The 72,089-nt window shown below is 43.6% G+C and overlaps 3 protein-coding genes across 5 annotated transcripts; 2 read left to right on the top strand and 1 right to left on the bottom strand.

Annotated features, from left to right (window-relative positions):
- The first annotated feature begins 33,750 nt into the window (after nucleotides 1-33,750).
- LOC106607392 (estradiol 17-beta-dehydrogenase 1) lies at nucleotides 33,751-35,898 on the top strand. Its single transcript, XM_014204314.3, has 6 exons — nucleotides 33,751-33,974; nucleotides 34,350-34,511; nucleotides 34,717-34,896; nucleotides 35,043-35,136; nucleotides 35,243-35,426; nucleotides 35,606-35,898. The coding sequence occupies exons 1-6, from the start codon at nucleotides 33,878-33,880 to the stop codon at nucleotides 35,771-35,773; spliced, it is 885 nt and encodes a 294-aa protein (XP_014059789.1). The 5' UTR covers nucleotides 33,751-33,877; the 3' UTR covers nucleotides 35,774-35,898.
- An 8,572-nt stretch (nucleotides 35,899-44,470) lies between these two features.
- LOC106607393 (coenzyme Q-binding protein COQ10 homolog, mitochondrial-like) lies at nucleotides 44,471-50,785 on the top strand. The gene is made up of 5 exons (XM_014204315.3): nucleotides 44,471-44,529; nucleotides 47,612-47,764; nucleotides 48,031-48,223; nucleotides 49,953-50,054; nucleotides 50,545-50,785. The coding sequence occupies exons 1-5, from the start codon at nucleotides 44,471-44,473 to the stop codon at nucleotides 50,707-50,709; spliced, it is 672 nt and encodes a 223-aa protein (XP_014059790.3). The 3' UTR covers nucleotides 50,710-50,785.
- A 4,258-nt stretch (nucleotides 50,786-55,043) lies between these two features.
- LOC106607302 (myosin light chain kinase, smooth muscle) lies at nucleotides 55,044-71,717 on the bottom strand. 3 transcript variants are annotated; one of them, XM_045720578.2, is made up of 17 exons: nucleotides 71,374-71,717; nucleotides 67,240-67,395; nucleotides 66,575-66,823; nucleotides 66,135-66,314; nucleotides 65,016-65,060; nucleotides 63,633-63,757; nucleotides 63,355-63,508; nucleotides 62,949-63,266; nucleotides 62,440-62,539; nucleotides 58,416-58,619; nucleotides 58,017-58,234; nucleotides 57,555-57,678; nucleotides 56,964-57,116; nucleotides 56,648-56,777; nucleotides 56,435-56,522; nucleotides 55,963-56,103; nucleotides 55,044-55,656 (listed from the first exon to the last, which is right to left on the bottom strand). In XM_045720578.2, the coding sequence occupies exons 1-17, from the start codon at nucleotides 71,531-71,533 to the stop codon at nucleotides 55,451-55,453; spliced, it is 2,751 nt and encodes a 916-aa protein (XP_045576534.1). In that variant the 5' UTR covers nucleotides 71,534-71,717; the 3' UTR covers nucleotides 55,044-55,450. The 3 variants fall into 3 exon arrangements, with proteins under 3 accessions (XP_045576534.1, XP_014059609.1, XP_014059610.1); XM_014204134.3 differs by having other exon boundaries at nucleotides 66,575-66,727; nucleotides 71,374-71,713; XM_014204135.3 differs by having other exon boundaries at nucleotides 66,575-66,815; nucleotides 71,374-71,708.
- Between the last annotated feature and the right edge of the window lie 372 nt (nucleotides 71,718-72,089).

The following is a 72,089-nucleotide window of genomic DNA, read 5'->3' as shown; positions in this document are numbered from 1 at the left end:
AATACTTTTTTCCCTCACTGTATGAGTTATAGCACATGTCAGCAGCCAGTTATTCATGTGTCCCTCATGACCCCAGTGATAAAACGACCTACCATACAACTCCCCATTCCCCCTCCGCTTTTCAACACATCACTCCCTTAATAACTGGACCATCAACACACAGCACCAATTCCCTCACACACTGCCTTCTAAGTTTCAGATGACCAGATTTTCCACCAGAAACATTTACAAAGCCAGCCTTTAACAGAAGTTCACATTTTACAGTACTTCAGAGGATTAGATACAAATGTACACATATGGATGTGTAAGATGATGAAAGGTGAAAGTTTGGTGAAATAGGGTCTCTCTGCCAAATATACTATAAGGAACTCAGAGGGTGTCAGATTTTTACTGGTCTGGTGTGTTGCCCCTTGCTCAGGCCTCTCTGTGTTGTAAATGTGGCCATACAACACACTGGCTGTGATTCAGCCACCCTGTCCCCTGTTCTGTCTACTGACATCCAGAAAGTGGCCTGTCTAGAATGGATGTCCCACCACTGTTGCACCCTAGACGGAAACACCTCTGGTTGTGGGAGGGGGCCGGGGGGGACACTCCTCCTCCAAAAAGCCCATTGAGGGAGGGGTGAATGGGTGCAGCACACCATCTGTTAGCTTAAACAGCCTCTTCATAATCAATATCAGTGGTGTGTTACGATCTGAGATTACTACATGGTGTTGGTGGTGGAGCTTGTGGGTGGAGATTCTCCAGATGTTTTTTTCTTCTCCCATCCCGATTAGATCAAAGTCCTGCTGTTGTGTTTTTGAAGTCGGGTAACTTAGGCTGAGCACACTTCCTTTTCATACATAAAGCAGAATTGAGCATTTTGATGTTTCTTGTGTTGAGAGGTGTTGAATTGCACCATTGTCCCGTCTCCTCGCCTGAGGAGGGGCTGTTAGGGGGTTGAGGGGTGCTGATGAAGAGGGAGTGCTCTTCACTGTAGGCTGAGGTTATTTGGGTGTGGGCCACTTTTCGCCTCCCGGACCATAACTCTGACCTCAGTGTGCATGTTTCTCACACCCCTGCCTCTCCTCAGCTGCAGCACAGGCCCTGCTTGTGTCTCTGTGTGCAGCGGGGCCACTGTGCTGGCGCGTGAGTGTGGGGATGGCAACACGTGGGGACCGGGAGGAATGCAGCTCACAGACAAAGAGCCCAGAGGAATCCCCCTGCTGACGCAAGGCTGGGCCAACAAGGATCTGCTGCCACTCCAGTGTTAAACTCAGAGACAGGCCTGAGACTGTCTGTGGACCAACTCTGGGAGCAGATCAACACTGGGGCAGTCAGATAGCATTTCACACACATCACCAACCGAACTGTCACATGCCATGAATCACTCCCTCTACTCTCAATAGACAGTGACATGATCAAAATATTTCAACCACATGCCGTGAATGACATATTTTACGGCATCAATGTAATGTGTCTGAAAATCTTTCTCACGCTTCGCACATTATCAAAGTTCTAGTGAATAGACGTAATTCAAGCCAGATCTGGCTTATCTTGTCAGTTCAGTTTTTTCCCAGTTCCTTTGAAGCTGTCTCTTTCTTGTAGTCAGAGTGACCTTACTGACGACCACAATATCTGTCCACTGTGGTGTACGATACCAGGCACTGATCAAAGAGATAGACAACAGTCATGTGATCTCACTCAGTCAGGCATGAGAGCGGGACGGACGTGGGTTGGAAATATACAACCAACCGCTCAGCAGAGGACTCAGGTCATGACAAGTGTCCTCTATGATTACATGTTTAACACTACGTTCTAGGGAAGCCTTAGAATACTGGTCAGGGTGCTGTTCACAGTGGATGAGGAAAATCTGAGAGGGATGGGTGATGACACCTAGAAAGGAGCATAGGAAGTACCCTTCTGAATGACTGGAACTCATAAAGGAGATTTAACTTGAATTGGAAGCTCTGCTATGTCTTTAATCTGGGTGGAGTTGGCATTCCTCTCAAACGTCAATAGAATACTCTAATGGAAATAGTCCCAGAGCTAAACTTGAATTGCCACAGGACAGGTTTGACATGATTTTACAGCCCCATGACCAGGCTGCTTATGAACACTATTCAGACTGTTCTCATTCAGTCCTTCCATAATCAATGTTACTTACTGTCAAAACCAATACATCATGTTTATTAAAACACTTAACTATAGAATCACTGTAAGTATGACAGATTTCTGGCACACAGAGAACAGAACAAATCAGGGTCAAGTGTAGCTGAGGAATCAGTTGTTGGTGGAGAAATTTTAAGAGGATTCCGGGGAGACGTGCAAAACATCATGTTCCCGAGAGATGGTCATCGACCTTGGTCAAATCACCCCATATCCACTCCAGACAGTAAGTAGACCTGGTCAATGTACTGGGTCAGACAAAATAGCATAGACCCATTCATTTGTCGAGATAATGTCACTTAACAATGCTCTTACAATATCACTTAACATTGCAAGTTGCAATGTATCATTACTGCCAATGAATTGACAGATGCATAGAACAGGTCAAGTGAGGCCTGGGTCCTGGGACAAGGTAAACAAACAGGCAGTGGTGATGTCTGATAGGCACGTACAGCCTTTTAAAAACACTCACACAATTCAGAACTTGGCTCCATTTCTCCATGGTCTCCCTGGTTTTTATGAGAAGGAAGTGATGCTGTGAAACGATAAGAGACAGATGGGCCTGTGGAATGTTTCTGAGTACACTGAATGTGCATCCACAGCCTCCCAAACAGTAGGGGGGACTGGGGGGGCGGGGGTCTATATAGAACAAATAAATTCACGGGATTCATGGGATTTCTGGAAAACGGCCATGAAATAATGAATCATCCCAACTCGCTGCTATCCTTTCCTAATGTTGAGGGGGCCAACAATGTGTCTGGAGAATGAATTTGGGAGGTATATCATCCTCGTTTTGCCTTGTGATTGCTATTTAAGTTTTGATTTAAATGTGTTTTATTGGCCCTGGTTCATGAACTGAATCATGGGATTTTAGAGTTAAATGCCCTTAAAATACCAAACTCAGTCTGACCTGGATGTCTTTACCATTCTCTCACTCGTACTTCTATTTTCCCAAAATTTCCCAGGCTTGGGAGAGACTTAGGGGATCAGTGTCTTTCAATTAAGCTATTCCCCCATGTCAAAGTGAGGCACCAGAATAATATGCAGACTTGCAATGCCTCCTGTGTAGACAGGCTATCTGAGTTTGATGGTGACACATTATTCCCCTCAGTGGAAACAAAAACCCCAGAAGGCAAGCCCTGGTCTGGACACCAGTCAAAATGGGTGAGACTCCTGCTGGGCCTGTCTTTCAAATGAACCTAGCCAGATGATTTCACCCAGTGAGATTTCAGAGGGTTAGTTCAGCCATTAAACGGCCGTAGTGCCTCTCCATCGAAGACAGGCTCATCACCACTAGAAAAAATCACAAAGATCATTCTGAAGTCTATAAGAACAATCTGAAAGAACAGAACAGTGAGAAGGAAAGGAAAATAAACATCTATGTGTGGTGCTGATGCACACCTGTCTCTCCACTGGTGCCCATATATAGTCATCCAACCTAAAAAACTATCTGGTGTGATTCATGGTATGGCAGATCTAGGCCATACAAACATGGTTCTGGTAAACCGTCTCTCCACTGATGCCTATATATAGTCATCCAACGTAAAAAACTATCTGATGTGATTCACGATATGGCAGATCTAGGCCATACAAACATGGTTCTGGTAAACCACACCCATCCAGATACTACATGTCTAGAAACTGCTGAACAATGACGAAACAATCAATAAGAATCAACAAGGTCTCAGAACAATGACTCACTATGACAGGAATGCTCAAAATGAAGACCGGTGACATTTCTTTCTATTGAGGTCTAAGCCCTATTCAGGGAGGAGGAACAGTTGATAATTGTGAGAATAGTTTAACTGTGAAAACAAGGTAGCTAGGCTGGGCTACTGGGCAAGTACAGGGAGTAGGTAGCTAGCTAGGTGACAACACATTCTTAGCAGGAAATATAATCATCTAATAGCATAAATCAGAGCAGTGAAGAAAAACATTTCAGGTGATCTCCCTAGTGTTGTTTGCATACCTGGGTTGTGAAACTGCAATGACATTTAAACATTGTGTTCCCTGGACCTATGTTCCCTCAATTTTTGTTCCCTGGGCCCCATGTTCCCTCAGCCCTATGTCCCCTTAGCCCTAGGTTCCTTCAACCTATATTCCCGGGACCCAATGTTCCCTCAGCCCTATGTTCCCTTCAATATGTTCCCTTACACAGTGGTGTAAATAATTTAAAGTACTACTTAAACAGTTTTTTGGGGGGTATTACTATTTATATTTATGACAACTTTTACTTTTAATCTAATTCCCTCACGTATCAAGAGAACATCCCTGGTCAACCCTTCACTGCCTCTGATCTGGTAGACTCACTAAACACAAATGCTTCGTTTGTAAATTATATCTGAGTGTTGAACTGTGCCCTGGGCTTTCCGTAAGTAATTAAATAAACAAGAAAATCGTGTCGTCTGGTTTGCTTAATATAAGGAATTTTAAATGATTTATACTTTTACTTTTGATACTTAAGTACATTTAAAACCAAATACTTTTAGACTTTTACTCAAGTAGTATTTTACTAGGTGACTTTTACTTTTACTTGAGTCATTTTCTTTTAAGGTATCTTTACTTTTACTCAAGTATGAAAATGTGATACTTTTTCCACCACTGCCCTTACATAACGTGTTCATATGTGTGTTATTGTAGTTAGGTTTCTCAGGTAACAATATACTTATAGTGTGGCTGGCAGCCAATCAGTGCAAAGTTTCCCTTCAATAACAAGCTCTGGGTGGAGCACCCTCTCTAGAAAAATACCTGAAATGCCAGTTTTGGCAATGTCAGAGTCTGGACCATTAGGTCAGAGATGGTCATAATGTTAAATGTTGGAAATGTGCTTGCCTGGGCCATAAAGCAAAATACTGTACTGAAGAAGCTTCTTTCAATGTCCAGTGGCCTACGCGGGCATGGTAAGAACAGGTGCAGCCTCTAATCCCAGGCCTGACCAGGACGGAGAGAGAGAAAGTGAGCCCGCAGCATCTGACCCAGCACCCTCAATCAACCACCCCCAGCACCCCAGACAGTCAGTAAGACTAGTGTGTGCAGTCACAGCTGCTGGTCCAGGAGACAGAGCCCAGGAGAGAGCGAGCCAAGACAGCAGAAGAAGAAAGAAATGGAACCAGTAAAGTCCCTGTCCCTGTCCCTCTTCCCATACCTCCCTGTTTCCCTCCCCACTTCCCTTCCACCCCTACCTCCCAATGATGGCCCAACCACCAGCACTCCCATCATCACGGAAGGTCTGAAAAGACAGCGGGTCTCTCTGGAGGAGGGAAGAGAAAAGAAGGAAAAATAAGTAAGGTAAGCTAACTTGTTTACTACAAACTACGGACAATGTCCCTATTCAAAGACAAGAGATTTAAGATATCATTTAAATATCTCTATATAGGCCTATCTATTATTTTGTGGTTTATCTAAATATTGGCACTTGATTAAAAAAAATATATATATATATATATATTCTGGACTTCATAATTTCCCACAGGTCAGTTTTTGTTAATATTTCCAGTTCACATATTTTCTGTTTCAAATTTTTATTCATTTATCATATCTTTGTTTTCCAGACCCACTCTAATCATAGTTATTACTGACTTAACAAAAAGCATAACAAATGTATAGTCTCTCAGGGGTTAATCAGTTCCCTCCTGTACTCCCTGTCCACCTACGACTGCGCGGCCGACGACAATGAAACAGCCTCTAAGGAGGAGGTCAGAGACCTGGCAGTGAGGTGCCAGGACAACAACCTCTCCCTCAACATGTGCAAGACAAAGGCACTTATCGTGGACTACAGAAAACGGAGGGCCGAACATGCCCCCATTCACATCAACGGGTCTGTAGTGAGTGGGTCGAGAGCTTCAAGTTCCTCGATGTCCACATCACTAAGGACCTATCATGGTCCACTCACACCAACACAGTCGTGAAGAGGGCACGACAACACCTCTTCCCCCTCAGGAGGCTGAAAAGATTTGGCATGGACCCTCAGATCCTCAAAAATTTATACAGCTGCACCATTGAGAGCATCTTGACTGGCTGCATCACTTCTTGGTATGGCAACTGCTCGGCATCTAGCCACAAGGCGCTAGAGAGTAGCGCGTACAACCCAGTACATCACTGGGGCCGAACTGCCTGCCATCCAGGACCTCTATACCAGGCGGTGTCAGAGGAAGGCCCAAAAAATTGACAAAGATTCCAGCCACCCAAGTCATAGACTGTTCTTTCTGAGACCAAAAGGCTCCTGAACAACTTCTACCCCCGAGCCATAAGACTGCTGAACAACTTATCAAATGGCTACCCGGACTATTTGCATTGACCTCCTTTACAATTCATTCTTTATCGTAATTTCTTTGCGCTGACTCTCTTGCACTGGCTCTATGCACACTCACTTGACTCTACCCACACACTCACACAAACTACACTGACACTCCAACACACACACACACACACACACACACACACACACTGCAAAACACAATATGATATATTTTCAATTTAGTTGTTTTAACTACCAGTTAATCCAATAGCAAGCATTGCAAGATACAGTATGTTTTAAACTGCCCTTAGAAGTACTGCTGCTGAAAGTAACATGCTACAGTACCACAAATTACAGTAGATTACACCGTTTTCACATTAGGCAATACACTTACATTACCCAGAAAAAATGTACAGAAAATCTATAATTTCCATAATATCTATCCAATGTGTAATCAAAGGTGTGATCAATGAAGCCATCCTCAACAATCATTCCTGCCCCAATTTTTCTTTATATATAATTGCAACATAGTTGTACTGTCTGTAATAACATTTAAGAAATGTAATAAAACAAACGAAATGAATGAAAATAAAACATAATGTTTAGCACAAATTAATTTGCATCAAGCCTGTCTCATCTGTCTCAATCCAAGCTTGACGTTAGTCTGCATTGATGTTGTTGCATGCCTCATCCATGGCCAGAAGGACGGTGGCACGCTCATGGGGATGGCGATCGTACACCTTCCACTTCCATGCTGAAAAAAAGTCCTCAATAGGGTTGAGGAAAGGAGAGTATGGGGGCAGGTATAGGGTCAGGAACCTGGGATGGGCCCGAAACCATGCCTGTCTCACCTCTGCATGGTGGAACCTGACACTGTCCCACACAATGACATAGGTGACCCCTTCACCTTGACAAGCCTGCTCAATTTCACTGAGAAACACAATGAGGTGTGCAGCGTTGTTGGATCCAAGTAATGGGCAACTTTCTACCAGACCATTTTCAGAGACAGCTGCATACATGGAGATGTTTCCCCACGTTGTCCAGGTACTTGGACGATCGCCCGTTAGCCGATGAGGTTCCGCCATGGCGTGGAGTTTTGGCCAGGTCGAAGCACACTTCATCAACAAATAGTGTATATACTTGTGGTGGTTCACAGCAGCATCAAGCACCATCACCCTCTACAAATATATTTTGGTTAGTTATTTCTACAGTATAGTTCTAATAGAATGTTGTGAAGTAGCATGTGCGTCAAATAGTAACAGTAATACAGTATATAGTGCTGTACCTGAATACGGCCCGCAGTTGATTCACCCGGTCGTTGTTTCTCTCAAAAGGCACCAGGTAAATGTGTTTCATAGATACCTGGTTCCTCATCAAAAGGCGGGCGACTGTTAGTAGGCTGAAGGATGCTACATTGGCAAAGGTGTCATCGTTCTCCTCAATGTCCTGCTTTATTTTGGACAGCCGTATGTCAATCCTGGCCCTCACCATTTCCACCACTGTCCACTCCTTCTGGTCGGGCAGTACACGGCCACCACCATGGGGTCTTCTGTCAATTCTGAGGGTAATACAGAGTACACTGTCAATAGATCATACTATAAGAATACTGTAACATGTTTGGCATTACAATATGTAATTTACTGTAAATGTAATGGCAAAGAATAATGCATATCCTGAAGAGCTAGCCGGTTTTGTTGGCAAAATGTTCTCATGATCTAATTGACAGTTGATTTTTTCAGATTGGGGTAAACTAATCTGTCAGCCTCTTTCATGGTAAGGCCTCTGTTAACCCATTAAATCTATAGGTTTACCAAATGGTTAAGTGATTAACCCATTAAATCTATAGGTTTACCAAATGGTTAAGTGATTAACCCATTAAATCTATAGGTTTACCAAATGGTTAAGTGATTAACCCATTAAGCGCAGTTGGATTAAGTTATGGTCAAATGTATTTAAATGAGAAGAGCATCATATTAAAAGTATTGTGAGCATTGCATTGGGAAAGACAATGACTTTATATGAAAGGTATTTCTAGATGAAACACTGATTAGGTTTGGTGAAAAAGTTACTTTGTGATTTTGTGTGTTGTACTTAGTCAATTGAAAATGTGCTTAATGTTTTGGGAAAACTGGCTTTTTGATGATCTGTTTTGAGTTTTGAACTAAGGGTTGTGAAATTATACCACATACTTGTGAAAATACTGGGCCCAAAGTGATACAAAAAAATCTGTATTTAGGTCAACTTTTTAACTCTGCATCGTTGGGAACAGGCTCGTAAGTAAGCATTTCACTGTAAAGTCTACACCTGTTGTGTTCAGCGCATGTGACCAATAGAAAAATTGTATTTTGAAATGTGGAATACAGATAATATATACTTTTAACAAAAATAAAAAAAGAAGCAACAAAACAAGAGATGTTGCAAAAAAAACTCATGAACTCATCTCTGTAACTCATGAAAGACAAAGTAACAGAGAGATATGGTTTTGAAGCTGATCTTGTTTAAAAAAAGCAATGGCAAACCTGACAAAATGTTAGTATTGTAGTATTGTACAGAGCCAAACGCCTAATCACAAGCATATTTCATTGTAGAATGATGTGGTGTTTGTTTTCTGTTCTGTGACCTGTGTTAGAGTGGCTGAGGAAGTGGGTCTTTGCAACCAACACACAAAGTGTTGCATCTCACCGAGAGAGAACACAGGAAAGAGCCTCAGAGAAGAGAAGCCAGAGACACGTTTTGCCAAAACGTGCAAAAAATTATGTGTTTGTGTGTGTGTCAGGGCCCATGTTACCTTTATCTCTACAGGCACTCTGTTGTCCTTCAGACAGTCACAACTCACTTCTCTGTGCCCACACACTGAGTCAGCTGAAAACAGAGAGGGACGGAGGGTGGTGAGAGAGCACACCAATGCCCTCGGGTACACACAGCTCATCAGCTCTTTCTATAGATGAGAGAGCACAGAAAATCACGCCAGGCAGCAGGCAGCTATACTGAAACAATGAGGGGGCGGATCGAGAGACGGAGTGTGTCAGAGTTAGAGATGGAGAGATCGATAGTGAGTGTGTGGGAGCGAGAGAGGGAACGGAGGAAGGATCAAATACATTTCCAGAAGGACATATACAGTATTAGAGGAAGAGAAAGAAGAAAAATCCGATCCTCGTTTGCTAAGTCAAACGACACCGCTGGTCCTGCTCACACTGCCCTACCCTGTGCTTTGACCTCTTTCTCCCCTCTCTCCAGATGAAATCTCGCGTCTTGTGACGGCCGGCCGCCCAACAACCTGCCCACTTGACCCTATCCCCTCCTCTCTTCTCCAGACCATTTCCGGAGACCTTCTCCCCTTCCTCACCTCGCTCATCAACTCATCCTTGACAGCTGGCTACGTCCCTTCCGTCTTCAAGAGAGCGAGAGTTGCACCCCTTCTGAAAAAACCTACACTCGATCCCTCCGATGTCAACAACTACAGACCAGTATCCCTTCTTTCTTTTCTCTCCAAAACTCTTGAACGTGCCGTCCTTGGCCAGCTCTCCTGCTATCTCTCTCAGAATGACCTTCTTGATCCTAATCAGTCAGGTTTCAAGACTGGGCATTCAACTGAGACTGCTCTTCTCTGTGTCACGGAGGCTCTCCGCACTGCTAAAGCTAACTCTCTCTCCTCTGCTCTCATCCTTCTAGACCCATCTGCTGCCTTTGATACTGTGAACCATCAGATCCTCCTCTCCACCCTCTCTGAGTTGGGCATCTCCGGCGCGGCCCACGCTTGGATTGCGTCCTACCTGACAGGTCGCTCCTACCAGGTGGTGTGGCGAGAATCTGTCTCCGCACCATGCGCTCTCACCACTGGTGTCCCCCAGGGCTCTGTTCTAGGCCCTCTCCTATTCTCGCTATACACCAAGTCATTTGGCTCTGTCATATCCTCACATGGTCTCTCCTATCATTGCTATGCAGACAACACACAATTAATCTTCTCCTTTCCCCCTTCTGATAACCAGGCGCAGGTCCTAATCCAGGCACTTGTCATCTCCAGTCTGGATTACTGCAACTCGCTGTTGGCTGGGCTCCCTGCCTGTGCCATTAAACCCCTACAACTCATCCAGAACGCCGCAGCCCGTCTGGTGTTCAACCTTCCCAAGTTCTCTCACGTCACCCCGCTCCTCCGCTCTCTCCACTGGCTTCCAGTTGAAGCTCGCATCCGCTACAAGACCATGGTGATTGCCTACGGAGCTGTGAAGGGAACGGCACCTCCATACCTTCAGGCTCTGATCAGGCCCTACACCCAAACAAGGGCACTGCGTTCATCCACCTCTGGCCTGCTGGCCCCCCTACCTCTGAGGAAGCACAGTTCCCGCTCAGCCCAGTCAAAACTGTTCGCTGCTCTGGCACCCCAATGGTGGAACAAGCTCCCTCACGACGCCAGGACAGCGGAGTCAATCACCACCTTCCGGAGACACCTGAAACCCCACCTCTTTAAGGAATACCTAGGATAGGATAAAGTAATCCTTCTACCCCCCCCCCCCCCCCTTAAAAGATTTAAATGCACTATTGTAAAGTGGTTGTTCCACTGGATATCATAAGGTGAATGCACCAATTTGTAAGTCGCTCTGGATAAGAGCGTCTGCTAAATGACTTAAATGTAAATGTAAAAGAAAGAGAGAGAACGAGAATAGAGACAGGAAGAGGCTGTAGCAGGTTGAGAAAGCACTGGTTGAGGGAGTATATCGTGTGAACCTATCTGAGCACTGTGCAGTGGGGTGGAAATGTGTCTGGTTAAACTGCAGGGAACAATTAGGTGCATATATGTATGGTTGACTCACCTGCTGTGCCTGAATTCCCCCTGTCACTATAGCTTCCCAAATCATAGGTGAGCAGGCAGAGCGCTCCCTGGCAGTCTCACCCAGCAGCACCTGGGGCTAGGTACACTGTGCCAGAGAGGAAGAGATAAAGCTCTCTGGAATTTAGTTTACTGGCACACTAACTGGAATTTGTGATACTGTTCAACAAATGTTCCAATTAGCTTCTGAGTATGGAGCCAGGGTGCTCTTATTGCTCACTTGTTTTCACGGTTGACGTACATCTCATGCACTCACGCAACAATGGTTTGAATTATGTCATACTTGTAAACTTATGTTAAATGTATGGGGTTTACTTGATCTGACCTGTGATTTAATGATGTAGTGAGTCTATGCAGAAAGTAAAATGGCTTGCCGTTCCCATGAATGACATCCAGCATGACAGATCTCACTGTAATGAATGAACAGGGAAGATACGTTTCAGCCCTGTTCATTTTGACATTTATTTTTTATGCCTGTCAATCTGACAGACTCATTCATCAGAAAAGCCACCATGAGGCTTCAGCTGCATAGCCAGGTCATGTATCCCCACTAGCTCTGTCCTCCACTGACCCAGACCTTGACTTAATCAACAGCCAAGACCTCAGGGCTGAAAACAGGCTTGCCCTGGGCCTAGAGCAAACTCAAGAGCTGCCAGACTAAAAGAGAAACCGGGAACAGGATGTCCCCAACATAACTGAAGATAAAGAATGGCTGGCCGTCTATTCAAGTAGATGGGGGAAATTTCCCACGACACAATCCCCGGCATTTCCTGGAATGCTGGGACTAGAAACAGAAACTGGACTAGTGGAATGCCAAACTGCCGGGTGCTGTGGTGGCCCTGAGGGTTAAAAATGACGTACTGAGACTCAGGTCCCGTAAAGGACACTTCCATACCCACCATTGCCCCATACATCACTCTGCAGACCTGCACCAAGGCTCCCTGGGAAAATACACATTCGTAATATTTGACCCTCTGCTCCATGGCCGTGACAGGATCTGAGTGACCTTTAACTTTATCCTGTGGCATATGATTGGCCTGTGGCTTCCCTGGGGACTATTGCTGGAGCCATTGAATGTCAAACATGTTTTTCTTGGAAATGCAGTTGCAATGAGCTGTACAATTTATCATTCATCTGTCCAGTTCTCAGATTATTGATATTAGCGGTGCCACGGCACGGCTTCAAATACCAATAAGATTATCAATGTTCTGAAAACATATTTCATTACGAAGTATTTATTATCATGCGTTATCACTTCAGTATGGCATGCTCCCTCAACCATTTTTATTGTTTTGTCAAGTGAGTAATTTAGAAAATATGTGAACTTAACTAATTCCATTTCATCTCATGTGAAAAGTGCACAGTATAAAAGTGCTGATTGTGCTTCGAAGTGAGTCTGTCAGCTCAGAACGATCCATTCTTTCCACACTTCCTCTTGTGTTTGGGCCTTGATGACTTTACCAGAGAGGAGTGAAAGCTGCTCCCTCCGTGCCAGCTTGTGAAAAATGTGCTGTGCATTTCTCAGGCTCTCTCTTTTCTCTCTGCCTCTGTAAACCTGCCATCTACTCCATGGTAGCAAGAATGGAACTATTCCTACTCTCCACGTTTCCCATCTGTTTGTGGTTTAGAAGCCCTAAGCAGGCATATAAAGTTATAGCTCCTTGGTTTTTACCATTTTGGATGAAATTCTCTCAAAGGGGGGAATTCTTTAAATCTCCCACCACTGTCCCTGCAGACCTGATGAATTCGACAGATTGGAGAAATACCTTTCATTTTTACCATACATCCCACCAAAATCTACAATATGTAACCGACCTCCTCGATTCAGGCTTATGTAGCAAAATTTGAAATTGTGTTTTTTACATTGGATAAAAGTAGAGACTCAAGAGCTAGAAAATGGTAAATCATACACTGCAGTTGAGAAACAGTGGGAAAGTAATTCTGCTTTGAAAGTTAAACTTGTAACCCCACTTTTGAGAAAATGGCCCTTGAATGTTTTGGTACACCTACTGGAGAGCTCTTCACATTAGGCTATAACTAGCAATGCAAATGGGCTGCTGATTCGAATGATAGTACTACACAGATCATACATGTAACATTAGCTAGCGAGCCAGGAAGCTAACGTTTGCTAGCTAACTAAAAGTACGCTTTAACGTGCAATAAAAACAACTTTCTGACAAAATTTGAAACTTATATCTGAAAAGGTAGCTAGAATCTTATCCGTATACATGGATGAACGCTTCATGGAAGACTGGAACCATTGAACTCCGTTTTGTTTGTAGCTACATCTTGTTTGGCCAGTGTTGTGTCAAGTCACTCTGGTTCACACTGACCGTGGTGTGTGCAGAAAGTAACCCATCACTTTTTCCAACTGAACGGTCGATAGCGCCTGCTAAATTCAGGCCATCAATGGTGTTGAGAAAGTAGCAAAACTTTTGCAGTTTTCGATGGCTAACATTATATCTTTCAAAAACGGCGTGGTAGAAAGGCCTGTCAACACATGTTATAGACAAAAGCATGCTACATGGCAGACCAATCCAAACGTATCTCCCGGCATGTCCAGCCTATTCATTATCTCAGCCAACCATGGCTAGCGGGATGGCTCCTGGCTTTTTCCGTGGCATAACCGAGTAGGCTTGTAATTTAACAATTTTATTTGTATTTATGGATGGAATACAAGTTTGTTATTAAGGCACATGAAAGTTCACATGTTCCAAAAGGCATTTCTGCCAAAAAACGCATTTTGATGAAAAATTTATGTTTACGTTCAAATGCCGCTCCTGCGAAGAAGTGACGTGCAACATACGCCTAGTTTCCTGAAATGAGTCACATATCGTATCTCTCATCAGCTCTCTATCAACTCTCTATCAGTCACACGGCAAGGCCACTAGCCTCATTCACAAACTGTAAGGGAAACACCTACCAGGAATCATCATCATTGTCATCGGGGTTATCATTAATCTCTAATAATAAACACTTTTATTTCTATGATGTGTGTCATGACGTTGGCCTCTTTGAGTACAGGGAGGACAGTTGACCCCCTCCCCCTTGCACCATCCCCCAACCTACCTCCCCCCACCCAGGCCCTGTGTGAAAGGGTTGTAAAACTCTAAGAGGAGAATCTCTGGCCACATGGCCCATAGAGAGACACAGGAAATTCCTCCAACTCACAGAATTGGGGAGCCAAGCGACATTTGTGTTCTGGAGAAGGTATGGAAGACTGGTGAAGAATCCAGCTACGAACTGGTCCGCTTGGTACAATTTTGTGATACTCAGAAGAGACAATATAGCCATATTACCATAAAACTGTTTATATAATAGCCTCAGCGATGAGACTTGCATCCACATGGTTGTATAAAATGTATTAATAAGGATAAAGCTATTTGTAATACATTGAGATGCTATGTACTGATGTTAATGTGATAGAATTGTATTTCTGTACCAAGCTTAACTCAGTCATCGGCACGCCCCCAGGGACACAGACAGGACCAGGCGTCATGTGACAAGCCTGTTCTATGTTCACTATAAAACTATACCCTGATTTACTTTCTAACAGACCAGGCCTCCACTCCATTGCGAGTTGGCCAATAGGTTTGACCATCCAAGTACTCTACTGAAAGTGAACTATACCACGTGGTTAACTTTTAGACTATTGATACCGACAGAATAAGAACAAGTCTTTGATATTAATTAATAGTCTGCAGCTAGAAATTATATCATTGAACGCGAAGACCAACGAAACATCAATTCTATGACGACATTAATGAATGTCGCTTTGAAAGATCCATTCTAACCGAGAGAGAGAGAGAGAGAGAGAACGCGGACAAAACTCTCCAACAGAACGACGCTCCAACAAGGATCCCGACGACACACTGAGCGTAAATATATATTGATTGCAATTGTTCCCGAATGAGTGAGCATTCATGTGCAAAGGAATAGCATATCAATTGTTAATATTAATGAACTCTGTAGGGTCTTCTCAGCTGCCTTTTATGACCCATTGTCTACAAGACACCAGCCAGGCCTGTTTAGATCACTAGGGCACATTACTCTACCAATTCTTTGTGATGATAATTACTGTTTGTATACTTTCTGTGAATTACTTAGTTTAGTAAATAAATGATTTTAAAACCTCTATGGGCTAGGTGGGACGCTAGCGTGCCACCCGTGGTGCACTCCATCAACAGCAGGTGCATTTCAAGAGCGGCAAATTTGAATCCAAATAAATGTCAAAATTCAAATTTTTCAAACATACAACTATTTTACACCCTTTGAAAGATAAACATCTCCTTAATCTAACCACGTTTTACGATTTCAAAAAGGTTTTACGGCGAAAGCATAAATTTAGAGTATGTTAGGACAGTACATTTACAAGAGTTGTGTGTAATGTTTTGTCAATTCAAAGACAGGGTCACCAAAACCATAAAACCAGCTAAAATGATGCACTAACCTTTTACAATCTCCATCAGATGACACTCCTAGGACATTATGTTAGACAATGCATGCATTTTTAGTTCTATCAAGTTCATATTTATATCCAAAAACAGCGTTTTACTATGGCATTGATGTTGAGGAAATCGTTTCCCTCCAATAACCGGCAGTCAAGTCAGCGTCACAAATTAAATAATTAAAATTAGAAAACATTGGTAAAATATTATATTGTCATTTAAAGAATTATAGATTTACATCTCTTGAACGCAATCAACTTGCCAGATTTAAAAATAACCTTACGGGGAAATCACACTTTGCAATAATCTGAGCACTGCGCCCAGAAAAATACGCGTTGCGATACAGACTAGACGTCATGTTGGGGAGATCTAAAATCGAAAATACTATGTAAATAATCCATTACCTTTGATTCTCTTCATCAGATGTTACTTCCAGGTATCACAGGTCCATAACGAATGTAGTTTTGTTCAAAAAAGCTCATCATTTATGTCCAAAAATCTCCGTCTTGTTAGCACATGATCTAAGCCAGCCGGACTTCTCGTCATGAACGAGGGGAAAAAATATATTTACGTTCGTTCAAACATGTCAAACGTTGTATAGCATAAATCATTAGGGCCTTTTTTAACCAGAACATGAATAATATTCAAGGTGGACGAATGCATACTCTTTTATAACGTATTGGAACGAGGGTACCCAACATGAACTCGCGCGCCAGGTGTCTAATGGGCCATCATCGTTCCATGGCTCTTGTTCGGTCAGATCTGTCAGCAGCGCTGTAGTTACTAATACTAAACAACGGAACGATTAGACTAGTGCAGTGTTACCTAGCTAGCTACCTAGTTGTCTTTGTCATAACTTGATAATTGTTAATTGATAATTGTTAGCTAGCCAGCCATCGAGGTTAGCTAGCCAGCTATTTCCGTCCCCCGCGACGCCATTTTTCCTAACCTAGCCAACTATTACCGACGAGCAGCATTGTTGAAACTAAATACACTACAAGGAACGTCTTGATTAGTGTTATGTTAGCTAGCTAGCTACAAAGTTGCTTTGTATCATGACAAGGTGTAGTACTGAAACTACCGAGGTTACCTAGCCAGCTACACGTTCAAAGTCAACAACGCAGCCACTGCTAGCTAGCCTACTCCACCAGCCAGCAGTACTGTATCATCTTAGTCAATAACATTTTTGCAACGTAAGCTTAACTTCCTGAACATTCGAGACGTGTAGTCCACTTGTCACTCCAATCTCATTTGCATTAGCGTAGCCTCTTCTGTAGCTTGTCTACTATGTGTCTGCCTATCCCTGTTCTCTCTCCTCTGCACAGGCCATACAAACGCTCCACACCGCGTGGCCGCTGCCACTCTAACCTGGTGGTCCCAGCGCGCACGACCCACGTGGAGTTCCAGGTCTCCGGCAGCCTCTGGAACTGCCGGTCTGCGGCCAACAAGGCTGAGTTCATCTCAGCCTATGCTACCCTCCAGTCCCTAGACTTCCTGGCGCTGACGGAAACATGGATCACCACAGATAACACTGCTACTCCTACTGCTCTCTCCTCGTCTGACTACGTGTTCTCGCATACCCCTAGAGCATCGAGCCAGCGGGGTGGTGGCACTGGAATCCTCATCTCTCCCAAGTGGACATTCTCTCTTTCTCCCCTGACCCATCTGTCTATCTCCTCATTTGAATTCCATGCTGTCACAGTTACCAGCCCTTTCAAGCTTAACATCCTTATCATTTATCGCCCTCCAGGTTCCCTTGGAGAGTTCATCAATGAGCTTGACGCCTTGATAAGTTCCTTTCCTGAGGATGGCTCACCTCTCACAGTTCTGGGTGACTTTAACCTCCCCACGTCTACCTTCGACTCATTCCTCTCTGCCTCCTTCTTTCCACTCCTCTCCTCTTTCGACCTCACCCTCTCACCTTCCCCCCCTACTCACAAGGCAGGCAATACGCTTGACCTCATCTTTACTAGATGCTGTTCTTCCACTAATCTCATTGCAACTCCCCTCCAAGTCTCCGACCACTACCTTGTATCCTTTTCCCTCTCGCTCTCATCCAACACTTCTCACTCTCCCCCTACTCGGATGGTATTGCGCCGTCCCAACCTTCGCTCTCTCTCTCCCGCTACTCTCTCCTCTTCCATCCTATCATCTCTTCCCTCTGCTCAAACCTTCTCCAACCTATCTCCTGATTCTGCCTCCTCAACCCTCCTCTCCTCCCTCTCTGCATCCTTTGATCTCCTCTGTCCCCTATCCTCCAGGCCGGCTCGGTCCTCCCCTCCTGCTCCGTGGCTCGACGACTCACTGCGAGCTCACAGAACAGGGCTCCGGGCAGCCGAGCGGAAATGGAGGAAAACTCGCCTCCCTGCGGACCTGGCATCCTTTCACTCCCTCCTCTCTACATTTTCCTCTTCTGTCTCCGCTGCTAAAGCCACTTTCTACCACTCTAAACTCCAAGCATCTGCCTCTAACCCTAGGAAGCTCTTTGCTACCTTCTCCTCCCTCCTGAATCCTCCTCCCCCTCCCCCCCCCTCCTCCCTCTCTGCGGATGACTTCGTCAACCATTTTGAAAAGAAGGTTGACGACATCCGATCCTCGTTTGCTAAGTCAAACGACACTGCTGGTCCTGCTCACACTGCCCTACCCTGTGCTTTGACCTCTTTCTCCCCTCTCTCTCCAGATGAAATCTCGCGTCTTGTGACGGCCGGCCGCCCAACAACCTGCCCACTTGACCCTATCCCCTCCTCTCTTCTCCAGACCATTTCCGGAGACCTTCTCCCCTACCTCACCTCGCTCATCAACGCATCCTTGACCGCTGGCTACGTCCCTTCCGTCTTCAAGAGAGCGAGAGTTGCACCCCTTCTGAAAAAACCTACACTCGACCCCTCCGATGTCAACAACTACAGGCCAGTATCCCTTCTTTCCTTTCTCTCCAAAACTCTTGAACGCGCCGTGCTTGGCCAGCTCTCTTGCTATCTCTCTCAGAATGACCTTCTTGATCCTAATCAGTCAGGTTTCAAGACTGGGCATTCAACTGAGACTGCTCTTCTCTGTGTCACGGAGGCTCTCCGCACTGCTAAAGCTAACTCTCTCTCCTCTGCTCTCATCCTTCTAGACCTATCTGCTGCCTTTGATACCGTGAACCATCAGATCCTCCTCTCCACCCTCTCCGAGCTGGGCATCTCTGGCACCGCGCACGCTTGGATTGCGTCCTACCTGACAGGTCGCTCCTACCAGGTGGCGTGGCGAGAATCTGTCTCCGCACCACGTGCTCTCACCACTGGTGTCCCCCAGGGCTCTGTTCTTGGCCCACTCCTATTCTCGCTATACACCAAGTCACTTGGCTCTGTCATATCCTCACATGGTCTCTCATATCATTGCTATGCAGATGACACACAATTAATCTTCTCCTTTCCCCCTTCTGACAACCAGGTGGCGAATCGCATCTCTGCATGTCTGGCAGACATATCAGTGTGGATGACGGATCACCACCTCAAGCTGAACCTCGGCAAGACGGAGCTGCTCTTCCTCCCGGGGAAGGACTGCCCGTTCCATGATCTCGCCATCACGGTTGACAACTCCCTTGTGTCCTCCTCCCAGAGTGCTAAGAGCCTTGGCGTGACCCTGGACAACACCCTGTCGTTCTCCACCAACATCAAGGCGGTGACCCGATCCTGTAGGTTCATGCTCTACAACATTCGCAGAGTACGACCCTGCCTCACACAGGAAGCGGCGCAGGTCCTAATCCAGGCACTTGTCATCTCCCGTCTGGATTACTGCAACTCGCTGTTGGCTGGGCTCCCTGCCTGTGCCATTAAACCCCTACAACTCATCCAGAACGCCGCAGCCCGTCTGGTGTTCAACCTTCCCAAGTTCTCTCACGCCACCCCGCTCCTCCGCTCTCTCCACTGGCTTCCAGTCGAAGCTCGCATCCGCTACAAGACCATGGTGCTTGCCTACGGAGCTGTTAGGGGAACGGCACCTCCGTACCTTCAGGCTCTGATCAGGCCCTACACCCAAACAAGGGCACTCCGTTCATCCACCTCTGGCCTGCTCGCCTCCCTACCTCTGAGGAAGCACAGTTCCCGCTCAGCCCAGTCAAAACTGTTCGCTGCTCTGGCACCCCAATGGTGGAACAAGCTCCCTCACGACGCCAGGACAGCGGAGTCAATCACCACCTTCCGGAGACACCTGAAACCCCACCTCTTCAAGGAATACCTGGGTTAGGATAAGGTAATCCTTCTAACCCCCCCCCCTTAAAAGATTTAGATGCACTATTGTAAAGTGGTTGTTCCACTGGATATTATAGGTGAATGCACCAATTTGTAAGTCGCTCTGGATAAGAGCGTCTGCTAAATGGCTAAAATCTAAATCTAAAATCTAGATCTCCCTCCAGAAGACTCAAAACACTTTGTAAAGGCTGGTGACATCTAGTGGAAGCAATAGGAAGTGCCAAAATATTCCTCAGCCCCTGTGTTTTTCAATGGGATAGGTTTAAAGGTAATACAACACATCAGGTATCCACTTCCTGTCAGAAAATGTCTCAGGGTTTTGCCTGCCAAATGAGTTCTGATATACTCACAGACACCATTCAAACAGTTTTAGAAAATTTAGGGTGTTTTCTATCCATATGTAATAAGTATATGCATATTCTAGTTACTGGGTAGGAGTGGTAACCAGATTAAATCGGGTATGTTTTTTTATCCAGCCGTGTCAATACTGCCCCCTAGCCCTAACAGGTTTAAGACAATTGATGTATGGATGATTTTAGTAAAGACTGGGTTCGTGCAGATACAACAATTTACGACATTTGGAATGAGACTGGACGCGAGGTAAAATACACCATTTAAACCAGAAGATAATCGGCCTATACTATAATAGAATATAATATATAATGTTATAATATAGGAAAGTTATATTAGGAAAATTATAACTTTGTAATCTGAATATTTTCCTTGGTGCCCCGATCTCCTAGTTAATACAATTAAACGATGAATCAGTTTGATCGCGTGATAATAATTACAGGGAGTTAATTGATAAACATGTCTTCAGTTTAATGGTACCCCAAAGACACGACATGTGGTTACATTCCCTGTGTAAAAAAAACAGCATAGACCAGCATAGATTTCAAGCTGGTCAGTGCTGGTTGGATGCTGGTCAAGCTGGTCTGACCAGCATGGTCTAGCTGGTTCTGCTGACTGACCAGCATGGTTTAACTGGTTCTGCTGGCAGACCAGCATGGTCTAGCTGATCAAGTTGGTCTTACCAGCATGGTCTAGCTGGTTATCCTGGCAGACCAGCCTTAGTTGTTTTTCACTGGTGACCAGTATTCATTGTGTTTTCACTGGTGACCAGCCTTCATTGTGTTTTCACTGGTGATCAGTCTTCGTTGTGTTTTCACTGGTGATCAGCCTTCATTGTGTTTTCACTGGTGATCAGCCTTCTGTGTTTTCACTAGTGATCAGCCTTCGTTGTGTTTTCACTGGTGATCAGCCTTCATTGTGTTTTTCGCTTTGTGTTTTTCATTTTGGACACTGGTGACAAGCATAAGCTAAAGCAAAACCAGTATCAAATCACATTATGATGGCTTGCAAAGTGATGTTTAAAGCCTATTGGAATCCAGCCAGAGTGGATTCCCACAATCTGCAGTCAGAATGCCTGCCAGGGTTAAAATAAATTAAGATATGAGACTACTGTAGCTAAACCATCTAAACTGGAACTAGCGTTTCAGTAACGGGATTAGATTAGTTTAGGAAAATGTATATTATTTATCTTTGTGTAGCGTAAGATACATTAATTGATTAATACATCAATCAATGTAAATACAAAAACACAGACATTGAAAAAACATTTCTAAAAATCAAACTGCAATAGAGCATGCTGGGAAATATGCTCATGATGGGTGTGGTTTTGCAGACTAGCAAAATGTGGATTATTTGGGGTCAACGTCGTGGTTGCCAGCAATCTAATTTCCTGCTACACCACTGGATCTGTGGGTGTGATAAAATTGTTAAAAGATGAAAACCAATAGACATCCTGGGGGAACCATTTTGGGTGCCACGTAGAACCCTTTGATTTGTCTCTGTAGGTAGGGAAAGACTTTTGAGTTCCATTTAGAACCCTCTCATGAAGAACCCTCTGGTTCCAGGTAAAATGCATTACAAGTTCACCGTTATACTTATACGATACATCAGGTTTACTTATGACACACACTGTTAAAAATTACCTGTAATTTGACATTAAGTTACCGACTGGGTAGCAGTAAAAATACAGTATTTTTACAGTTGAATTAAGGTGTTATTGTTGTAAAATGACTTGTTGTTGTTTACCTTACAAGGGGGTAGTAGTACTGTTATGCACCAATGTACTGTTAGTTAATAATGTTAATGTCACGGCTGTCGTAAGGAGAAGCGGACCAAAGTGCAGCGTGTGTGTCGTTCCACATTTTATTAACACTGTGAAACTATGCAATACATAAACATGAACTAAAGAACAAAACAACAAACCGTGACGCAGGGGTGAAACATACACTACTCAAAAACAATCTCCCACAAACCCAGGTGGAAAAAAAACCTACGTAAGTATGATCTTCAATTAGAGACAACGAGGACCAGCTGCCTCTAATTGGAGATCATCCCAAACAAAACCCCAACATAGAAATACAAAACTAGAACCTGACAACATAGAAATAGAAAACATAGGGGAAAAAAACCTGTCACGCCCTGACCTACTCTACCATAGAAAATAACATCTTTCTATGGTCAGGACGTAACAGTTAACTTTGCAAGCTACCGGTAAACACTTTGTTCAGTTGGCTACACATAGTGGTAAGTAGACCTAATGTACTTTTTCCCCCAACCAATGTAGGCCTACCTAGCAAAGTTAGCTAACATCATCCCCTTTTCAACATTGTTTTAAGAGTGCTGACAGACATGATAGACTACATTGATTGATATACCACATCAAATTGGCTAACTAGCTAATATCAAATCACGTCAATATGCCTAGTTAACAAGTTAACTTTCAGGGGATAAATTAGATGGCTATATCAAAATATTGTTTGATTTGCTTGCCATCTATAGTGGTGATGACAGAAGTCTGACTGACAACTTTCTCAAGACTTGCTGATGTCAAGCTCTTTCCAAAAGCCTAATCTCTGTGGAAGCAAGCCAGTTAAATATAGCTAAATGACACATGTTGTTTGCTTAGCTAGCAACATGTCAAATGGATATGCTACCCTCACATATCTGAAATTACATGATCAATTGATGTTTACTGATCATGAAAAGCATGCAGTTATTTGCTTCATAACTCTGATAATAGAGCTAAATGTGGAATAATTGGAAATTTATAGTTCTGACTATGCTCTTCGAGAGATGATGATATTAAAACCAAATAGCGTTTATATAACAGTTATTTAACAATCCTTTGAAAACAGCACATATTGTCAATGGTTTTATTGGCGCTGGAGGTCTCCTTTCCCTCAGCAGCCAAATCGAACGCTCTGCACAACATTGTGCATATACAGTGTGTCCTTGTTTGAGCTCCTGTTTGACAGATTCGATTGGGTTTCTCAAGGGGAAGCTGCCCGATCTTTCCTCTACTTGTGTCCATTCAGATAGATTAAGCCTGATACAGAGGCTATTTCTTTTGGGCTGTATCCCGTGTATATTTGCTAAATCTACTTGTATATTTTTTATGATATGACACTTTCAACATTGGGTCATCAGTAAATAAATCTACAGACTGAGCACGTCAACCTTCCGTGCTCTCTGCTGATTTCATGCCCTTATGCCTGCTACAAGGTCACTCAATAAATAGACAAAGCTTTGTAGTCAAAGAAGTTGTTTGCATGTATCCATTTTTACTTTACTTGACTTGAGACTTGACTTGAAAAAACTTGACTCGACTTGCTCTTAGAATGCACGACTTGGACTTGGCTCGAGACTCGACCCATTCTACTTGGGAGTCGACTTGAGACTTGGACTTTGTGATTCGCAACTTGCTTGTGACTCAAATAATAGTGACTTGGTCCCACCTCTGCTAGTATGTTACCAGCAGTTAGTTGCCAGTGAGTTACTCTCAGTAACTGGCTATTAAGTTACTGTGAATTTTACAATAACTTACTGACAGCTGGTTGCCAGTTCAGTAATGCAAAATGTATAGCAACTTCCAGGCTACTGACTTCCATTAAGCTACTGTGAAATGCACAGTAACCACTTAACAGTGCAGCTCTTTAATGTCACATGATCTTACAACAATTACAGAACAGCCAGTGTCAATAAAAAAAAAATAAGGTGCTCAACCTTTGACAGCATAACCATCAACCACTTAAACTGGTACAACACTTCGACTGATGGTTGGCACAGATACAGATATATTAGACCATGCCCACAAATATGCTAATCAACCAACCCAGTACACTGGCCCCACCTACATTTCAAAGCACAGTGATGATTGTACCTTATATTCAAAATTTTGGGGAGAAAAATTGACCGTTATACTAGATTATCTGCACATGTACCATAAAAGGAACCGACCAGTATCATGTGAGTTCCTATGTGTACCTTTGAGGGTACTTTGTTTCCCTTTGACCTTTTTGTACCCCAGAGAACCACACTGTACCTTAGCCGTACCCTAATTTTGAGTGTGTGTGTTCTTGGTAATAAAAATGTACCTGGTGGCACTGCTGAAATATTAATGCACCATCCACTGAGACACAACATACACTGCTGCTAAAATTATTATTGATTAGATGTATTACTCCAGTACACTGCTGTCCATTGATTATTGATTGCCATTAGTATTCGTCTATTTATCCTGCTACTGGTCACTATTAATCCTGTTTACATGTATATATTACCATTAGTATATTATGATAAGTATTTGTATATTCCTGCTACCAGTCACTTTTCAGCCCTGTTTACATGTATATCCCACTACCAGTCACTTTTTATGTATAAACCCACCTCAACCACTCCAGTACCCCTGGACATGGAATAAGGTACTGGCAGTGACCTGTATATACTACCACTCCAGTACCCCTGGACATGGAATAAGGTACTGACCTGTATATACTACCACTCCAGTACCCCTGGACATGGAATAAGGTACTGGCAGTGACCTGTATATACTACCACTCCAGTACCCCTGGACATGGAATAAGGTACTGACCTGTATATACTACCACTCCAGTACCCCTGGAATGGAATAAGGTACTGGCAGTGACCTGTATATACTTGCATTCTTGTGTTTCTTTTTCACACCATAGTTCTTGTGTTTTTTATTTGTATTTTATTTTGTATTACATTTTCTATTATTATGTATACTATTATTATTATCACTGCATTGTTGGGAAAGTGCTCTCAAGGTAAGAGTTTCACAGTACTGTTTTTCAGCTGTATCCTATGCGGGTTGCGAATAAAGTTTCAAACTTGAAACTTCCACCCAAAAGCTTTCCGGTTAAAATCCCCAAAGCATTTATGCACATTTTACATCAAGTGTCCCCGAGCACTGCTTTACTTTTCACGTTGTTGTCAAATAATCAGATAATTTTTTACTTGAATCTGGGCAACTTTTAGTGAAGTGCAGAACTGTAATCATGCCATTAAATCTGTGTACAATCTCTGTCATGCCCACAGACCTGGTGGCATAGCAGGAAATTCAGGTCACTAGCAACCAACGGTTCTGAGTTCAAATCCCAAGAGATGTATAGTCTCAAGTAACCAGCAGCATACTATCCTTTTACAGCAATCACACCTTCATTCAGCTGTACCCTATCTGTAACTTGTTGTTTACCTTACTTTCACTGCAACCAGTAGCCTGTAGTGTACCGTTCAATTACAGGAACTTTTTAACAGTGTAGCATTTAATGCCATAAAAGGAAAACATGGTAGAGAGGGAAAGAACAGGATGGGTCTTCACAACCATCACGGCGGTAAAGAACCATGTTTATGTGTGTATGCTGGTCCAGCATGGTCAGATAACTTTATTTACGATACCAGAGACAAAAGGTAACCTGCATGCCCTCCTTTGTCTGTCAGTTTCAGTAAACATCGCTAGAGGATAACGTCTCAACCGGATGAGACAAATCTGAGGTCATTTTCTTATTACAAAAATTAGCAAGAGATAATGGAAAAGTCCAACCCCAAAACTATATTTTGGTATTTGTTTCATTAGTCCATTGTTGACATTGTCCCAGTGTGTTTTGCTTGTCAGCAATCAAGTTTTCAAGATATGTCATTTTCAAAATACAGAAATCATACCCATATGATGCAAAACGTAGCATCATATGATGCAAAATGCATCATACGGGATGAATTCTTAATTCTAAAATCTTCATATTGATATAGATTGTATATGTTTATCTAAACTCAAAAAGTAATGTCTGGACCTTGCATTCAATGTCTGTACTGTGCCATACCGTGCCTATTACCTTGTCATAATCAGAGGAAAATCAATGTCATATTTTTACAAATGTTTTAGAGATGGAATGACTAGCCTAGCAGTTAGAATGTTCGGCCAGTAACCGAAAGGTCGCTGGTTTTAATATTCAATGCAACAAGGTGAAAAATCTGTCGATGTACCCTTGAGTGAGGCACTTAACCCTCATTTTCTCCAGAGGTGCTGTACTACCATGGCTGACCCTGTAAAACAACACATTTCACTGCACCTATACAGTGCATGTTGCAATAAAACATATTTTTCATAAATTTTTTACTATCACACAGTTAGCTTCTGTTCAGTACCAAAAGAATTCAATACTGTTTTGATTGTTGTTGTTCTTGAATTTATGGTCAGTGGTGCCACCAGCATCTTCAATGTTTAGGAAAGAGATTTAGTTGTGGATATAATCACCCTATCACGTGATCACAGTGGAATCAAGCAGAGGCATTATCTCAAAGTGAAACCCTTACTAAACAAGCCCCTATCTCCTTCCTCTCACACTGCCCAGGTGACACAAAGCCACCTGCACGGCCCCTACCAGCCAATCCCAGACAAGATAAACAGCCACAATGTCACCCTCATCTGAGCTGAGAAATGAGGAACATGCTGTTGATGACAGCAGAGCAGGCTTTGGTTTTACGCATGTTAAGCAAGAGGGTTGGGCTGTTGGTAAAGTTAGCAGGGAAGATTGTATGTTATAAGAGTGTTATAAAAGTCGTATTGATATAACAGTGCAGGATGTAAAGCCTTATACTGTGAAGGTATATGGACCTTAAATATATAAAGGGTTAGGATGAGAGATGATGCAATGAGAATCGATATAGCGTGAGGACTTCCTCACATTTCGAATGAGTTGCCGTGCAAGAATGTTCAGTCTCACCTTAAGGAACCTCTCACTGTGAGAGTGCAGACGAGATTCAGACTCTCACTGCTATCTATAAAGGTATGGTAACGTGACATTTTAGTTCAACCTCAGTCACCACAACACGTCTGCACTTGTTTCACTTCTGCTCATCTTTCTCCCATGGGACATCCTATTGAGCATGTGCTGCTGTCATTAAATGTAGACTTTTCTCTTCAGTCTACGTATTCAATGCGTTTAGCTTCGTTTGATTAGCCAAACTCTCTGGGGCTTAGCCCATCTCCATACTGCTCATAGACCAATGACAGTGACTCTTTCCTCAGTGTGCCAGACAGACATTTATTGTTCATCTCCAAAACATCCTCCAAATTCACTCACATTTCTACTGAGAGAAACACCCATAAACAGAGCCTAACACATGGGGAAACTGTTCTGTCTCTAAGCAGCCCGGAAGTCCTGAAGGAGGTGTGTATTTTGTGGGTGTCTGGTTGTGGAGGTGGGCCGAGGAGGGGTATTTTCCAGACCTCCATACCCTCCTCCTACCTAATCACGCTGGACCCGCTGTGGCAGGGCAGGGGGAGAGGACACGTACAGAAGCACCAGGCTGAAGTAGCCTACAGTAGACCATGGACCACAGGACTTCCCCAAGCTGTCAGAATGGGGTTCTGACACAATGGTAGAACAGTTTGCAGCACACATCGCCCTGCTGACTGGCTTGGCTAGGACAGGCTAATTGGCCGAAAGTGTGTGAGAAAACACAGGCACCGCACCAGGGGATGTGATGAGGGTAGCAGATGAAGGTTTCCCACTGTTTCCCTCAGGGTCACAAAATCAGGACATAGTGTATGTAAAGAGATACTGTATTCACCAATGCTACTGTCAAATCACATGCACCCTAACATGTTCCACAGACAACATACTGTACACAGACAGTCAATGTAACTTCCCCTATGCCAGTAGCAAGACATTTGTATCCTTACAAGTTAAATCCCTATCACTTTTGGGTTGCTATGTACTCAATCACAATCAGGCCATTGAAATGTTGCATAAGGATGCAGCCAGGGACCATGGGCTGGTCAAGAGGAATTCAGCTCTCCGTAGAGAAAGAAAGAGAGGGCACAGCCTTGTAAAGGGAAAATAGGAAAATACCTAGTGGTGTATGTGGTCACTATCACCATATCCAAGCACATCTTTAATACATGAACTTTTAGGGAACCTCATAGGCCTAATGGTGCACCCCATTGCACAATACGAACACCATCATTTGATTCTGACTATATGGAAAACAAATCCTTACAAATGACACAGTGCAATCTAATCTTCAATCAGCCAGCCACAAACACGGATCATAATCATTAAAAAAAATGTAATTCTTGAAAATGGGACAACCAGGTAGGTATATCCAGTGAAGGAAAATGAATACTGTATTGGAAACTGAGGCTTTATCACCACCTAGTGAGTATTTATAAAGTCTATGGTAGGACACACAGACATAATACACACAGACAGAGACAGACAATTCTGAACATTGGGCAAACCTAGTCTCGGCTACCAGGCTTCTCTCATGAAGGTGAGGAGAAAGCCTGTGACAGTGGCGAGGGCAAATCACACTGTGTGTTTGCTCAGTAATTGGGACACAAATACCACTATGCAAGCACTCCATGAGAGGTCTTTCTAAACACACACTACACACATGACCTGATGCATCTATTAGGCCTACAAACCTTAGGACTCCCTCTACACCACAAAGTACGCACAGAACAGCATAGTAGCCTAATAATAGACCCTCTGTATCACTGGGGCCCTCTTGTTGCTGCCAGACAAACAGGGATGGGCAAAAATTACAAAATACCATAAAGTTCAATGTATCAAAATAAACTACAAAATACTTGTATTTTGAAATGTATTTAAAATACACATATTTTGTATTATAAAACACAGAAGTACATTTGCAAGTAGCCCGAACAGTAACACCATTCTCAGTAACGGTTCCTTGCTACGACGGTGATATGTGTTGTTTATCTACCTCAGGTGAATGCACTGTCTATAAGTCACTCTGGACACTGGGTATTATTATTGGCCTTGTTTCAGGGTCATGTCTAGATGGGATACAGTTTAACCTAATTCTCCTAACCTGCTGCGTAAATTCTCCTAAACTTGGTATGAAGTGAATGTTGACAAAAACTGTATCCCTTCTAGACAAAACCTTGTTTCAGGGCAGAGCTCATTAGAATAATACTCAGCATGCTTTGCAATTGTCCATTTTTACATACACATTTACATTTAGTTAATTTAGCAGACACTCTTATCAAACCATAGTGTCATCAAATCTCTGATACCAATGCAAGGTGAAAGGGGCCACAAAATGGTGAACCGCTATAAAAACAAATGGTAAAGAAAAGTATTTGGTATTTTGAAAATACAAATTACAGCTCTTGAAAATATCTTGTTACAAAATACATTGGAGTGTAGTTCAGCCCAGTGTAATACAAATGACAAAATACTCAGAAGTAATTGAAATACATATTTCAAATACATGCAACAGAAATACTACCCATCTCTGAGACATGGCCTGTACTGTACAAATTTCTGACAGACGGAGATTAATGCACTTGGCATGTAGATCCAATCAGCAAATATTCGCGATAAAAATGTATGCGTTTTAATCTACGGCCACTTGGGGCTTTAGGGAGGGCTGCTGACAGTGGTCGAGAATTTGTGATGGCCGTGGGGGGAAGAGATCTATCTCGGAGGAAATCAAGGGCTGTCTGGACAGACGCCTTCTTGGCAGATGAACAAACCCCATTTCTCTTTTACCCAGAAGAGTTGACTGGAGATGGCCATTGTGGATGAGGTCACCGTCACCACCATGCGAATATTTGCGTGATGGATTGAGCCCCTGGTTTATTTGCATTGAATAATAATGGTGCACTTATGTTAAATTATTACTGGGCCAGGCGCCACTGATCTGAATACCATATTTAATACTGACCTATATCACGTTTTCCCATGCGCTTCTGACTCCAAATGGAAATCTAGGACAAACTCAAATGTCAGGTGACCTGGCGCAGGCACATAGTAAATTAAAATAATAAGCCTACGATTATTGTGAATACTCAAAATGATTAATCAACTGCCCTAAAAAACGACTTCTCGCTTAGAAAACAGCCTATATGTGGCATTGATATGAGTCAGAAACATGTATTCTACTGTCAAAATTGACTACAATGTGTAAATAGGATCATAAAGTCAGTGTAGGATTATTTTATGATAAATATTTTCTAAGCCACTGTTGTTAGTTCTAGAATATGGTGAATCAGTTGTTTGGAATTGGAAGGATAGATTTTCTACCTGTCCCCTACTTTGTTATATTCTGATTAGTCAGATGTTTGTTACTTGTTGTAAAGAGAACAGGACATAGGGCAGTTCAGGCTGTAAGCAAGGTGCCAGGTTTCTGGTTCCGGAAGCACAGTTTTGACTGCTCCTACAGTCTTTTTTCGGCATTGCAGTTTAACTGACACCCGGCCCAGAAAGACAATTTCCATAGACGACACATAGAGAAGTTCCTAATAAGACACTTTAGTCATCACATTTGTGCACTAAACACCCACTGAATTATTTAAATTGTCACTGAAACAGATTTTTTTCATTACCCGCAGCCGAAGACATTAACATTTTACATTCATCCAATGTCTGCAATGTTTTTGGTTGACGTGATGACGTGGTCACTGCTAGTGCTGTTCCCTGTGCTTACTAAGTGCTAGTGCGCATGGGAAGTTGGACTATGTAAACCAGATGCAACCTGTATATAGACGGTCCGTGAATCGGCGTATGCGAATGTGAGTACTTTAAGTTGAAAACAACGGTCAGACATATTGGGATGCAGTCTCCAGTTCTTTATACCTCAGTGGCTGTAACAATGGTCAGTTGATGATTAAATCTACAAAAGAGTAATCAGTCTCCATCCTATTTGTATCCACATAGAGAGTCATCCATCCACCATTGAAAGAACCCTCAAACTACATCAGTCTTATCCAAAACTGAGTTGTGTGTCTTGTGTTCCTGACTGCTCACAATGTACATGAAGATTGGGTTTTTTCAAACCTACCCAGATGCCACAGCTGGCATCACATAAGTAATCATCAATTCGGAGTGCAACTGTATGCGATCCAATCGTAATGCCTGTGGTAATTTTGGGTTGACTTTGGATATCCCAATGGGGCTAGTTAGGGAACATCGGTAAATTACACAATGTACATGGGACAATATGTTAAAAAAATTCCAATAGCTCCAAATTTCAATGACTTAAAAATCTCAAACCAACTTTAAATTGTAGAAATTCATTTACAAATATTTAATGCATTTAATGAAAAGACTAAAAGGTGTGCAACATGAAAATATTGTCTCATTTACATTGTGTAATTTATTGACGGTCCCTAACAAGCCCTGGAGACAGGTTATCCAAAGGGAAACCAATATTGCCACAGGTCGCACACCAGCCAGCTGAAGCTAATTGGTGAAATAATTTGGCTAACTCTTCCCACCTGCGAACACACACAAGCAACACCCACATCAAACCACACCCCAAAACCAACTCAAGTTTGAATTCAGTCATGGCTGCTAGCAAGTCAGTTCTTATTTTACAATGACGGCCAACCCCGGCTAACCCCTCCCCTAACCCAGACGATGCTGGGCCAATTGTGCGCCGCCCTATGTGACTCCTGATCACGGCCAGTTGTGATACAGCCCAGGATCAAACCAGGGTCTGTAGTGATGCCTCTAGCACTGAGCTGCAGTGCCTTAGACCACTGCGCCACTCCGGAGCCATGCAGAAATTCTCCAATAAAAATAAACGTTCTGCCACACCATGTTATTATTTGGAAGCCTATTTGATTTGGAGTTCGGACATATAATGTTTCTATGTGAAAACTATTTCTAAGATGCATACTTAAACATTTTGCGAACTAACCCTAAACCCTTTTCCTGAACTTAACCTAATTCTCTTAACCTGCTGCATAAGTTCTCAGAAGTCAAATGTCAAGGTTTCAGCACTGGCCTCTGCTATCTATTCCAGCAAGATAATGCATAGGCCTATATATTAACATTTGTGCTATAACTTAGTTCCTCTGGCTAGAGGTCTGGACTTAAATGGCACAGTTCTTAGGATGGATTTGAAACAATGTTTCAGCCTACCCTACCATAGCACTAGACTGCAGCTTTCCAAAACAAAGAGCATCCACGTGACCTGTAACTATCCTACCAGGGGTTTACAGGCTTTACATTACTGTCTATGTAGTCATTTCAGCCAATGCATTTCTGGTAATTGTGGGTGTCAGTTGGCCAGTATAGCCAACGAGAGACTAATTATACTCCAAATGTCTCTATTCTTCCTTTTATCCAAGATCCTTTTGTGTTCTTCACTGGCTGTTCTCAACATTATTGTTTTAGGTGGAGTGTTAGTGGTCCACTGTGTATTCTAGGAGAATGTGTGGCCAGTGTGGGTTTGAGTGTGACCAGATACTGACCAGAGGGCCCACTGGCTAGTGCTCCTGTGCTGCACACATTGATAATGACAGTGCTTCCATCTCCTGGTTAAAGTAACTAACTGCTGTAGGGATCTTTATTGTTCCAGATAATTTTCCTCAGGTTTGGCAGGTTTTGTTTTCAAATGATGTGATAGTTTGGCTGACACTGAGGACAAAATAAAAGCTCCAATCTCTATCAGTGGGTCATATTTATTTGTTTGTTTGGATCCCCATTAGCTTTAGCAGAAACAGCAGCTACTCTTCCCGGGGTCCACAAAAAGACACAGAACATGACAAGCAACAAAACACTGATAGACTGCTGGACAAGGACATTCACACACATTTTAAATACAACTATATACACACACCATACAACAACAAAAAGAAAACAAACAATACAACTAAAAAGAATGTGTGTGTTTGTGTGTGAGTGCGTGTGTCTGTCCCCTCACAGTCCCTGCCGTTCCATGAGATGTTGTTTAATCCGTTTTTTTAAGGTCATTTTGTAGTTTGCTTGAGTAATTGGAGATGGAAGGGAGTTCCATGCGATCATGGTGCTGTATAATAATGTGCGTTGCCGTGAATTCATTTTGGACTTGGGGACTGTGAAGAGACCCCTGGTGTTATGTCTTGTGGGGTATGCATGGGTGTCTGAGCTGAACGTTATTTGATTATGCAGACAATCAGGAATTTTCATCACAGTAATATTTCTCATAAAAACTAGAAGAGAAGCAGTTAATCTCTCATCCACCCTCAACCAGGAAAGACTGGAATGCATGTTGTTTATGTTAGTTCTGTATGTGCAGTTCTGCTGTTCTGTTGGGAGCCAGCTGCAGCTTTACTAGGTCTTTCTTTGCTGCACTTGACCATATTACCGGACAGTAACAGACATAACCCTCCCCATCTTCACAACAACTTTGTCAGTACGACTTGATCATGATAAGTGACCATCCGGTGTTATACCTAGGAGTTTAGCTTCCTCAACTTGCTCAATGCTCCACAACTCCAGGTGAGGTTTAGGTCTTAGAGAATGTTTTGAACCAAATAGGGAGTGAAAGGGCTCGGGTCATGAGTTGATGGCCACAGACAGACCTCGTGGGAACACCTGGCCTAGCAAAACTTCCTCCTGGGCTGGGAAATGAGAGCATGTTTACATTCTAGGGACCTTGTTTACATTCTAGGGACCTTGTGATAGGGATGACAGTGAAGACATGACTTTGAGTATCAGCAAACAACACAAACTGGATCTCTTCCCATACCATCTCACTTCACACCCCTCATCAAGCCCTACTGAGCTGCTCCGTGTATCTCCTGGTCTCCTTCCCTCAGACCTCATCTCTCCGTTAGCTAGCAGACCCAGAGGACGTGTAGACCAGCAGGCCAATGGAGCAGACAGTGGTGCTGATCACAGGATGCTCCTCGGGGATAGGCCTCAGTCTGGCCGTCCGGCTGGCCTCGGATCCAGCGAAAATGTACAAAGGTAAGCAGTGACTGACTTGCAAGGACGTCACTGTACAGAAAGCGTTTATTTTATTCAGTGCCATAAGATCATGCAATAAACAGTATGGGTACAATACGTGACGTGTTGGTTGCATGAGGGCTTAGAAGCAGTAAGCTGTCTCTGGGTATTATACCTGTTTACTACATGGCACCTACATATTAGAAAACAGGTTTTGGTTGGTTTATCTGCATCACAATGTAACTACAGAAAATTCTAGTTTTGGAAACTATGGTGACAATATAATGTCAATGTCAAGCTCTGTATTTCATCCGTTTTGTTTCGTGCATGTTTAATGGTAAATCTCTGATGGGGAAATCTCTGATGTCCTTGACCACTGATATCAACTCTGTTTAGTCTATGCCACCATGAGGAATCTTGCCAAGAAGGAGCGTCTGCTGGACTGTGTGAAGGGCCTGCACAAGGACACCCTGGACATCCTCCAGATGGACATCACTGACCAGCGGTCCATTCTGGATGCCAGGGACAGGGTCAGAGAGAAGAGGGTGAACATTCTGGGTATGACCAGAGTCATGACTTACAGCAATAGTGTTATATCGTGTGTGTGTGTGTGTGTGTGTGTGTGTGTGTGGCTGTGTGTGTGAAACAGAAGAACAGATGTCCTTCATATTTTTACATCAACGACAATTTCTTTACATGTGTACAGCATACAGGATGTCATGTGCTCTGGCTTTCTGTTTGTCTGTGGTATTCATGCTGGCAGTATGTAATGCTGGTGTGGGGTTGATGGGGCCGCTGGAGGCCCAGTCCCTGGCCACCATGAGGCAGATCCTGGAGGTCAACCTCCTGGGCACCATCAGCACCATCCAGGCCTTCCTACCAGGGATGAAAGCCCAGGGCCATGGACGCATCCTGGTCACTGGCAGCATCGGTGGGCTACAGGGTGAGAGACAGAGAGCAGGGCTGGGGTGACAGGTGGAGGAATGGGATGAAATTACCTTTAGACACTGCTCTAAGGTCAGATTTGGGGGTTTGTTTAGTATTTATTGCCATGATAATCACATATCTCTGTGTGTTATTGTATTGTAGGACTCCCCTTTAATGAGGTGTACTGTGCCAGTAAGTTTGCAGTAGAGGGCGCCTGTGAGAGTCTGGCCATTCTCCTGCAGCACTTCAACATCTAGTGAGTCCAGACAGTCATCAGCTCATGTATCCCTTTGTCAGTGTTTCATTTTGGATGTGCACTGTATCTGTGTTGGTACTGATTGACTCCATCCACCATCGTGCAGTGTGAGTCTTATTGAGTGCGGCCCTGTCAACACGGATTTCTTGGACAATCTGCAGAGGGCAGAGCCAGGGGACTCTTCGCTGCAGCAGGTCGACGCCCACACACGCAGCCTCTATGACACGTACCTGCAACACTGTGGGATGGTGTTCCAGAACGCAGCTCAGGACACAGAGGATATTGTGAAGGTACGCTTACTTGACATCTATTAGTTATTTAGCTGATCTGATAAAGGTGCTCCTCCCTGTCTCCAGAGCATACTGCATGTACATACGTATGTATATGATACTAGATATTTCTAGATTTTCTATGGACGTGTAAGAAGTACTGATGAGTAGATTTAATTGCTGGACCCCTCTCGATACAGGTATTTCTGGATGCCATCCAGTCATCGAACCCTGCATTCAGATACTACACCAACAATGCCCTCATTCCACTCAGCAGCCCTAAGATCTCAGCACTGGACGGGTCCCAGTACATCAGAAATATGAGCAAGATCATCTTCTCAACCAATGGGAAAGGGGAACAAAAATAGCCATCAAACTATAGAATATAATAACCCTTTACTTTATACATACAGTACCAGTCAACATTTTTAGAACACCTACTCATTCCAGGGTTTTTCTTTATTTTGACTATTTTCTACATTGTATAATTATAGTGAAGACATCAAAACTATGAAATAACACATATGGAATCATGTAGTAACCAAAAAGGTCTTAAACAAATCAAAATATATTTTATATTTAAGATTCTTCAAAGTAGCCACCCTTTGCCTTGATGACAGCTTTGCACACTCTTGGCATTCTCTCAACCAGCTTCATGAGGAATGTTTTTCCAACAGTCTTGAAGGAGTTCCCACATATGCTGAGCACTTGTTGGCTGCTTTTCCTTCTCTCTGCAGTCCAACTCATCCCAAACCATCTCAATTGTGTTGAGATCGGGTGATTGTGGAGGCCAGGTCATTTGATGCAGCACTCCATCATTCAACTTGGTCAAATAGCCCTTACACAGCCTGGAGGTGTGTTTTGGGTCATAGTTCTGTTGAAAAATAAATGATAGTCCCACTAACCGCAAACCAGATGGGATAGCGTATCATTGCAGAATGCTGTGGTAGCCATGCTGGTTAAGTGTGCCTTGAATTCTAAATAAATCACAGACAGTGTCACCAGCAAAGCACCCCCACACCATCACACCTCCTCCTCCATGCTTCACGGTGGGAACCACACATGCAGAGATCATCCGTTCACCTACTCTGTGTCTCACAAAGACATGGAGGTTGGAACCAAAAATCGCAAATTTGGACTCATCAGACCAAAGGACAGATTTCCACCAGTCTAATGTCCATTGCTCGTGTTTCTTGGCCCAAGCAAGTCTCTTCTTATTATTGATGTCCTTTAGCAGTGGTTTCTTTGCAGGAATTCGACCACGGAGGCCTGATTCACGCAGTCTCCTCTGAACAGTTGATGTTGAGATGTGTCTGTTACTTGAACTCTGTGAAGCATTTATTTGGGCTGCAATTTTTGAGGCTGGTAACTCTAATGAACTTATCCTCTGCAGAAGAGGTAACTGGATCTTCCTTTCCTGTGGCGGTCCTCATGAGAGCCAGTTTCCTTATAGCGCTTGACAGTTTTTGCGATTGCACTTGAAGAAACGTTCAATGTTCTTGAAATTTTCCCCATTGACTGACATTCATATCTTAAAGTAATGATGAATTGTTTTCTCTTTGCTTATTTGAGCTGTTCTTGCCATAATATGGACTTGGTCTTTTACCAAATATGGCTATCTTCTGTATACCACCCCTACCTTGTCACAACACAACTGATTGGCTCAAACGCAATAAGAAGGAAAGAAATTCCACAAATGAACCTTTAACAAGGCACACCTGTTAATTGAAGTGCATTCCAGGTGACTACCCCATGAAGCTGGTTGAAAGAATGCCAAGAGCGTGCAAAGCTGTCATCAAGGCAAAGGGTGGCTACTTTGAAGAATCTCAAATATAAAATATATTTAGATTTGTTTAACACTTTTTTTGGATACTACATGATTCCATATGTGTTATTTCATAGTTTTGATGTCTTCACTATTATTCTACAATGTAGAAAATAGTAAAAATAAAGAAACCCTTGAATGAGTAGGTGTGTCCAAACTTTTGACTATTCATAGGCTGTATATAGGTTATACACATGATTTGCATTGGAGCCACACACAAGCACATCATTTCAGCAAACAACATAGTTGGCCAAAATCGTCTTCTTTACACACAATGTTCAACAACCAATTTCAAGTTGGAGGCTTTGCTATTATGTCACAAGTTTTTATACATTTGAAGAGTTTATGTCTAAAACTCTATATCCACCAATGTTTTTCATCAGAAATGATTGCTAATGGGTACCTTCATGTGTGTGTAAGATATTACTGTTTTTAGATTTTAGTGTATGTAAATGTGTTTTCTTTTCTTCAAACTTGATATATCCATTGTTTAGCATGGAATTAAATGATTGTACCCTGTATATTTGACTGTGATGTGTGGTTGTCTCACCTAGCTATCTTAAGATGAATGCACTTTTACTGTAAGTCGCTCTGGATAAGAGCATCTGCTAAATTATTAAAATATGTAGATCTCATATTATTGTCTTGAATGCTTTTTAAAATATATTTTTAAAATATTGATGTCACAAATGTATCATTCATACAGTTCTTTATTAAAAATGTAGTTATTGTTACATTTGACTGTGTAAAGCCTAGCAGTACTACTCATTTATCTGAGAGTGAGGTGAATTTGTCTCTCAGGGATTCTTGAAAGACGAGGCAATCCCAACTTTTCTTTTACAAGTATTTTTCTTAATATTAACAACATTTGAAATATAACTGTTTATAAACCAAAGTATCAGCTATCACACAATATAAAGGAACAACCTTCTAACTAAAACCTTTTTCATAAAATGCACCTAACTGGATTTATCTCAACTTAGTCAGACACCACAAAAGGCATTTTGTTTGTATATTTATTGTCCAACAAGCATTTAAGGGCCTTGATTGTTTCATTCTAACATTAGATTATTCAAATATGTAATACAAATCTCCAAATCTATTTTTGTTATGTTTTATACTACTGTATAATGTTCCAAGGCTAATTTTGTTAGCATTTTGGCACGTTTTTCTAAATTCAGAACATAAAACAAGAATTATAAAGGATGTCTAGCACAGAAAGTACTGTACTTCAATAGTTGACATATATTGCAGGACAATGAACATATTTCTTCAGAATATTTACCAAAAAATCTGTATTAAGGGGGTGTCACAACATCCACAGAAGGGGGCGCCTCTCCTCGGTCGAGCGGCGCTCGGCGGTCGTCGTCGCCGGCCTACTAGCTGCCACCGATCTGTGTTTCAGTGTCTATTAGTTATGTCTGGTTTTTGTTTGCACCTGTTTTGTGTTTTGTCATTAGTGGGGGGGTTATTTAGTCTGTCTGTGTTTAGCTAGGATTTTGTGTGGGATTGTTCGTTGTTACGTGTGGTGTTACTTTTATTATCTAGGCATTAGGGTTGCCGGGCTGCGCCCCGTCTGCCTTTTGAACGGAGCTTCTTTTTGTCCATTTTTCTGACTGTTATGCTCCCAGCCGTATGTGAAACTTACCCGTGGATTTATTAAATGAAGATTGTTCCAACGGACCTCAGTCTCCTGCGTTTGACTCACTCCTTAAACTGTTCATTCCGCTTGTGACAGGGGGTTAGCAATCAGTGACAGAGTTGACAAGCCACTGACAGAGTTGACAACAGAAACTCAAAACAGACATACTCTTGTCTTTAAAAATATAAGTTGAATACAAACATTTGTAAAATATAGTAAATCATTTATTTAACAATCCACAACAAATATAACCATTCTACCATTTCAGCACTCAGACAGAGTTGATGTTAGAGAAACATCTGACAGAATTGACGTTTTACGGAGTTATAGCTTCTTTTCTTCTTCATTCAAGTGTTATACAAAATACCAATTTTGTTTTTTCTCAGTTAATTTATGACTCTAAAGCCTTCGTATGTCAACCAAAATTCATATTCTATCTTAATATATAATGGAGATGGAGTTGAAAGGTTATGGTTGTGACCATGGTGATATCAATATTGTTTGTTTAAATCTATCAAAACTAGAGAACTTTTCAGATCATGGGTGGTCTTGTCACACTACAGTTAATCAGGAGATGAAGAAGGGAATATCATGGTATAGCTGACTCTGTTAAATTCTGATTCATTTAGGATTTTAGATAAATCTGACAGAGTTGATCAAAACTCTGGACATGTTTGGTAGGAATCACAGTTTTTAGAGAAATATTCCTTAAAGTCAGAGATGGCAATTGCAAGAAACTACATGTGATACTTTTCAGTAAATATATATTTTGCCATTTATTAGAATTTTTAAACTTTTTGGTGGTGTTTGAAATTGTGATCCTTTGCACCAGACAAGGGCATTTCCAGCCAGAGAGTCGACATGGAAATGAATAGAATTTAAAATGTTTGGAAAATTACATAAACACATATTTTCCACAATAGATTTCCACTAAATGTAATTTTTAAGATCAAATATTGAAACAAAATTCCCCTTTTCAACTATAAAAATGAAATTTCCCAGCCGGACAAGGATTGTCCCGACTTTCAAGAATCCCTGCTCTCTGAAATGAAATTATTAGATAGATTTTAAACAAATTCATGTCTGTCATTGAGCAACCCCATGACATGATTAGATAGCGAAAAAAAATCGCACCAATCTATGTTAGAATTTCTTTAAACAATAAAAGCTAATTTACCAACATTTCGGAAAATGGATATATAGCGTTTTGGAATTAAACTCTTCATTCGTTTTTTGGGGTTTTTTTTACCTCTGAATCCATGATTAGATGTTTTGTCACGAGTGCTATCTTCGTATTCCCCGTCATAAATTAGCCAAGGCGCAGCATGCCGGTAGTTCCGCATATTTTATTTGTGAACTTGAACAAAAACAATAAACAGGTGAAAACTGAAACAAATGTGACGTTCTGGGGCTGCTCAAACACAGCTGCACAAAAACAAGATCCCACGAAAACACAGGGAAAAACAGGCTGCCTAAGTATGGCTTCCAATCAGAGACAACGATAGACTGCCTCTGATTGGAAACCATACCCGGCCAAAACATAGAACACAAAAACATAGAATGCCCACCCACCTATCACACCCTGGCCTAGCTAAACAGAGAAAACACAGCTCTCCTAGGTCAGAGCGTGACATGTTTAAATAAATAAAAAATATATAATAATATTTTGCACTTATACTGTATTTGTGTTTGGGTTGATATCTTTTATTATGGTGCACATTGCTGCCACTTTTCCCTCCCACAAGCTTCTGTTGCTGACTGGTGTTTCATGGGTGTGATAAAATTCTCAAGGGCATGGCAGGGATAGGAAACTGTCATGGGTATTATTCCACCCAACAATTTACTTCTTGGGTCACTACCTCACAAACGTGTGGGTGCCCGTATGCCTGTGTGTGCCCCCCCGTGTGTGCCCCCATGTGTGTTTGTGTGTGTGTGTTAAGTTCAACCAGCCCTACTCCGGCTGTGACAGACTATACCCCCCAGTCAGCTGCCAGGCCTTGAGATAAGGCTAACTCAAGGACTCAGATCAGATTATCAGGCCCTGTCTGTCTGCCACTCGTCTAAACATTCCAACATTTCACTTGCACAATATTCCCTTTGAACATCATTTCTTTCTATTGATGATTATCGTGGGGAAGAGCAAGATGTCAGGGAGAGCTTTCATTCCAAGACAAAGATTGGTTTGACAAGCAAGGCATTTATCATGTTCTGTCTGTATGAGAGAAACTGTTCTTGTATTTCATTGTTTGTGTCAATCATTAGTCGTGTTGAGCAAACAATTACTTCACACTGGAAGAAGTTAAGCCACCCTTAACAAAAATATATTTTTATATTTACATCCAAACTACTTTGTGAAAAATGATCATATCTAAATGTCATAGATGACAAATTGCAAGAGCATATCACTGTGGAGTCAGAATGTCTAATTGAGTGTATTTTACACAAAACTATGTTTCAACTGAGAATTAGACAGATCAGATGTCGAAAAACAAAGGAAATTCTTGCCTACTGCACCCATATTTAATTTAATTTTTGCAAAAGAAGTAGTGTGTAGTTACAGTAGTTACAGTTGCTACACCAACACATGGTAAAAAAACTGTCAATAATACTACCAATATTTGAATTAAGTTCAACTACCACCAAGCTACTGCAAAATGTAGTTTGAACTAGTTGAACTAAATAGTGTACCAGACAGCGTACTAAAGTCCAGGTTTTCATCATAACCAGACAGGTCGTCTTCCTGTCTCAGTCATCCCGCCGTCATGAAACACCCACCCACCCACATCATGCATAGTGGGATTGGACTTTGAATCTCCACAAGAGCATCACTGTGGGGGGGGGCAGGGCCATGGCAGGGTCTATGCATGGGTGGGCCAGTGTTCAATCTGGCAGGGCCTCTGCCAGATTGAACACTGGCCCACCCATGCATAGGAGGTTCCTGGGATCTAATGTATCACAATCATATGGTACCAACCCCCCCCCCCCTGCAATTCTAGAGCTAGCTAGTCATAAGTTGTGTAAACTTTTCAAAAAGCCAAGGATGGGGATTTTTATAAATTCATATGGAAATATGATCAACAAATTGTAAATCATCTGACTGAGCTGCACACCCGGATCCAGGAGGATTAGTATGGAATAATGATCCTGCCTGCCAGGGTATAGGACTTATGCACTGAAATAATCACTGCTGGCCCCATGTGATCACTATCATATCTCTGTTGAGGATGCTGGATTGGGGGGAGGTTAGGAATTACAATCCCTTATTTAAGTTTTGGACAGCTGCAGCCTTGACATTTTCCCTAACGTCAATAGACTACTCAGGGACATCATCACCCTTCCTATGACTTCATGAAGTGTTGAGAGACTCTTCTCCACTACAGGCCGTATCGTGCATGCTGACTGCCCTGTTGTCCTTTGAAAGGACTCTGGACTACAGTATGATTAAATAATCTCCATTTTCAACACCAAGCCTAGGCATCGACGCCTTGTGCTGTAAAACATGAAACACAAGAAAGGTCAACCTGAATACTGTTTATTTATGATTTAGCCTAATGTTTTCATGCCTGACTTGGTAGGCCAGGCCTATGTGTTCGATTCAAAGTAAGCTACTGTATTCATATCAGGTTTGAAGGTAAGACCCAAATTGTAACGAGGGTCGTATATAAAGGGGACCAAGGCACGGCGTGTGAAGTGCTCATATTTCCTTTAATGAATACACTTAAAACAGAAAACAACTAAACAGTTCCATCAGGTACAACAGACAAAATGGAAAACAACTACCCACAAAACCCAGGAAGAAAAAAAGAAAAAACATAGAACAACCCAAAACACCCCCTGTCACGCCCTGACCTACTCTACTATAGAAAATTACATTTTACTAGGATCAGGACGTGACACAGATGCAGACAACGTCAAATAAACAACAGTTTAATAATCCAACAGGGGCATGCAAAAGACAGGTCAAGAGCAGTCAGGAGTCAGTAATCCAGAGGAGGCAAAGGTACAGGACGGCAGGCAGGCTCAGGGTCAGGGGCAGGCAGAGTGGTCAGGCAGGCGGGCTCAGGGTCAGGGGCAGGCAGAGTGGTCAGGCAGGCGGGCTCAGTGTCAGGGGCAGGCAGAGTGATCAGGCAGGTGGGCTCAGAGGCAGAACAGGCAAGGGACAAAACCAGGAGGGCGAGAAAAAAAGAGACTGGGGAAAAGCAGGAGCTGAGAGAAACACGCTGGTTGACTTGACAAACAAGACAAACTGCCACAGACAGACAGAAAACACAAGTATAAATACACAGGGGTTAATGGGGAAGATGGGTGACACCTGGAGGGGAGTGGAGACAAGCACAAGGACAGGTGAAACAGATCATGTTGTGACAATTCATACCCGATATTAGGCCATGTATGATGATTTCATGTTTTCATGCCTGCCTTGGTAGGCCAAGTTTTTGTTTGCTAATTCAAGTGAGCTAGTCATACATGAATTATGTATAATGATTTCATGTTTTTATGCCCGAGTGACTATACTGTAGTGTTTGCTTATTCAAAGTGAGCTATTCATTTCATACCAGCCATACAGTTCATGGTATAATCCTAAAGGCTTTGTATTGTATTGTATTGTGTGTGGCTGTTTTCAAATGGTAAAAATTGTGCTCTTTTGGGCTGAATGAAAACACCTTTAGGGCGTTCTATTCTTCCTTGCTTATTTGTGCAATAAACTGTTACACGGAACCCAAACCGGCTGTATGCGTGCGCCATCGTGCATAAATTTATTTTGTCCCCCTACACCAAACGCGATCACGACATGCACGTTAAAATATCAAAACAAACTCTGAACCAATTACATTAATTTGGGGACAGGTCGAAAAGCATTAAACATTTATGGCAATTTAGCTACTTAGCTTGCACTTGCTAGCTAATTTGTCCTATTTAGCTAGCTTGCTGTTGCTAGCTAATTTGTCCTGGGATATAAACATTGAGTTGTTATTTTACCTGAAAGGCACAAGGTCCTCTACTCCAACAATTAATCCACACATAAAACGGTCAACCGAATCGTTTCTAGTCATCTCTCCCCCTTCGAGGCCAGCAACACAGTTCGTCTTTCAATCACCCATGTGGGTATAGCCAATGAGGAGATGGCAGTGGGTACCTGCTTCTATAAACCAATGAGGAGATGGGAGAGGCAGGACTTGCAGCGCGATCTGCGTCAGAAATAGAAAGGACTTCTATTTTAACCCTTGGCAACGCAGACGCTCATTGATGCGCGCGAGCAGTGTGGGTGCAATAATTGAATAACATTGATTTTTTAATTTATTTTGCAACGCTCGCTAGCGGTGTAGTCAGGGTATTAGCGCATATTCCAATCCAGTGCTGAGCTGGTGTCTGGCCAATGAGCTGACCATGGTCCTGAATCCACCTGTTGTGCCTGTGCTGTAGATCTCTCAAGTTCTCTCTTCTTCTCTCTCCTCCTCTTCTCTCTCTCTGAATATGTAGGTGATATACATGTTGTATATTTCATTATGTTGTAAGCGGTTGTGTAGTTGCGCTTGTGTAGCGCTTGTGTAGCGGTTGTGTAGTTGCACCCCTCTTCTTTTCCGGGCACTGGTTGAGATGTCTGAAGTACACTCTTCAAAAGTTGTACGAGGAAATCCCAACAGAGCAAACAACAGGTAAGCGCAAAAATGCCGGTGAGCGATCCTCCAGCAAGTTTGCAACAACCGGCGACGTGTTGGCTATTTTGATCATTCACCAACTGTAGCCTGTGGCTTATTTATTTTTCACAATGGTTGAATAGAATGGCAATAAAAAAAAAATGTACATAAATGTATTTATTTTGTAAATCTGAGACGTTTGTATAAAATGTAGGCCTTAGGATGCTCCCCCTAGGGTCTGCAGGGGGGCAGCAGAGAGGTAGATGATAAACTAACAAAATAAGAAACAAAACAAAAATGTAGAGAATTTAGCTGGATTTCCGGTTACAATTAAAGTTGGTAAAATCCTGAGCTAATTTGGAACAAATAATAGTGCAGTACAATTGAACATGTTAAGAACTTAAGAACTATGGAAGATTTTTTTATTTATTTTCCAAATGGAGAAAGTTTATATTGCGAAGTGACAAAATGCACATCTCGCGATTGATAACAGTTTGTCCTATATTAGCGTACATTAGGCTACATAATTAGAAAATGTCTGTTTCTCTGAATGTCAGGCAGTAGGCTCCAAAATGTCTGTTTCTCTCCCCAGTAAGAGGCAGCCTACCCAGGGGCGAAAATCTGATATCAACTTTGGGGGGGACAATTACATGACATTTTCTCAAGAGCAATTCCTGAGGGGGACACCAAAAGTAGTGCTGTAACACATAGCCTACATTGTAATATGGTAAATGTATATTGAGGAACCAAAGAAATAAGGTGTTTGCCGTACTCCTAACTACCGGTACCCAAAACTACACAACTACTCACAACAGCAATACCATTGCCTTTAACAAATCTTAGTTCAGTCACCAGTTTAAGTTGAGAGTGGGGGTATCCATGGCATTTTCCAATTATGTTCCTATTTTACAAGTTAAAAAAAATGGAGAACCTTTCATAATGTTGCCAAACAAAGACTCAACAAACTTACCTGAGACTCCCTGTCTCTGCCAGTCTGTCCCTGCATATCTGTCCCCAACTCTGCTGTCTGTGTGCCATCTGTTGCCTGCTCTGCCTAATGACATCATTGTGAAACATTTCCATTAGAATTTCATTTCTTTCTTATGAACATTTTATCAACTAGTCTTTGAGATATTAGGCTACTAGGGTTCTTACTTTGCGTTCTGGTGTACTCAAAAATACTCTGATGTCCGTCTTTTATTTTTCTGCCATTTTTCTACCTGGCTGGCTGGCTACACACACACACAGTGTGTAGGTTATTTACAGTAGGAGATGGGCTTCTATCATCTTATCTTTTATCATTCTATTTGGGCTTCGATCTAACAGGTAGCTAGCAAATGTGAAACGGATTAAAATGACAAGCGTTGACAGCTGTATGAGTTCACCATTTACACAACATATGCTGCAACCTTTTGTAATTTTAATAGTTTGTTTCATATTGGCTGGCTTCCAACAATAGCTAAATTTGCAAAGCTAGCGAGCACCAATTCAGTTTCTGTGGTGTTTGCTATAATCTTTGCTACCCGGGTTAAATAAAATAAATAAATAAAAGTTCCCTTGCGACAATTTAGCTTTTGCAACGAGACCATTAAATATATTTAAGACAATGGTAGAAGAGAGTGTAGTTCTGTTCAGTTTGGACTTCAGTTTATCGCTAACCTTATCACAGGGACTTTGAAGCACTAACTTACATCATCTGCATGCTGATCTCGGAATAAATTGACGATAGCAAAGATTCCATCTTTGATGAGGCCACATAAATGGAATAGGTACTAGCTAGCTTAATAGTTCATATTTGCGCGCTAGCTCTGCATATTCAGCTAGTGTGTGTGCGCGATTGACTGGATTAACCTCACGTCAGTTACGTTCATTGAGTGCCTTTCAGACAGTGGCTACGACCCCTCTGTTACCCTGCCAGTGGATCAAACCATTGTGAGGAAAAGGGTGGGGGGTCGCAATCTTTTGAAACTTAAAAACGCGCTATTAAGTGTCTATAATCAGCACAATTGCTTTCATTGCGTATTATTAATATTATTTAAATTACATAGTTATGTTTCAGTGATATATTGGGGGGGACAAATCATATTTTTCCCAGGATGGGGGGGTCGTGTCCCCCCCGTCCCCCCCGCGATTTCCGCCCCTGAGCCTACCTGTCTCCCAGACTCTGACCAGCAGAATCAATCATTCCTCTGTATTATGTATAGAATAGAAATTTGAAGGCTAGAATTGTGGGGGGCAGGAGATGTTCCCTCATGATGAAAGGGGGGCATGCATAGCCGTGGGAAGTAGGGCCCCCTTAAAAAAATATATTTAGGCCTTTACTACTCCTGTATTAGGGGTGTGATACAACCATCTGCAGCTCACGCTACTGCAAACATCTTCCTGTGGCTATGGGGGCATGAGTGAAAAAGTTCAGGAAGGACTGGCCTAGGTGATTATGTAGGGGAAGGCTATCAATTTGTCTAGAAGCTGGGGGTTTCATTTATGAAGCAGTGAGATATTTTGTATGGCAATGTTTTTTGAGCGGGCCAATGTGAGATGTTGTATTGGAATGTTGAGTCTCTTGAGTCACAGGACTGAGAGAGGAAGGGCAGGTCCCCCTGGCAGGTCTTCTAGGTGCCTACACACGGTGCCTACACACGGTGCCTACACACGGTGCCTACACACGGTGCCTACACACGGTGCCTACACACGGTGCCTACACACGGTGCCTACACACGGTGCAGTCAACATGCTCTGTTCATAACCCTCAGGTGTCTTACTTTATCCATCACATTCGTCTGAGTTCAGTAACCATTTTAGATGGGCCTACTACATAGTGGAAGTTATAGAGCTTTTTGAAAGGGTTTGATCTGATCTCATTGTTTTTAAGTCTGGGATTTAAACACACAACCAGACTATTTTCACCAAACTGGGACAAAATAATTTAGATCGTCTTTGTTATGATACTTTAAAACTGTTATTTTTTTATTCTGGAGTTTGGAAAGATTGACTATCGAACAAAAAAGTCACTACAGCAGGTGACTAAACCTATGTGAGCATAAGACCAGTATGCTTTACCAAAGATTAACACATTTTCTCCCTCTTCCCCTCCTCCCAGACACCTGGGCAGCTGTGGGGTCCTGTCAGCACGGCGTGCCACCCTTCCGCTGTCCTCCCCCCTCCTCCGGACCACACCCTCCCGCAGCTTCATTAACCTGGCTGCCTCCATCACTGCCCGCCGGATGGAGTACTCTGAGAGCCGCATACTAGGGTGAGACATCATCACACACACAACTCCTCTCTGCCCCTCTGTCTTGTCAGCCCGTGTTGACCAGAGGTGATTCTAAAGCCCCACTTTCCTATTCTCAACTTCAATAACCTTCAGTTAACATGTGGTTGGATTGAAATAGACCTGAGCATATTGTATCTTTCCTATATCACAGTCCAATGTTTACTCCTGACTTACTATTTTTCAAGTGTACATGAGTAGTCCTATGAGCATCTTCTTGATGGATCCCCCTCTCCTTCCCCATCCAGGTACACTCCAGAGCAGATGTACAGTGTGGTGGCCAGTGTGGACCAGTACCAGCACTTTGGCCCTTGGTGTAAGAAGTCCCGGGTCGTGAAGGGAAGGAACGGGGATGTCCGGGCCCAGCTGGAGATTGGGTTCCCTCCCATCGTGGAGCGTTACACCTCGGAGGTCATGGTTGTCCCAAACCACCAAGTCAAGGTAAGCCCCGATAACATTGTACAACACGGTTTATAGCAAGGAGAGGGTAGACATCCTGTATCAATATGGAAATTGTGCCCTATTTAGGGTGCCTTCAGAAAGTATTCATAGCCCTTGACTTATTTCACATTTTGTTGTTAAAATCTGAATTCAAAACGGATAAAAAATTATAATTCTTACCCATCAACACAGAATACCCCATAATAACAAAGTGAAAACATGATATTTTTGCAAATTTATTAAAAATTAAATAAATTATATTTCTGTAAGTCAACATATGTTAGAATCGTTTTTGGCAGTGATTATAGCAGTGAGTCTTTCTGGGTAAATCTAAGAGCTTTGCACACATGGATTGTACAATATTTGCAAATGTATTTTATTAATTCTTCAAGCTCTGTCAAGTTGGTTGTTGATCATTGCTAGACAGCCATTTCCAAGTTTTGCCATAGATTTTCAAGACGATTTTTAAGTCAAAACTGCAACTCTGTCGCTCAGGAATATTCACTGTCTTCTTTGGCCTTGCGTTTTATGCTATTGTCATGCTGAATTTTGTGAATTGTTTTCCGTGTCTGTTGGGAAGCAGACTGAACAAGGTTTTCCTGTAGGATTTTGTCTGCTTAGCTCTATTCCATTTATTTTTATCCTAAAAAACTCACTAGTCCTTGCCAATGACAAGCATACTCATAACATAATGCAGCCACCACCATGCTTGAAAATATGTAGAGTGGTACACAGTGACGTGTTATGTTTTGGGGCAAACACAACACTTTGTATTTAGGACATAAAATTGATTTCTTTGCCACTTTTTGCAGTTTTACTTTAGTGCCTTATTGCAAACAGGATGCAAGTTTTGGAATATTTTATTTTGTACAGGCTTCCTTATTTTTATTCTGTCAATTATGTTAATATTGTGGAGTAACTACACTGTTGATCCATTATCTGTTTTCTCCTATCACAGCCATTAAACTCTGTTTTAATGTGTCACCATTAGACTCATGGTGAAATCCCTGAGTGGTTTTCTTCCTCTCTGGCAACTGAGTTAGGAAGAACGCCTGTATCTTTGTAGTGACTGGGTGTATTGATACGCCATCCAAAATGTAATTCATAACAAAACCATGCTCAAAGGGATATTCAATGTCTGCTTATTTTTATTTTTTTATCCATCTACCAATAGGTTCCCTTAAACACTATGGCACACAGTGAGTCCATGCAACTTATTATGTGACTTGTTTAGCAACATTTTTACTCCTGAACTTATTTAGGCTTGCTGTAACAAAGGGGTTGAATACTTATTGACTCAAGACATTTCAGCTTTACGTTTTTATACATTTCTACAAATTTCTAAACTTAATTCTACTTTGACATTATGGGGTATTGTGTGTTGGCCAGTGACACAATCCCAATGTAATTCATTTTAAATTCAGGCTGTAACACAACAAAATGTGGAAACAGTCAAGGGGTGTGAATACTTTCTGAAGGCATATCATGTGGAATTTCAGTACTGTAACTTGTGGGTTTCAAATGTACTATGGGACCGGCTGAATGGGTTAAATCATCTGTAATACATTTGATTAGATCCTCCTAGGGGATAAATACTAAATCGTTTTTTTGATCACCTAGCTGCTAACATTGTGCTTCTATGTCCATAGAGCAAGGATTAGAGAGGCTTTGTCTGGGGCCATGTCCTGGACAAGAGCAGTGTGTAATGAGTGTGCATGTTGTCTCCCAGGCCGTGTGTACAGACGGATCCCTCTTCAGCCACCTGGAGACGATATGGAGGTTTACACCTGCAGCCGAGGACCAACCAGACTCCTGCAACATCAACTTCCATGTGAGTACCACCATTTTGTCCACCAGAACAGTTCACTTTCATTTGGTGTCAGCCTGAGACTAAAAGTCAGCAAGGTTAGATAATAGTCCACTGAAGTACACGTCTTAGTGTAGTTAACACTTATGAATGTTACGTCGGTCTACTCACACGAACATGAGTGATTATTAATGAACTTTAGGGCTTGAGATCAAATTGCCTGCCAGGGGGCTAGTTTTACACCAGGCCTTGCATTTCTCTCAACCTATAAAGATCCTTTTTTAAGAAAGGCCTTAGGATGACTTGGCAGGAATAATGAATAGTGCAGAATGGAATGAGTTCATTGTGTGTCTGTCAGCCAGCCATTAAATCAGGAATACAGATGGTGGTCCCTCGTTTGGATATGAGCACTGTCCTCAAAGGAAACAACATTCCTCAGATGGATAGGTACACTTGTGTCAGCAGCATGGTTATGGCATTTGAGTGTACTTATTTTCTCCCCTTCTCTCTTCAGGTATCCTTCGAGTTCAGGTCCCCGCTGCACTCCCAGCTGGCCACCCTGTTCTTTGACGAGGTGGTGAAGCAGATGGTGAACGCCTTTGAGTCGCGGGCAGCCAAACTATATGGGGGCCACCGCGGTCCCCTCAAGGAGGTGCCAACAAGGAGGCGAGCAGCATGAGAAGACCCCTACCTGGGCCCTCACTAACCGACACATGGACTAAGTCCCACTCCTCACCACCACCTGAAAACTCTCACCACCACTCACCACTCAATTTCAACATGGAATGCCTTGTGCAAGAGACTGGGTCTTCTCTTTTGGATTTTGTTCTTATGTACACAAAAGCACCTATTTATTTGCATTACAGAAACTTTAATTTACTTGAATGTACATACTATTTTTATTTGGGATGGAAGTGGATGTTTGTTGTCTAATGTTCATGTTTGAAAGGGACCTTCTTATATACATTACAGAAGATGAAGTGACTCCTTTGCGGTGTTCAAAAACCTCTGAGCGGTCAGCTTTTTCTTCTGACACTAATACAACTTTTTTTGGTGTGTGACTGGAAAATTAAAAAGCTCATATTTTGATAAACTCTTTGTGCCTCATGCATTTATTTTGTATGTTGTCAACTGTGTGTCTTCTGTTCATTGTTGATTACTGTAATCGTCAAGATGGCGCTAGGTTAAAGTTGGTAGGATTACAGATGTGTAGAAAGTATTGTTTCAACAGCCAAGAGAACAACTCGGCTCCAGTAAGAGAAAGTTGTCCTGTAGTAAACCTGTTCTCCTACTGTCTACCAATGTTCTGTTGCATCAGGACAGTTCCAGGAAGGCACATGACTTGAGAATTAGTTGCGTAAGAGCCAGGAAGGAGCACAACACAAAAGACCTGAAGACTGATTTCAAACTGACCTGACACTTTTTAGGCTATTTGCTAATAGATGAATGACAATCATTTGAATTTAAACCCTGTAGTGTCTTCACTGGCTTACTGGTGCTCTTCTATGCCGTCCCTATGAGGGGTGCGTCACTTGAGTGGGTTGAGTCGCTGACGTGGTCTTCCTGTCTGGGTTGGCGCCCCCCCCCCGGGGGTATCATCGGATGGGGCCACAGTGTCTCCTGACCCCTCCTGTCTCAGACTCCAGTATTTATGCTGCAGTAGTTTGTGTCGGGGGGCTAGGGTCAGTCCGTTATATCTGGAGTATTTCTCCTGTGTGAACTTAAGTATGCTCTCTCTAATTATCTCTTTCTTTCTCTCTCTCGGAGGACCTGAGCCCTAGGACCATGCCTCAGGACTACCTGGTATGATGACTCCTTGCTGTCCACCTGGCCGTGCTGCTGCTCCAGTTTCAACTGTTCTGCCTGCGGCTATGGAACCCTGACCTGTTCACTGGACGTGCTACCTGTCCCAGACCTGCTGTTTTCAACTCTCTAGAGACAGCAGGAGCGGTAGAGAAACTCTCAATGATTGGCTATGAAAAGCCAACTGACATTTACTCCTGAGGTGCTGACTTGTTGCACCCTCGACAACTACTGTGATTATTATTTGACCATACTGGTCATCTATGAACATTTGAACATCTCCACCCCGGCACAGCCAGAAGAGGACTGGCCACCCCTCATTGCCTGGTTCCTCTCTAGGTTTCTAATCTCCACCCCGGCACAGCCAGAAGAGGACTGGCCACCCCTCATAGCCTGGTTCCTCTCTAGGTTTCTAATCTCCACCCGGCACAGCCAGAAGAGGACTGGCCACCCCTCATAGCCTGGTTCCTCTCTAGGTTTCTTCCTAGGTTTTGGCCTTTCTAGGGAGTTTTTCCTAGCCACCGTGCTTCTACACCTGCATTGCTTGCTGTTTGGGGTTTTAGGCTGGGTTTCTGTACAGCACTTTGTGACATCAGCTGATGTAAGAAGGGCTATATACATTTGATTTGATATTGCAATATTAAAATACTATTATGGCATAATTTGATGGATTGATTTAGTTAATAAACCATCTGACCTAGTCCACCTTGGGGTTGATGTGACACCTTTATGACACCCGTCCCCCCCAACCTAGAAGCCTTGTCTCCCGACAGGGATGCATGACCAAAATAAGTGTAGTGGTGGCCTTTCCCATTCATCCTCTCATAACTGGTTCAAAGAACATTAGGTAGGGATACAGTATCAATTACTTCCCTGTTATAATCCACTTTTATGTGTCATATCAATCCACTGAAAAAGCCAAACATTGACTTCTCTTCCGCCAATTAATAGGTTGCTTTCTAGTGGACATAATGAGTAGCTGAATAGGCTTTACTTTGCCCTCGGCCTCTCAAGCCAATTTATGCTTGATGTGGATTTGTGGTCGGAGGCTGTGTATGGAGGATATGACACAATTGTGGAGCCTCTGGGGGCATGCCGTTTAGTTCCGCATTGACATGATTCATTGATGGTAGATCAACAGCTCTTGCTCGGCTGCTCTGCTTCTCTAAGCGCAAGAAGTATGAATGCCCTGACTTCTGCAGAGGCTGTATCACAGTAAAGGCTGTACGGCCAATGCAGACATTGGATTGACCATGTAGCGCCTTTTACTTGGTCCATTCTTGTAAATAGCAACACAGAGGTGACCTCTTTTATGCATGAATAACAGGTGCTGCATGGTCAACGGCGTCAGTGTTACTCAACTGACTTTTCCATCTTTTGTAGAGAGTTGCGTTTACTGTTTTGCAAAAATGTGCTTAGAATTTGCACTGTGTGAAAGCAATGAGATGACTACTGTTGTGCTTATTAGGTGATGATGGAGATCAAGTGGACCCCAGTTTCATTCAAAGTGTTTTAGCAATCAAGAAAAACTGTAACTGGAGGAAGTCAACGGATTATCAGAATGTCACGTCCATTTGCTCACCTGCCCAAAACCTGAAGGACCAGTAAGTAATGTAAAAAAAAAAGTGTTTAGCACTTCTCAGAAAAATGTAGTAGTTTCTACTTCCTGATGGCATATTTATAAAGAGGGAGACTAGGCTGAGAAATAACACAGAACTGTACTTCAGGAAAAGTTTCAGAAGAACATGAGTTTGAGAATTAATTGTATTGCAGTCTTTTTTACTGCCACTATGCTGCTGTCTATCTGTCTCTCGGGGAGACCGCCGGGATGAATGCTACCCATCTGACACTGGTTCTCTGATGAATGAATTTATAGGAGAGAAACTAGGAGTCATGTGGGAGAAACTACGACTTATGGAGATCCGGTTACAAACCAGTGAGAATAAAGTGGCAAAGCTGAAGAGACGAACTGGAGGTAATGTAACGCTTTTCACGTCACTAACCTCCTATCCACCCATTGCTTCTCTGTATATTACAGGGATTATCCTATATTTAACTTTCTAACAGCCTCTGATCTTTGAATACATTATTGTATACAACTGATATGCTATACACTGAGTGTACAAAATTAGGAACACCTGCTCTTTCCATGAGACTGACCAGGTGAATCCAGGTGAGCTATGATCCCTTATGGATGTCACTTGTTAAATCCAGTTTAATCAGTGTAGATCAAGGAGAAGAGACGGATTAAAGAAGGATTTTTAAGCCTAGAGACAATTGAGACATAGATTGTGTATGTGTTCCTGTGGAATGCTTCTACACCTTGTAGAGTCCACGCCCCAACGAAGTGAGGCTGCAAAAGGGGGAGGGTGTAACTCAATTTTAGAAAAGTGTTCCTAAGCTTTTGTACACTGTACCTCACTGTACACTGAGGTACAAGAATGTCTTCTCAAACACCGGCAGCGCCTACAACCCTACCACATGTACCAGATATTCTCTGTGTGTTGCATCGTGTTGTGTTTAGAAACTAAAAGCTATGTCCCTACAGGTATCTTCACTGCCATAGTCAAAGGAATGTACTACTTCCATTTCACGATGATGAACAACCATCCTAATTCTGTAGTGTGCTTGACCAAGAATGGCCAGAGGCTGGTGTCTGTCTGGGACACTGTAGGAACCAATGCCCATGACAGTGGCAGAAACGCAGTGGTCATTCCTCTGGAGGTGGGAGATAATGTCTATGTTGAGTTACAGGCTAACAGGCTGGTCCATGATATCTTCATGAACTAGAACACCTTCAGCGGTTTCCTGCTCTTCACCATGTAAACATGGAACACATTTCAACAGCTAAATGGTTGAAATTACTTATATAAAAATAAAAGGGTTGTATTCAATCCGTATCGCGATTGACATTTAAAAGGCAATGTCAGTGGCAACTGCATTTACAGCAAACCGGCTCAATTGGAAATCACCTTTAAAATTTCAGGCACGCTCAGCGCAGATTGTCAGCGATAGGGATTGAATCCAGCCCTTAAATTAGTAGACATAAAATAGTAATCTGTAGCACACAGTGGGGTTATAATTCTGTGGAATTATATGCTTCCTGTCACATTTTCCACAAGGCTGCTGTTACGCCACAACTCTTTTTCAAAAGAGTATGCTGTCATCTGGTGGACATAACTGTAAAAATAAAAAGCCATTGGTCTTAGAGGCAACTATAAAATGTTTGTACAGTAACAGGTCACTGAGAAAAAGAAAAAATGATTCCAAATTCATAGCGGTTACAATACATGCACATTAAAGTTACATCTATCAAATGTTTAACAACCATACTTGGTTCAAAAAGATTCCTTTTACTATTAAGACACTCTATTGACAGTCTTAATTCACAGGAGAATTATTTTCCAACCCGTACGCATGTCCAAAATAACTAGTAGGACTTAGAGGTTTTCAATCAGAAATCAAAGAGTTGTTTCACAAGAGCCGTAACGTACAGAGTTTAGTGGTTCAAGCGCTACACAACATTTTCTGGAATGTTTCAAAGACATTTCACAATCATGGGCGTCTGACTTTCTGCACGTTTGTGTTTCAATACGTATTCACAGTTCTGAACAAACCTATTCCTGTACTATGAGTTTGGCTGAACACTGTGCCTTCCCCTGGTCGTTGGTGGCCCTACAGGTGTAAACATCCGAGTCCTCTGGCCCAACTTGGGCCAGGACCAGGGTGCAGAACCCGTCCTCTTCATACTCTATCTGCACCCGGGATGACTCCTCCAGAGGCTCCTCCCCCCTCAACCACACCACCTCTGGGTCAGGATACCCTGAAAGGAGAGGTCAGAGGGGTGAGAGAGAGGAAACATCCAATGACAAGAGCTCAGGAATGGAATGTAGTTACACACTTGAACTAAAAAGCTTAACGTGTATTACACAGCAGGATGCATCTGTGTGTCCTTGAGCAAGGGACTTAGTAAGGCATGATTGCTCTTAATCAATATCCAACTTTAAAACAAAGCATTTAAAATCCTTACAAGCCCCAGCTGAACGTGTAATTCGGACAACCAAACATGTCTAATAAAGCGATCGAGATGGAAGCTGTTTGTAGTGTAATGCAGTGTATAGGTAGGTACCTGTGAGGTGACAGGAGAGGCGGGCGGTGGAGCCCTGGGAGGCAGTCTGGTCCGTTGGGGTCAGGGAGAACTGGGGCACCCCCTGGAGTTTGACCTCTAGAGACTGCAGGGCCTGCTCTGCCTCAGGACTCAGGGGGCTGTCTGTCAGGGGTCAGACACAGGGTCAAGGCTCACATCAGGGTCATAGCCTGGTCAGCCAGACTGAGGACAAGTCAACCAATGGTATGCGTAGTGCTCATCTGGTTGACCCGGGCTAACAGGGTCATATATCACTAGTGGTTTTGGCATTAGAAGTGGGTTCGCATGCTCCTAAAGCACACCGTTGCCTCATTTTGTATCACATTCCAAAAATGTAATTTCATAATGAAAAGTTGCACCCCTGTATATCACATGAGGAATGGTAGGGTTATGAGAAACGGACATGGTTTGTATTGGGTATGGCAGGTTTTGGAAGTATGGAGGGAGGTCTCACCTTCTGCAGGGGTGGTGGGAGAGCCAGGCCCATCGGCTTTAGACAGGAGAGCCATCCTCTTCAGCGCCAGCAGGGCTTTCCCTGTTTTCTAAAGGAGATACACAGAGAGGCTTCAGTCAGTTTCACACACCAACTGGGGGATGATGAAATAATTAAAGAACTGAAATGTAGTAAAATACAAAGTGTCATCTTGGTGGGGAACTCACTACCTACCTTCCACTTCTGCTTGGCGAGGTACCTCTTCATCTTCTCCTTGGAGAGACACTTGGTGGTGCTGGGGTCTGCTGAGATGGGCTCAGCTATCCAGGAGTGGACCAGAGCCTCCTCACAGGATATCCTGCGCCTGGTTGGGGACAAAGGGTTAGAGGACATATGGGGGGGTTAGAAGGGAGACAGAGATGGTTAGAGGGGAGACAGAGAGGGTTAGAGAGGAGACAGAGAGGGTTAGAGGGGAGACAGAGCTAGGCTCATCCATAGACAGTCACTCAGACACTATATATTGCTACAGGAATATGGTGTAGTCCAAGACCTTGGTTCCTTGTTGAGCAGGGAGCTGATGAAGTCTTTGGCCTGGTCAGTGATCTCTTCGAAGCTCTCCTCGTCAAACTCCCACTGAGCACCAGTCACCAAGGCCAGGGTCTCTGCCTCACTGTTACCCTGGAAGGGAGACTCGCCACTCAGTCTGAACACACACACATGCAGAGACACGCACGCACGCACACGCACGCACACGCACGCAGACACGCACGCAGACACGCACGCACGCACGCAGACACACGCACGCAGACACACGCACGCAGACACGCACGCACGCAGACACGCACGCACGCAGACACGCACGCACGCAGACACACGCAGACACACATGCAGACACGCACGCAGACACACATGCAGACACGCACACGCACGCACACACGCACACACATGCACGCAGACACACACGCACACACACACGCACGCACGCAGACACACACGCACATGGATTTGAACTTGATATATGAGCAATACCAATGTATGGCCACTAGGTGGCAGAAAAGCTCAATTTTGTCAAGCCCTATTGTAGGCAGAGAAGAATGTCTAATTGAGAATGAATGAAACAGAAAATTGCCTTAGTACTCACAATATGTAGCAGATGACTCCAATGCTCCACATGTCAGTAGCTAAGCTAACAGGCTCATAGCCAATCACCTCTGGAGCCACAAACTCTGGTGTCCCGTGCATCACCTTCAGGGGAGTGGAGGGGTCTGGAGGAGAGACAACACCTCAGGGTAATGAGGATGAATCCCAAATGACACCCTATTCCCTACATACTGGTTATGTCACAAATGACACCCTATTCCCTACATAGTGCACTAATGTTGACCAGGGCCTTTTTCAAACACAGCCCTATGGGCCCTGATCAAAAGTTATTCCCTATATAGGTAATAGGGTACCATTTAAGACACAGACCATATATCACAGTGAACACAGAGGCAGACATCATTCCTTTTCCAGGTGTTGCAATGTAAACCAACAACGCTTCCAAAACATGCAGCACCATTCAACACCCTTGGCTCTGTCCCTCAGCCAGCCCCACACTCACCCAGCTTGCTGGCCAGGCCAAAGTCAATGATCTTGATGCACGTGCCAGTGTGGTCAACACACACTATGTTTTCAGGCTTCAGGTCCAGGTGGATGATGTTCTGCTGGTGCATGTAGCCCATCCCCTCCACGATCTGCTGCATGTAGTGCACACTGGCCGGCTCGGTGTGCACAAAGCTGTCGTCCACAATACGCTCAAACAGCTCACCTCCGGCAATGCTGCACACATACAATCACGGGATCAATAAGGTTGTATTTTCAATTTGATTCAATCCAACTCAATTCAAATGAACTCAATTCACATTAGTGACAGCGGACATCATACATTTACTTCTACAGGGCTCTATGGCTTCCACTGCCATGTATTGTGGTCAATGGTTTGTCTAGATTCTATACTTACAACTCCATGACCATGACCATCTCTGGCTTGAGATCATAGGCCCCCAGACACTGGACCAGTTTGGGGTGGTGCAGGTAGTTCATCAGCTCTATCTCTTTACGGGCCGCCTCCCTCTCCTTGGCCCGCCGGCCCTTGTAGAACTTTCCTGCACACACACGGCCCGTCTCCTTGTGAGTCAGTTTGAACACCTGGCCAAACTTCCCCCTGTGGAGTGTCACAGGAGATCGACGTCGTTAACTAGAAAATGTGGTTTGCTTGCTCCTCTTTAGGTGTTTTTCACAGTAATGAAAGAAGTTGTAGTGGTAGTGGCGGCTGTAGTAATAATGGTAGTAATAGATTTTTCATAGGCTACAGGTTAGTGATAGTGACCTATTTTGGATTGGCTGTAGGTGTGGAGTTACTATAATGGGTTATAGTGGGCTGGTATAGTAGGGTAGAGGGAGCACTACAGTATATCATCATAAGCCATATAAAGTGTTTTTAAGCTCTCAACATGTTTTGTCTAAAGGTTGTGGCACCGATTTCAGTTTTTAATGTTGAAGCCTGCATGCCGCCATTGAAATGAATGGGGATACAACCAGCTTTATAGTTTATGAAGTAGGAATGATAGCAAAAAGTTGTGTTGAAGGTATCTATACTGCTCAAAAAAATAAAGGGAACACTTAAACAACACATCCTAGATCTGAATGAAAGAAATAATCTTATTAAATACTTTTTTCTTTACATAGTTGAATGTGCTGACAACAAAATCACACAAAAATAATCAATGGAAATCCAATTTATCAACCCATGGAGGTCTGGATTTGGAGTCACACTCAAAATTAAAGTGGAAAACCACACTACAGGCTAATCCAACTTTGATGTAATGTCCTTAAAACAAGTCAAAATGAGGCTCAGTAGTGTGTGTGGCCTCCACGTGCCTGTATGACCTCCCTATAATGCCTGGGCATGCTCCTGATGAGGTGGCGGATGGTCTCCTGAGGGATCTCCTCCCAGACTTGGACTAAAGCATCCGCCAACTCCTGGACAGTCTGTGGTGCAACGTGGCGTTGGTGGATGGAGCGAGACATGATGTCCCAGATGTGCTCAATTGGATTCAGGTCTGGGGAACGGGCGGGCCAGTCCATAGCATCAATGCCTTCCTCTTGCAGGAACTGCTGACACACTCCAGCCACATGAGGTCTAGCATTGTCTTGCATTAGGAAGAACCCAGGGCCAACCGCACCAGCATATGGTCTCACAAGGGGTCTGAGGATCTCATCTCGGTACCTAATGGCAGTCAGGCTACCTCTGGCGAGCACATGGAGGGCTGTGCGGCCCCCCAAAGAAATGCCACCCCACACCATGACTGACCCACCGCCAAACCGGTCATGCTGGAGGATGTTGCAGGCAGCAGAATGTTCTCCACAGCTTCTCCAGACTCTGTCACGTCTGTCACGTGCTCAGTGTGAACCTGCTTTCATCTGTGAAGAGCACAGGGCGCCAGTGGCGAATTTGCCAATCTTGGTGTTCTCTGGCAAATGCCAAACGTCCTGCACGGTGTTGGGCTGTAAGCACAACCCCCACCTGTGGACGTCGGACCCTCATACCACCCTCATGGAGTCGGTTTCTGACTGTTTGAGCAGACACATGCACATTTGTGGCCTGCTGGAGGTCATTTTGCAGGGCTCTGGCAGTGCTCCTCCTGCTCCTCCTTGCACAAAGGCGGAGGTAGCGGTCCTGCTGCTGGGTTGTTGCCCTCCTACGGCCTCCTCCACGTCTCCTGATGTACTGGCCTGTCTCCTGGTAGCGCCTCCATGCTCTGGACACTACGCTGACAGACACAGCAAACCTTCTTGCCACAGCTCGCATTGATGTGCCATCCTGGATGAGCTGCACTACCTGAGCCACTTGTGTGGGTTGTAGACTCCGTCTCATGCTACCACTAGAGTGAAAGCACCGCCAGCATTCAAAAGTGACCAAAACATCAGCCACGAAGCATAGGAACTGAGAAGTGGTCTGTGGTCCCCACCTGCAGAACCACTCCTTTATTGGGGGTGTCTTGCTAATTGCCTATAATTTCCACCTGTTGTCTATTCCATTTGCACAATAGCATGTGAAATGTATTGTCAATCAGTGTTGCTTCCTAAGTGGACAGTTTGATTTCACAGAAGTGTGATTGACTTGGAGTTACATTGCGTTGTTTAAGTGTTCCCTTTATTTTTTTGAGCAGTGTATATTGAGTCAGTCTGCACATGTCAACGTCAGGGTGGGGTTTATAGCGGTGGTCAGTAGTTGTGGTCAGTAGTTGCGTGGTTGTGGTCAGTATACAAGCAACCTATTCCAGACCGGTCTGCACGTTTTAAACTTTGAATGGCGTTTCTAGCTTAAACGGTGGAGGACTAGTAGTAATTTCTCCCATTCAAGTCTATTACCCCTGAAATCCATTTGGATTCATGCAAATAGTGTGGTAGTGTGTAACATATATTTAGTCTCAAAACTTTCGTTTTTTTACCAACAGTACCACTGCAAATGTTAGTTGTTTTAATGGTTTAAGCCTATGGAGCTGAAAAGTATAAGTGGGTATCAAAACGTTTTTTTCCCAGCATACTGCGGACGGTCAGCCTGTACATTTTAAAGTTGTTTTGGTGTTGGTAGCTTTTACGGTTTTGGCAGCGGAAGAATAAGTATGACCAACAGAGTAGTTTAACTGCTTTACACATACACAGAGCGAATAGAGTTGCTTTGCATTAATATTGCCATCCACGCAATGGATTGATGAGACACTTTTGTCCATACAAATCAGAATCAGTCTATGATTACATGAATGTGTGTAGGGGGGTGGGCAAACATTGTCTCGAGGGCCACATCTGGATTTAAAAAATTCAACAAAGGGCCCCACAGATTTTTTGGGGAGCGATTTGTTTGTCAAAATACATTTGCGGGCCAGAAAAAGGGCAGTTATATCGGTCCATTATAATTTCTACAAACTTTATATCTAGTTTTAGACGTTAAAGAGTCGCCTGGAGTGTTTATTTTTGTACCTATAATAATCATAATTTCCCCCAAAAATGTATAAATACTCAAACCTCCCACGGGCTGGATTGAATGGCCTCGTGGGATGGATCTGTATTTTGCCCACCCCTGCTATAGACATACATAGACACACAGTGCTGTGAACCCCATGGACCATAATGCAATGGTAATCGGTGCCAAACCGTCTGTATAATCATGGCTCCAGAACAACTTTCTCCATCTGGAGATAGAGATCTGACCTAGATCTGACCTAGATCTGACCCAGATCTGACCTAGATCTGACCAGGAATGTAAAGGAAGGCTTGCTATCTCGGAGTTATCCCTGACCATGTGACCTGACCAGGAAAAACTCTGGAGGTTTCACTAGGGATTTCCTGGTCAGGTCATGGTCAGGAAAAAAAATCTGTGTCCTAACTACAGTACTAGAATTAAAAGACTATATTCTATGATCCTAACCACTAAATCACTTCGACAACTCTCTGCCTTCATACTGTACGAGTTCAGAGGGAGAGCTAGGTGTTAGTAGAGATACATACACGTGTAAAAGATATGATAGAGTGAGTGGGTCCGAAAATTAAACCACATCCCTTATTCTGACTAAACGGAGATGATCAGGGTTGCTACATGCTCTGTCTGTTTGAACACTTCTCTCTCCTCTATGCTCTGTGACGCAATATTCCCCTCTCTGTTGACTAAACACTGAATCAACAAGTGTTTTTGTCAAGGCCAGATCAGTCATGTCTTTGACATTTCAGAGAGGAGGGAACATTTTTTTTTCACTTGAAAAACATTGTGAACAAGAGCTGGCATGAAACAAGATAATGAGTGTCCCTTATCTAGATGAACAGACATCTTGGTTCATGTCAACCTACCAGAGGATAAGAGATGTTATCGCTAACCTGCTGATCTGGTGGCAGTGAGTTTAACTCATTTTGTTATCTACACTGCATTACACACAGGCGTGTGTGTGTGTGTGTTTTTTGTGTAATGTTTCATGGGAGATACTCACACTCCCAGTTTCTCCAGTACATTGTAGTGATCAGTGACCTTGTGGGTGGAGTCGATGGTGACGTCCTCATATGTCCGAGGAGACTCCTCTTGTGGCTCAGCTACAGATCACACACAGAGACAGACATGTGAGCTGTCAGTCATCAGATAGGCTGCATCAAACGATGCACCTAATGATACAAATCTATAGGAAACAGATTGATTGAGTTTAAAAAGTATTGTTGAAATGTGTTCGTCTCTGCAGCTGAAGGCATGAAGTCCATGTGACAAACAAGCTTGATTAACATTTTACATTTGAGTAATTTAGCAAACGCTCTTATCCAGAGCGACTTACAGTAGTGAGTGGATACATTTTTTGTACTGGTCCCCCGTGGGAATCGAACCCACAACTCTGGCGTTACAAGCACCATGCTCTACCAACTGAGCCGCACAGTATACAGCCACACATGATGAAGTTCAGGGTATACGACTCCTGCTGGAACCAATCAACTAGACACCGACATGGCTCACCTCTCTGCTCCATCTTGATAAGCGGAGACTCCTCACTGGGCTCGCTCACCCCCACCACGTTGTAGGCCCTCACCCGGAAGCAGTACTCTCCCTGAGGCTCAAGCCCGGAGCGCACCTTGTAAGAAGTACTCTTGCAATGGGCTGTGAGCTCACTCCAGCCCCCAGACTCAGCGGGGCCTTTTCTCCTCACCTCCACCACGTAGCCCTGGACAGCACTGCCTCCGTCGTAGCAGGGCCCAGACCAGGACAGGACCAAACAGAGAGGCGAGACCGAGAGGAGAGACACCACAGGGCTGGAGGCTGGGGACTGGGGCCGCTCTGGGACCAAGAAGAGACGGTACAGGCTACAAACAGGTTCCACACAAAAACACACAAAGCACAGAAATATTTTGCACGTGTTATTTACCTATGACAGAAAGAGCGAGGGTGTGCTGCGCCGAGCTCTTGCGGTCTCGTACTACAATGGTGTAGCGTCCTGAGTGCTCAGGTCCTGGCTCTGCGATCACCAACGTACTGCTCTGATCACTGCTCTCTACCCACAACTCAGACCCATCTACAACCTACAGAGAGAGAGAGAGAGAAAGAGAGTCAGACAAAAAGACACAAACTGTACACTCACACGCTCAGAAGGCTACGAAAAGAAGGCTAGATATTTGTTTACTCTTTAGAAAATAATATTGGTACCGGTTCTTTATTTCGTATCCAGCAGGACACCACAGGGGGACATCCACTGAACGCACACGTCAGACGGGCTGTCTCTCCTAGCCGTGCCTCAATGTGGGATGGGGGATCCTTAAACTGCAGCGAGGCTGTGAAAGACAGGGTAAAACAAGTTTTCACTAGAGTCCACTAGAGGCCACAATAATTATTTGTTTACAAAACATTATTAACTGCGTGTGAGAACTGTGTGTGTTTTTGTACATGTAAGTGTTCTGGTGTGTGTATGAGTGGTTCTGTTTGTTTGTACGGCTGTTGTGTTTGTGTGTATGGGTTTATGTGTGCGGGTCTGCAGGCGGGTTTTCATGACCAAACACAGATGACATACCACACAAGTAAGAGCAGTCCTTATGAAACCACGAGTATCCGACAACTACAAACGCCTACACACACCAGTACATAACATGGTCAAGCATACAGACCAAACATTCATTTTCAATGTAAATGAATTGCCAATACTGTTATCAAGAATGCTGAAGATAGAAATGGTTAGGTATCATTTATAACCAGGTACAGATGACTTCCTTATAACCCTGACATTACATTACAGAAATCCTTTTAAGAGCAAAGCCCCAAAGGGCTTTGTGGACACAGCCTCTTTCTGGTCAGTAGTCAAATCAGTATGGCAGTATGGTACATTTGACTAAAACCACTGTGATAAAGCTGCACTTTTGTTTTAATTGGTGTGAGTGTATAAAGCACTTTCTCTTTGAGACAAGAAGGACTGACGTCACAAAACCTCCCGTGGAATGCATTCAACTGATGCCCGTCTAGCCTAACAAATAGCCCTATTTTAAAATCACTCCATTTCAAATTGAATAAAATTATTCATTTACTGGCCTACTTGTAAACAACTTTCTTCTTTCTTACACACAGATTAGATTATGACAAATCAGATTCTGGGCAATCCACTGAACGATGTAAACCTACACCATCTAATGACAAAGTAACAAGTTATCTACACAAAAGTATGCAATTAAGTCAGGGATGGGCAACTGGTGGCCCGTGTGAACTATACATCCTTTTATGGTCCTACCTGGTAACACCTTTACCCAGTTCATACACAATAACACTCTAGCCTTACCCAGACCAGAGCAAAGTCCCTCACCACAGCAGTACAATACACACAGACAATACAGAAGAGTACAAAGGGTCAAACTAAATGTGTAGCTCTAGTATCTGAGGCTGGACGAAAATATGAAAAGCGGTGGGTTGATATAAACACAATAGATGAAAGCAAGGACAACAACTGGACATGTTATACAGAATAAATGCATTGAAAGAGAGACAGGTGCAGCTCTTGGCTTGTTCACAGAGAAAGGGGGAGAGAAAGACTAGTGTGTATCTTACCTGTCCCCGAGCTGGCTCTCTTCTTTGGCGTGACTTCTGTGGAGACTGGTGGAACGGAGGCGATGTGAAATGAGATCACAGGTGCAGGTAGTTAGTGATAGGGTGTGGGAGGGCGTGGCTAAGTGCTCTCTGGACCATAACCAAAGATTGTCTATTATATTTACAAGATATTCGCGTGAAAGCTCTAACAATGGAAATACATGTCCTCAAATATGGAAGGCAGGCGGGAGGAGGCGAGATCAGGTCAGACCATTCTAGCCAATGAGAGGGCAGATACGCGTGAACACCAGGCCATAGAGATAAATAGAGGGCTCATATTTTTATCTGTGCCATTATAGTGTCTGTGACAGCATGGGCTTCTCCATTTTAAAGTAGTCAATTTCCTTCATCATTAGCTGATTGCTCCCAACTCATAGGAATCTCCACCCAGTTGACTAGTTTAAAATGGTGGAAGCCCTCAATGGCAACGTCCATGCTAAAACGGGTTATATCCATGATGAGTCCTTTATCTCTATGACAACAGAAACAACTCCGATATAAAGTATTTTTGGGGTAAATTGCCGAAAATGACACGTGTCCACTTATCAGAGCATTTGTAACAACAAATGATCCCTTATTGATGCCACGTGTTAAATCCACTTCAATCAGTGTAGATGAAGGCGAGGAGACAGGTTAAAGAAGGATTTTTAAGCCTTGAGACAATTGAGACATGGATTGTGTATGTGCCATTGAGAGGGTGAATGGGCAAGACAAAATATTTGAGTGCCTTTGAACGAGGTATGGTAGTAGGTGCCAGGCGCACCAGTTTGAATGTGTCAAGAACTGCAACACTGCTGGGTTTTTCACGCAAAACAGTTTCCTGTGTGTATCAAGAATGGTCCACCACCCAAAGGACATCCAGCTAACTTGACACAACTGTGGGAAGCATGAGTCAACATGGGCCAGCATCTCTGTGGAACGCTTTCAACACCTTGTAGAGCCCATGCCCCAACAAACTGAGGCAGTTCTGAGAGCAAAAGGCAGAGGCAGTTCTGAGAGCAACTCAATTTTAGGAAGGTGTTCCTAATGTTTTATACACTCAGGGTACAAGAGATAGTCTATAATGAGTTCATGTTTTACCTTTTTGGGGTCCTCCTGGGCTCGGGGTGTTAGAGCTTATTGGGGAGCTGGATTGTCTGAAGACACTGTCATTGTTGGGTGACATTAGTAACTTTGAGCCTCTGTTTTCCATAATGCTGTTGTTGAGGGCAGGGGAAGTGTGTGAAGATGCGTTCAGGACTCCGCAGATAGTCTCAAAGTCTGCATTGTTTCCATCAGGGGACAATTTCAGTTTCGTATCCCGTAACAGAAGGGACAAAAGAAAAAAAAAACACAACATCAGAATCTAAACTCTTACTGCAGTGCAGTTAACCCTTTGTGTTGTTGGTGTTCATGCAAAATAAAGCCACCGGCTGTATCATCTGAGGCAGTGGCATACTGCAGTTTCGCTGATCTGTGTGTGGTACGCCAGTGATCTGAGCTCACTTCAGCATTGTGTGTGTGTGTGTGTGTTGTCTTACCTCTCACACACACAGCTGCGCTGCTGGAGGTCTTGCCCGCTCGGTTCTCTGCCACACAGGTGTAGGCACCCGCGTCCTCAGGTAGGCATTCCCTCACCACCAGCCTAGTCTCACTGCCATCGAAGAGGGGCTCCCCAAAAAACACTGCCTCACCTGCCCACGGGAACACCCATATACAGCAACAGGAAACTCTCTCAGAGCTCAGGCCACTGACACTAGTCCTCAGCTTCAGTGTGTGTGTCTGTTCGTCTCAGAGAGTGTGAATGTGAAAGAGAGAGACCGGCATAAAGAGAGAAAAACTGAGTATGTGGGAGGGTGAACACCCACTACCCTGAAATGAAAATTCAATTAAGGCGTTAATGGAGGAGCGTGAGCAGTATCACTTGAAAGTAGATTCTTATCCTTCTAACGTGCTGATATATAAAGAACTAAAAAACATCACAAGGTAGTACTAATTTGCAACATGGGCAGCAGAGTGACGCAAATGTGCTTTTTATTTACCTTGCTGTTTGGGCGTTCAAGTCCATTTGGCAATGGATATAAAATGTCGTAGTGGAAATTGAATTTAATGAAGACATTTTCTATTCAAATTCATAAAGTTGAATTCTAATGGCATAGAGCCAAACTGTGCAGGACATGGAGAATAAGGCCTGTCCTCAGCTCACCATTGTGCAGCCAGGACACACTGATTGGCTGACTTCCTGTGATAACCCCTCGGAGTGAGATGTCACTTCCTTCATCCGCCGAGCAGTCCTCCAATGGCTCTGTGAACAGGGGTGGATCCAGACCTCTCAGGGGGGTAGGTGTGGGGCAGCTGTTCCCTGGATGAGATGGTGCAGGTGGGGTGAGAGACAGGGTAACAGGGGGTGAGTGGGACAGGGGTCAGGGGACAGAGAGTATCATAAGCACATTTGAAATTCATACAGCAGGCTGTCTGTTCTATGACAGCCTTATACGCAGGCTCCAATAGCTGTGTTGCTTTGGCATGTGAAACAACCACACGTACATAAACGTCTTTGTGCATGTGCTCTGAAGTCAATCAATCAATCAACACTCAAATCAAACTTTATTTGTCACACGCGCCGAATACAACAAGTGTAGACCTTACCGTGAAATGCTTACTTACAAGACCTTAACCAACAGTGTAGTTCAAGAAGAGTTAAGAAAATATTTACCAAATAAACTAAAGTAAAAACGAATAAAAAGTAACAATAAAATAATAATAACGAGGCTATATACAGGGGGTACTGGTACAATGTGCGGAGGTACAGGTTAGTCGAGGTAATTTGTACATGTACTGTAGCACTTGGATACCGGTAGACCTACTAATTTGGGTGGAATTTGGCCACTCTGTTTTGTCACCCTGGGGGAAAACAACTACTAAAACACTTTTGGTCAGCCTGCCAGCACTAACCGTGGGGTGTTCAGCCTGGCCTGTCATCTTGCATTACTGACAACGTTCCCTTATCGCTGCTTTTGTGTTTCTGTTCTTCCTCTGCTTTAATGTGCTAACCACATCTCTCATCTAGCAGAGTATTTATCAGCTCTCCCTGTTACAGGAAAGACTCCAGCATGCCTTGACACCTACTACATTGTCTACAACACAGACACAAATAGCCCAAACCCACACATGTATATTGGGAAAATAAGCCTGAACCAAAACATCTGCAACAAAAACACTGAGACACTTCCTCTGTGTTTCTCCACCAGACCACCAAATTAGTATAAAGACAGCAGTAGCACACAGCCAACATCTTGGCACTAAAACATCTCAGAGTATCTAAATTGTAAATCTGTTTGTTATGCAACAACACATATTTATTGACAACTAAAATTGTATCTTTATTTTCATCTTAACATTGATCCCTGGCATTAATCTTCAGCCAGATCCAATGGGATGACACTGTCTGCTTGCTGACGTTAGCCACTAGCTTCTTCCTTGCCACTCCTTCAATGCTGAGCACCCCCTGGGTTCTCTAGAGTGATTGGCCTGCGAAGCTCCTGCAACCGACCTCAACTGATAGATTCCAGGCTCTCCATCCATTCTGCTGACTCAAGGGTGAGGGAATGGTATTTCTCGAGCTTCCACTCATGTGCCTCCTCTATCCTCTCCTCCCAGGGCACTGTGAGCTCGATGAGGACCACCTGCTTGGTCCTCTAAACCAGAGAACGATATCTGGTCTGAGGCTTGTGCTGGCTATCTTCTCTGGGAATTGGAGCTGCTTCTTGAAGTTGGCCCACATCTCCCAGTCACCTGCTGTGGCAAGGATCCCTTTGGTCCTTGTTCCCTTTGCTGCGCTCTTTCCTGGCCTGAGGAAGTGGATGAAAAAGGGGGTGAGTTGTTTGGGCTTTCTCCTTGCTTGCTCCAGTCCCGCGGCCATTCCCGCAGCCAGTCCCGCGGCCAGTCCCGAGTCAGTATTTGGTCATGCTGACACCTGAACTTTCCATTGGTCAGAGGTGCTTGTCAAGAGGACACGTGCTCCAGGTTGGCTGGTCATCCACATAGTGTGTAAAGGAGTGCGTAACTGGCTGCAGGGAAGTCAGGCGAAGGAGAGCAGAATTGGTTAGCAAACGGAGCCCTTTATTGAGGCGAACAAAACACGGCACTCAGAAAACTAAACACCGGGTTACAATAACCCGGCGCAAACCAGCCTGGAGTACACATACATTTACACATAACATATCCACACACAGACATGGGGGGAAACAGAAGTTTATATGCAAGACGAGTAATGAGGGAATGCAAACCAGGTGTGCGGGAAAACAAGACAAAACAAATGGAAAATGAAAGGTGGATCGGCGATGGCTAGAAGACCGCTGACGTCGACCGCCGAACGCCGCCCGAACAAGGAGAGGGACCGAGCTCGGCGGAAGTCGTGACATAGTGTGCAGCTGGGGCTCTCTGCCAACCCCCATGTGTGGAGGTTTGTTGGTGTGGGCAACACATCATACACAGAGAAAAGCAGAAACTTAATCCGCTGCCCTTCCATGTTCCAGATGTCTTGCACGCTCTTCCAGCATGTCCAGCTGCCCTGTTTTTTTCCTGACCTCGGTCTCTGCCTGGCAAACCCTCTCATCCTTGCTGTCCCACAGCATCATAGCCTGACGTGCTTTTGTTGCCTTGTACTCCTCTGCCAAAAAAAATGTATTGGCAGCTGCAGCTTGCTGTCTGTGCTGTACAGGCAGATGAAGGAGTAGCTTCTTGGGACCGCCAGCCATCTCCTGAGGAAGTTGTTAATTTTCCTCTCTAGTGCCTCGACTGTTGAAAGAGGTACCTCATAGGCAAGCAGTGGCCAGAAGAGTCTGGGAAGTACCCTGTGTTGGTAGCCACATGCCTTAAACTTGCCTAGCAGTCCGCTCTTCTTCAGAGATGTCATCCACGTGTCAGCTTGCAAGAGCATCTCCTTCACACTCTCTTTGTCATTGAGCTCGGCCCAGTACCACTTCCCCAGGCTCTTCACACTTCCCCAGGCTCGAGGTGGACCACCTTGGTGCCTCTAGACCAGAGAACTTTACCACTTCCCCAGGCTCTTCACACTTCCTCAGGCTCTTCACACTTCCCCAGGCTCGAGGTGGACCACCTTGGTGCCTCTAGACCAGAGAACTTTACCACTTCCCCAGGCTCTTCACACTTCGCCAGGCTCGAGGTGGACCACCTTGGTGCCTCAAGACCATAGGACTTTAGCACTGTCAGGCCCTTCACACTTCCCCAGGCTCGAGGTGGACCACCTTGGTGCCTCTAGACCATAGGGCTTTAGCACTTCCCCAGGACCATACCCATCCTGACGGTGGGGATGGTCTCCTCTCCAATCTTGAATCGGTACCGTTCCTGGACACTTCCCTTTTTCAGGCTTGAACTCCATTCTGGACCATTTGGTGAGCTCTTCCAGATCCTCCAAAATCCATCTGCCTTCTAGAACTGACTTAGCTGTGATTGTCACATCATCCATGAATGTAAAAAAAAAAGTTCATCCCCTCCTAACGTCACGATATAATTCACACTCTTTTACTTTCCAGTGCAGATGGAACTGTCACAGTAATGTCATCCTACTCCACAGGTGTTTAGGATACTGCACTCTGAGAGAAACACCGTCACAAAACATGTAAAAGGAGGCCGAGGGCAGGGGGACTAATGTTTTTTCTCCAAACCCCTTCCTCAGGCTGTTCAAAACAAGAACCACATGGCCTTTAAGTGCACTCACAAACAACAACTGGGCATGTAGATTCCTGCACCCGTCACTTCTCAGGTAATGGGCATGAAGCCAATGCTAATTAGGGCAATCTGGAAAATACATGAAATACTGTACATGCTATGCGCTTTGTTGGTGCACGCACAAGGAAGTACACACAATAAATCTCAATACATACATGGCAGCGGACGTCTTGCACTGTAACTATAAACAACGACAAAACAAAAGGCAGTGCTCAAGAAGTACAGAGTCCAAACACAATACAGTATGTTATCTACAATATCAAACTGGTAAGCAGAAACAAAACCAATAAATATCATTGTCATGTAAAACAAGCAAATGTACTGTCTGAAAATGAAATAGAAATGCCTTGTCATGGTGTGTGGTCACTTGTCACTCAGCTATACAGTCTCTGGGGTAAATGTCTGTTCTAACTTGTCTATTACAATGTTGACCTGAGCAACTAGAAAGCAATGCCAATAATTACACTCCTAGACCCCCCCCCCCCCCCCCCATCACAACATACTACACCACTACACGCTGACAGACATTACACACACACACACTGAAAACTCTCACACACACACACACACAAACACACACTCTTACCTGTACTAGAGGCTGTGTCTATCCCAGTCCTAGTGGCAGTAGCAGAAGTGGTACTGGTTGCCAAGATGTTTTTTCCCTGCCCAGGGGAAGTGTTGGTGGGTCCGATGTACATCCTGAGGGTTGATACATAGCGCTTCTTGGGGCTGCTGTCACTGCTCATGTCCGGCTCCACAATGTCTCTGCATTCAACACACAAACTTAAACAGTCATTTCCCAAGCCGCTTATCAAACATCCTCTCCCTCTCTCGGTCACTGTTGCTCTCTCACACTCACAGCCAACTCATAGTTCAGTCATAGTTAGTCTCCTCCCTCATGCCTCTCTCTCTCTCTCTCTCTCTTTCTCCCTTTCACTTTGTCCCTATCAGTGTATCTCTGTCCCCTTCTCACACCCACCCACCCCCTATGCTCACTAACCCCACAGCTAATAGAAACACACACACACATATACAGAACGAGAGAGATTATCCATACACAAACACAGCCAAAGGTTGCTTTGTCAAGTGTTTGACTTGTTCACATTCACCTGTCTTACTGTTTGAGTGCTCACTTATCAGTGTAGAGACTGAACTTTGGATGTGTGTGACATCTCTGTTACGTACTGTATGTATAACTTCACACCGGTAGGTGAGACCATTGAGCACAACAGCCTCGCCCCCATAACAGTTAACATAAATCCCAGAGAGAGATTTCCACAGTGAGCCGTGTCCATGGTAACA

Source organism: Salmo salar, chromosome 06 (genome assembly GCF_965601325.2).
Source record: "Salmo salar chromosome 06, fSalSal1, whole genome shotgun sequence".
NCBI classification, from domain to species: Eukaryota; Metazoa; Chordata; class Actinopteri; order Salmoniformes; family Salmonidae; genus Salmo; species Salmo salar.
This window is presented reverse-complemented; position numbering and strand designations above follow the sequence as displayed.

Excerpts from the sequence above, each read along its gene's own strand:
- LOC106607393 (XM_014204315.3), top strand. The coding sequence starts at position 44,471 with ATGTCTGAAGTACACTCTTCAAAAGTTGTACGAGGAAATCCCAACAGA. Across the intron at positions 47,765-48,030 it reads TCTGAGAGCCGCATACTAGG|GTACACTCCAGAGCAGATGT; the intron begins GTGAGACATCAT and ends TTCCCCATCCAG. Across the intron at positions 48,224-49,952 it reads TCCCAAACCACCAAGTCAAG|GCCGTGTGTACAGACGGATC; the intron begins GTAAGCCCCGAT and ends GTTGTCTCCCAG.
- LOC106607302 (XM_045720578.2), bottom strand. The coding sequence starts at position 71,533 with ATGAGCAGTGACAGCAGCCCCAAGAAGCGCTATGTATCAACCCTCAGG. Across the intron at positions 66,824-67,239 it reads TGTGTCCTGGCTGCACAATG|ACGAACAGACACACACACTG; the intron begins GTGAGCTGAGGA and ends ACACTCTCTGAG. Across the intron at positions 66,315-66,574 it reads CGCAGCTGTGTGTGTGAGAG|ACTTTGAGACTATCTGCGGA; the intron begins GTAAGACAACAC and ends GAAACAATGCAG.
- LOC106607392 (XM_014204314.3), top strand. The coding sequence starts at position 33,878 with ATGGAGCAGACAGTGGTGCTGATCACAGGATGCTCCTCGGGGATAGGC. Across the intron at positions 34,512-34,716 it reads GAAGAGGGTGAACATTCTGG|TATGTAATGCTGGTGTGGGG; the intron begins GTATGACCAGAG and ends TCATGCTGGCAG. Across the intron at positions 35,427-35,605 it reads ACACAGAGGATATTGTGAAG|GTATTTCTGGATGCCATCCA; the intron begins GTACGCTTACTT and ends CTCTCGATACAG.